This window comes from Crocodylus siamensis, chromosome 3 (genome assembly GCF_052110815.1).
Source record: "Crocodylus siamensis isolate JL-2025a chromosome 3, ASM5211081v1, whole genome shotgun sequence".
In the NCBI taxonomy this organism is placed as follows: domain Eukaryota; kingdom Metazoa; phylum Chordata; order Crocodylia; family Crocodylidae; genus Crocodylus; species Crocodylus siamensis.
The window spans coordinates 50,510,360-50,582,448 of record NC_143397.1 but is presented as its reverse complement, the minus strand read 5'-3'; positions in this window follow the sequence as shown (position 1 = coordinate 50,582,448).

Genomic DNA, 72,089 nt, shown 5'->3' with positions numbered 1-72,089 from the left:
CTTTCAGAGCTGGAGGTGACAGTTTAGCCAGCAGGGGAAGAAAATCTCCTTGCTGAGCTCCCATGCCAGGACCAACTTAGAGGTATGGGCTGGGGCTATGGGGAAGAAGGAGACCTCAGGTCCTGGGCATGACCTAAAACTGCACCCTGCCAAGGTAAGGAGGCCTGGTGGGACTGCTGGTGGTGCGGCAGCCCCAGAAAATGCCAGACCCACTAACCTCCCTTGTGAAAGGCAGGTAGGGGGTGCCTGATAACCTCCAGCCACCACACATATGCACAGTCCTGGCTGGGGAAGCTGTAGATCTGTAAGATCTTTGAGAGGCCTGAGGCTTACTGGTTGCAGTGGAATTGTGAGGGTGGGAACAGGTAGATGGCTCGGATCTAACCTGAGGTACCCTCGACTGGTTCATGCTGGGGACAGGATCCAAAAGGGAGGGGCCTAAGGGTCAGGAGCTCACCGTGACGAATTTCTAGAGCAAGAGGCTCAGGATACCTCCTGACCTGAAGGCACCGCCAGAACTTCAGGGGGAGCCAAAGGTCCCAGAGAAGGAACCACAGTTGGAAGGGGTGAAGGATACAATCTGTGAGACATGGGACACAGTGTAGGGAAGGTACAGAGCTGCGGAATGGATGTCACCCATAGACATCAGGGGCCTAAATGGGCAATCTCCTGCCTGGATAACATCTGAATCAGTTTTCCATCAAGGCATGACAAGTAAAAGAGGGGTGGGTGCCTGACTGAGAAATAGGTGGGCAGGCTGAGATATAGCCATCCCTGGGAAGGCCCCTTGTTACAGCCTACCATCCCTGCTGTATTTATCCTGGTCTGTCTTAACACACAAGAAATATATCTCAGCAAGGTTTTGGGTTTAAAAACACTTCATCAGGCTGAGGAAGCATCTGCATTTGTTATGTGTGCTCTTCCTGGATGGATTGAATAGTAAAGAAGCCAGAGGCTGGGCTGCAGGCAAGAAATCCCATCAGTGAAAATGTAAATTGAGGCATTAGGGGGTGAGAGACAGGCTGGGAGGGATGGGGGGAAGGGGGATGTAGCAGGTAAAAGTGAAGAGGTACCTGGTGAGTCAGATGTCAGTCAGGTTATAAATCCAATGTCTATATTGAGTACATGACTTTTTATATCCAGTAGATTTATGAAGTGAAGTTTGTAGGCTTGTCTACAAAAGGTGTTTTATAAATTCCCCTTGAGGATCAGGACTGAGAGAAGGGAGAGAGAGTGATTTTCTTGTTCAAAATGTGCCTCCACTCGTAACTGGGTGTTCTTGTCTTTAATACACGTCCTGTGTGCATTCATTCTGGCTCACAGTTGTTGTTTGGTCTCTCCTACATATTTTCCATCAGGGCATTTTGTGCAGTGGGTGAGATATATACCGTTTCTGGAGGTGCAGTTATAATATTAAGGTATGGTGATGGTTCTATTGTGGGGTGTAGTAATTGTGGAGGTACTGGAGATATGTTGGAAGGTTTTGCATTTCTTGTCATGGCATGGTCTGGATCCAATCAATGTGTTTTGGGCTGTAGGAAGTTTGCTTCCAGTGATGAGGTTAGCAATGTTCACTGCTTGTTTGAATTTACAAAACACTTTTCACAGATGAGCCTATGAACTTCACATCATCAACCTCCTAGATACAAAAACTCATGGACTCAATATAGACACACACTATAACCTGCCTGACATTTGACTCCCCAGGTATCTCTCCACTTTTACCTGCTAAACCCTGCTCCCCCCACCCCCAACCTGTCTCTCACCCCCTGATGCCTCAATTTACATTTTCACTTATTGGCTTTCTTACCTGCATACTAGCCTCTGGCTTCTTTACTTTTCATTCCATCCAGGAAGAACACACACACCAACTTCAGATGCTTCCTCAGCCTGACAAAGGGTTTTTAAACCTGAAAGAATGCTAAGATACATTTCTCCAACTATTCAGCTGGTATAATAAAAGATATCAGATTGAACCAAAGCACCTTGTCTGCCTGTCCTTAGCCCAACACGGCTACAACCTACATCCCTTAACACACACAAGTGATATGAGTTTTGCTTTCAACTTTCAACAGTCTGAGGGGCACATTCACAGAAATCACTGCACCACTCTGCCTGGAACCTGGCAGGCTTTGTGCCCTCATAAGGAGCTACCATCCCTGCTGTTTTCATCCCACTCTGCCTTAACACACACCAGTGATACGAGTTTTGCTTTCAACAGTTTGAGGGGCACTTTCACAGAAATCCCTGTACCTAACTCCTTGAAGCTTGGCAGTCTTCATGCCCTCAGAAGGAGCTACCATCTGTGCTGTTTTCTTCTGAATCACCTATAAAATGACAAAGTTATGGGTATTTTAGTGGTTCCCCATTATAATCTATGGCCAAATTTCCAAATCAGCCCCGCCAAAGCTCCAAATCCAGTTTGGCCGAATCGAATTGGGACAGTAACTCAAATCACTGAATCAAATCACTGTCCCTCTGAATCAACTGAATCTGAATCCAAATTGAATACTTGCTGCTTTCCAGAGGCCTAGTTGTCATACTACTTTTCAAAAATTGCCAATATTTTATCGAGTTGGTAGTTATAGTTATTCTCTGGTAAAAAATTATTTATGGGCATTTCTCAGCACTGTATAATATCTGTTTCCCCAAATACTTCCAAAGTGATTTTTCAAGCATGATTTTTCAAGCATGATTTTTCAGCCCCAATAACATAATTTAAAACATACACTGGTTCTGCTTACACATACTGAAAAGATTCCAGTGCATAGTGTCCAGAGCTGCTTAGATTAATTGCCAGGTCTACAGTGGAGGCTGCTGGTAAAGACCCTAAGAGGGCCCTGCTGATGTGATGTCAAGTCCCCGAGCAGTAGATACTGCAGAAGCAGAAAATGGCCACAACCTCACTTTTACCAGGGGCTGCAGTCCACAAAGGGTCATGGACAAAAAGGGAGTGTACTCAGGGCAGGTGTTGATTGAACAAATACACTGAGCAGTTTCTGTTGACTGGTTCTTATACCGAGCTCCAGTTAACCATTACTTAGAGCCACCACACAGTTGTAGAAGTCAGGAGCAATACGGCCTTCTTTCCTTTGGGGTAATTTTCCACTAAGAATACCACACAAGTATAGTGGCAGTGCAGTTAAGATGTCCTGCTGCATCTCCAGATGTATCACATCAGGACTTGCTTAGGATTCCTGATGAAGGCTGCCTGCAGTCAATCCAGGTGTATCCAGACTAAGAGGGCAGACAGATGTAACAACAGGAACATTTCCAAGTGAAAATGCACTCAAACATTTCAAAATATTTCAGTCATCTCTAGCACCAGCCAGGGGGTGCTAAAGGAGTCTTCAGTGACCACTGAGCCTTTTTTTTACTGCCTCACTCTCCCTCTTCTCATAAGGATGGGAAGTAGGGGGTTAGGGAGAACACAGAACCAGAAAGAAAAAGTAAAGGGAGAGCAGGGACTCCTCAGTCCTGCCATCATGATTCTGACACTCAAGCTGCAATACCCTATACCACTCATCACAGTAGAACAGACAAGTGAAGAGGACTGGGGCTGGAGGGCGCACTCCAGTGGTGACAGGGACCTGAGAGTTAACAGTGGTCTGGCCAGAGGAGAGGTGAGAAGTAAACCCAGCTTGAAGTCCGAATCCCAGCACAGTTGCAGCAATCCCATTTGAACCTGGCAGCATCCCAGGATCTCGAGCAGGACCTGGCAGCTGGACAGCTGGCAGATTGTCCATCCTGATCTCCCTCCCACCCTGGTGCAGATGTACCCAAAAGTGAAACACTCCAAAACAGTACCTCAGTCATTACATCTCTCCACACCATGAGGAATCAAAGCCAGTTAGACATGCTCACATACCTCCCATGCTTCAAGTTACAGATACTGGTATAGCTTAACCATGCTGGTGGACCACTAAGTTCAGGAGGACTCTGTATCAAGGAAAAAAAGTAAAGATTCTTAAAGTGAGCCCAGTATAATTAATTGAAAAGTTTCTCCCTTAAATGAGTTTCCTCCTTGCGATACAATTCAGAATTAGAAAAGTCATAGACTGACTGAAGAAGAGATGAGACATATCATAGTATTGTACAACTGCATTCATTTTCTTTTTTGCAATAACATTGTCGTGGGGGCACTGAAGTGCCTGCTCCTATAGAAGGACAGGTGTCGGTTGCTGGGGCAACCACAGGGGTCAGCTGACCAGGAGGTGGCAGGGCCTGGAGTATATAAACAGCCCAGGCTGAAGCCTAGCAGTCAGTTCCCCTCTGGCAGCTGAGGAAGGTAGAGCTCTGTGAAAGCAGGCAGAGTTGAGAAGCCTGAGGAGCTTATGGGCAAGGATACCAGGTAGAGGAACCCCTGGCAGGGATGGAAACGATGATTAGCCAAAAGGCTTAGGGCTTGAGTTTTAGCCAGGAGGTTTGGTTTTTGTGTTATAGCCATTAGGCTTATGATGACTTTGTTTGTTATTACACCAGAGGACCGGGTGAGGATCTAGGGGTTGGAGGAGGCCTCATAGGAGCTCCCCAGTAGTGTGGGGTTCCTGGCGCCAGAGAGGGCGCTGCGTTTTGGGGTATATTGACCCCGGCCCCAGTGTGGGCAGTATTGCAGGGAAAGCCCCAGTGGGGGCACAGGCAAGAGGCCCCATTGGGTCGCTGGACCCAAGAAAGGGGTCTGGAGGCCAGGCACGGCTATGGCCACCTGAGCCTCAATTGCGGGAATCACGAGTCAAGGCCCCAGTGAGGGCGTGAGCACAAGCACAGCCCCAGGGAGGGCAAGAATATCGCACTGAGCCCCAGGGAGGGTGTATGGGAATAAGAAGCCCCAGAGAGGGCACACTAGTCAGGTGCCAGAAAAGGCACAGCAGTCGGGATTAAGGGCCAGGTAAGGCCGATGCCGCCTGAGCCCAATTGTGATGAGTCCCAGTACGAGCACTGGCGCAAAGTCCAAAGTGGGTGTGTGTTAAGCCCCCGGGTGGGCTCACAAGAATAGCAGCCCCGGAGAGGGCAAGCGCATTGAGAGAGGCCCCGAAGAGGGGAGCATAACCAGAATTGACCCAATAATGTCCAGTACATCAGAAAGGTTTGAGGCGTGGTATTAGGGGTGGTAGGAGCCATGCATGGCCCATGGGGCTGGGTGCACCAATTCAACCTAATCAGAACAGGGGTCAGGGAAAATAAGAGCACCATGTCAAAAGGGGACAGAAAGGCAGCCTCCCTTTACTAACAATCACCATCAAAGATGTGGCGGGCGAGAACGAGGGTGCTGGATCACCTACTTGGCACGGTAGGGGGTGCCAGGAGAGTTCACGGCTGCTCCTAGGGCCCCGCGCCGTGACAAACATATACAGTTGTTTCCTTTGAAGCATCAAGTTCTGTTTGACTGATGGCTGCCACACTAGCCATTCTAGTTTCAGCTTCCTTCACTTCTCCAAACCTCTCTTCATTACCTCAGCACCTTTCAAGCTACCTTATCAAAGGTAAATAAATAAAAGATAAATTCTCTTTCATGCATGATTGTGTTCTTATGTTCACTTCTGTGAATCCAGAGTACTATTGAGAATATAGACTAGAATCCACCCCACTAGTATAGCCAATATGAGCAAATGGCAAGGAAAGAAATCTCACCATTCTTAATTACCACTAAATGGGGAGGGGGGGGTCCACATGCTATCAGATTAAATTGAAGCATTTTCTTTGAGTCTTCAGGATTTTATTGGAACTGTAGTCTAGAATATGTTCTGATCTGCTTCTTCTATGCTACTTTTGCTGGCATATGGGACAAAAGTGTTGGTAGAGGCAGCCTTTTAGGACAGCTTATGGGTGTGCCAGACAAAGGAGGCATGACTAGAGAAACTGCTGCAAATTCTAGATTGCTGCAAAGGGAAATAGAAGCCCATTGCAGCAGAATGCAAATTAAAGCACCTCCCAGGGCTGTCCTGAGTTGGGTAGAATCTAGGAGGTACAAAGGTGGCACAGAGTCCCCTAACCCCACCACACATTCCTATGCAAGAGGTAAGCCTAGCCAGAATGGTGAGTTGGGGTCAATAGATTTTTAACTGGAGAAATGGCTGGGGAACTGGGAGGCAATTGAAAGGCAGCGGTTGAGATGCCCTTGTGCTGTCTCTCCCCTTAATGACAGGAAGTAACAGCTAACAGTGCTTTTAGCACATTGTTCTCTATTATGGAAGGTGTTCTTAGGGAATTTATGTGTGGGCAACCTCAATGTATTTTCTGTCCTTTAAAAGATAAGCCTGGAAAAAGGTCGCAACCTTTTTAAAGCAATGTGCTGCAATGAAAGACATTTCTAGACTTGAGAAAAACTCAGTTTGTCTTTATAATGTATTCAAAACCTCTTTATCAAAGACATCCTTTCCTTTGCAGACAGACATTGGTAAACTCCTACTAAAAACGTGTCAGCATATCTATTTCCTGCATACACTGAAATTTTAGTAAGTTGTAGCATGACGGAGATATCTGAGGCCACATGCAGGCATTTAATAAACCAGGGGAGGAATCAATCTAAGTTACATGGTTTTCTTTAAACAGCCTAGTTTTAAATTGGGAGTGGGCAATATACATGATTGCCCTTTGTGAGGCAGCCTGTGTTGCAGGCAGCCTGTGTTGGCCAAGGACCACAGCTGGGGAGAGAGCCTGCACACCTCCCAGCATGCCCTGTGGGCTTCCTAGGCTGCCAGAGACTGCTGAGTGCAGCTGAGCACCTAGGCTTCCCCTGATTGGCTACTGGACATGAGCAAGCATGCTCCCAACCCTGGGTCACACCCTGAGGATTTGAGAAGAGCCCCAGAGTGAGTGCCCTCCCTCATGAATTGAATATGCTTGCATGCCCTGGCCTTTCCATAACTCACTATGGTGCCCCACTACCCTGCTTGTTACCTTGCGTGACTGGAGCACATCACACATGGCCATCTGGATGCGGTACATGGCCACCATGGGATGCAGCTTCCTGCCCCTGAGCCAGCTAGGGCTGTGCAAAGCCAGTGAATGCAGGGCTTTAATTTTTATTTATTTATTTATTTTTTAATAGAGCCAAGAGCTGGGGCCGGGCTGGGCAGCCATAGAGGGACTGGAATAGCAGGCAGGGGATGGGGGCTCATGAAAGAACCCCCCACGCAGCACGGGGCAGTGGTGGGCAGCGAGGATCACCCCACCACCTGGCAGGAGCCGGTCAGTGTGGGCTTTTTTATTTTAAAGAACCAGGAGTTGGGGCCGGGCAGGGCAGCCATGGGGGGGGGGGGCTGGGAGAGCTGCTGGAGGACAGGGGGTGCTCAGGGGGGTTTGGGGAGTAGGCAGGGGATGGGGCCTGGCAGGGGTCCACCCTCCTCCAGCCCCACAGCCCCTACTTACCAGCACGGAGTCCAGGTCCAGCTCCCTGCAGCAGTGAGTGGGGACTGCCCTAATCTCCAAATCTTTCTGAATATTTTCCGAATTGATTCAGAGAGCTTTGAATTAATTCAGACCTTTTTACTGGTCTCCTGATTCAATTCGGAGATTCAGCTGCCAAATTTGGCTGAATCTCATCTGAATTGACTCATCACCCAAAGCTTCACACAGCCCTAGAGCCAGCTCCTATCCCAGACAAGGCCACCTACTGTACCCTGCACCCATCAAGAATTCTGGACTGGGTCAACAATTTCGAAGTGACTGAGGACAAGGCCACCCAAGATGCCATGGATGCTGGAGTGCTTTGCCACCACCTCCAGACCATCAAGCACTGGTTCTGGGCCTGCACTACCAGGAGCACCTGGTGGAATTGGATTGTCCTGGACACCTGGGACAATGAACTGTGGTCCCAGACCTTCTACAGGCATTGGGTCACCCTCATGGGCACTGCCACCCAGGGGGCCCCTACACTGGAAGTCAGGATTGTCAGCATACAGCCAACCCTCACTCTGAAGAAGCATGTGGCCATCATCATTGTGAAGCTGGCCACCCCAGTAACCTTCTGTACATTGCCAACCAGTTCAGCATGGGCAAGTCCAAAGCTGGAGATCCAGGTGCCTGGTCATCCAGAATGTTTTGGGCAACCACTTCATCTGCCCCATCACATCCTGCAGTGTGATGAGGTACATGAAGTGAGCTTCCTCAACTGCATGGGGGCTGGGAATAGCACCCACATTGCCCACGCCGAGGTACCCAGGTATTCATCAACTGCAAAGGCTACTTCTATATCATCCTTCATCACGTAAAGCATTATCAACTACCGGGGCCACTTGACCCACATCTTCACCGACTGGGCAGGCAGCACCCATGATGCCTACATCTTCTACAGCTCCCTACTTCTCCCCAGTTATGGAGAGTGGAAGCTATTCTCCAGGAGTCCCCAGTTTTATCAGCATCTCCATTGTTGGTAGGCTGAGGTAGGTAGAATCACTACTTCCCTAACTAAGACAAAAGGCAAATCTTGGCCTTGTTAAGTGTACCCAAGAAAACCAGGAACACCTGCTTCATGAAGACTAGAAGCAACTAGTATATAAGCGACTAAAGTCAAGAAACTAATTTAGATGTGAGGCTTGGGTACTGTTGCAATAGTGTGGAGATGGGAGCAGCACACTATGGGGATTTGAACGACACTACTGCAAGTAAGATGAGACTGATTTTCAGCTCAAGTGCTTCATAAGCAACCCAAAAACCTATCCACCTGGGTATGAGCTCCCCCAAAAATTACAGATTGAACTAAAAAGGATGCTTTAATGCCACATTCTTATAAGACTGGCACAAAGGACAGTCTATGTGACTGTGGTGGTGCACCACAGACTGCTGATCAGCTCCTCATATGTGCAGTACACCTACCCACCCAGGTTGAGGACCTGGAAAGGATAAAGCAGTTGTGTGGCTGTGACATGAATGATGCATAGAGGGGGAAATTAAATACATGAGAGAAGAAGCTCCATTGTCATCCCTTCCATCATCATCAGGGATGCAGCTTACTCCCTCCTCCCCTGGCTCATGAAACTCCACATGGGGTTGCTGAATCACCAAAAGGAGCACTTCATCTATTGGCTGAGCAGGTGCTGCATGACTGTGGGCATTCTGTGGGATGCATTTTCAGGCACCTCTAAGTATGCTGGTAGGCTCTCAGCATGTGCCTCAAGATGAAGGAGAACCTATCATGCTTCATCATTGCTATATGCATCGTCCACAACATCTGTAAGACCAGGGAGAAGGCTGTATGCATCTTCCACAACATCTGTGAGACCATCTGAAGCCTGGGCAGAGAAGGCTCGGCACAAAGACCAGTCATGGTGTGCTGAGAATGCAGTGGGAGGCAGCTGCAAAATAGGAGGCATTTTCAAAGTAGGGGTCATGGACTTCTAGTGCTAATTCATGGGACCCCCACTCCCTTGCCCCCTGCAACTGGGGCCCTGTCCCTCTGCAGAGACGCCTGCCCTGTGACCCTTGTCCACACTTGGGGCCTACCTCACACAACAAAATGAAATCTGGGGACTGCCCATACCTGCTGTTACTGGGATACTCTCCTACAGCAGGACTTATGCCAGGAAAAGGATCACAGAAAGTAGAAAAGCTCTCCCTTGCCTCCAGACCTCCTGTATGGTGGGTGGATGAGCTGAGGTAGGTGAGCTCCAATGCCAACTGCTGTCCCAGTGACACTCTGGCCTAGCAAACAGTAGGCTACACTTTCCCTCTGCCTCTGAGTGCTCCTGTACCCTGCTGAGCCTCTCTTGGAACCCCTTTGAGCACCTGCATACATAGGGAGACTGCCAGGGACTGGGGCAGGGGCAGTGAATTGGTTCAGGGAGGCCAATGACAGAAACAGCCCTTGCCTTAGGCCCTAGGCACCCTGCTCCTGCTCCCTCCACTGCCAACTGCAGAAGCAGGCCCCTCCAGGGGCCTTTCTGCTTCTGCAGATCAGGAGTCATTGGTTCCCTTGCACCATTCCCCCTGTCCTGGGTCTGCCATCCACTCCTCTAGCTCCCAGTCTGGGCACAATGGGAACATTCCCCCCGCCCCCGCCCCCCACCACACACACACCTAGCATCCAGGGGTGCCTCTTGTAGGATAACCATTCCTGTTGCCCTTGGAAAGATTCCCCAGAGAGGGGTACCACATGCCACTGTGGACTGGAGGAGGACTCTCCTACCAGCCCTGGCTCAAGGAGCTATGTGCTCTTTGCAGTAGGCAGTGCTGGCACCAGTCAGGAGTGTCATAAGCAGCTGCAAAACAGTCCAGAACTCTGTCCATAAACCTGCTCTCCTGGTGCTGGGACTCTGCCAGCTCCACAGAGGCACATAGGTTGCCTCCTTGAAACAGTGGGTAGTCATCTTGAGCCCTGTTCCTACACCTCAGCAGTCTGAGTGTAGGCATCCACCAGCCTGAAGCTGTCCCCCATCCCAAGAAGGACGCATGCCCCCAGAGGCTGGGGGGCACAGTGACCACCCACAAGTGGTGGTGGCAGGGGCATGGCAGCAGAAAGCTCCTGCAGGTAGCTTCAGTGGTGTCAACAGTGGGGTGGAGAGTGCTGAGTGCTGACCACCCGCCAACGCTGCCAGAAGTGATCGGGGACCACCCACAGATACTGCTGGCAGTGTCGGCAGCAAGGGGGGTGGGTGCGGCAAGCAGCAAGTGCCCACAGGCACTGCTTGCAGCACTTCTGGCGGGGGGTGCACTGCCAATCTCAGGGGGTGCCTGTGCACCTCCTATGCATCGTCAATGCCCCTCCATATCTGGAGTCTCTCTTTGTGCTGGTCTCACAGTTCTGGGCACCAGGAGTCAGCCACGTGTGCCCAGTGCTCAGAAGAAGTAAACAAAGACTGCAGCATCTCCTTGCTTCTTTGATTCCTCCTACATACCTCCCTCATGTGCTGTGCAGCTGTGTGGGCCACTGTCCTTGAGCCAGCATCACATCCTCCATGCACTGTTTTCCCTCATGCTGGTGCTGTTTCTGCAGTTTGATGGGGAAGACATAGAGACTTTGTGTGAAGCTGCAACTTTTGCTGATAAAATGAAGTGTAGGGCAAGCATCTGAGACCTCCCCAGCAGTCACCTGGGCACTCACATGAGGAGAGCAAGATCACTATGGTGAGTCCTGTGTCTTGGCCCTGATAAATACTGTGTCTTGGCCCTTCCCCCACCAGGGCCAGAAGCTGCACCACTGCTCTCCATCCAACATGGCAGAGACCCTGCAACAGTGTTGAGAGGTTCTACAGAGGTGTTGGGACAGGTTGACAGGGAGAGAGAGAGGTTGTTCCCTCTCCAGGAACTGCAGCAGGCACTCCACTCCCTCAGAGGTCTGGGGAACCAGAGTCCCACTGGGACTCAGACCACCCCTGGAGTGGGCAGTCCCCAGGAAATGCTAGCAGAGCACTTATACAGTCTCCTCCTCCTCTCCGCATGTCTTTCCTTTACAGGAAAGAAATTTCAGCACTACATCCATGCTGAAGTAGTACTTTAGTCCTGACCTTTCCCTAGTAAGAGTCAGCCATGGCACTGGAGCTTTCACCCTGTTTCTGAACACCATGTTCCATGATCACAATAATACCTGAGATGTCAATGGAGCTTGGGTCCAGCTACAGGTGCAACTCTGCTCCAAGATCCTGTGATGAACTGGGAACTAGCGTTAATGGGCCAGAGCCCTTAGGGATAGCTGCTGGCAGCAGACCTTTTTCCCATGGCCCCCAGCAAAATGTTCCTGGGTGCCTAGTTGTTCCATCATCCCAGAGCCTTTCTGTACCTCCTCCTGTGGTGGGGTCCCTGCCAGCAACTCCTCCATCCATGTGCAGGCTGGTGATGGCCCTGTCCATGGTAAAGAAGCAGCACAGCTCCTCCTGGCCCTGGACTTTTTATTGGAGTCATGCACACACTTGTACTGGATCTTCATCCATCTTATCTTGGCCCAGGACTACACCCATTCCCTGTTCTGGCCCTATGCTTGCATCTGTTGGGCAGTGTGTTTGAACAGACCTCTGTTGTGCTGCCCTTTGCAGAGCTGGTGCTGCTTCTCCTCCTTGCCCCAGGTAATGACCAGATTTCCCATCTCCCCATAGTCTCAGTTGTATAACTCATGTTGCTTACTGGAGGAGGACAGTATGGGTTCTTTCATGGTTTTCAGCAGTGCCCATGGGATCTCATGGATGGGTAAGGATCCAGTTGTGAACAAGTAGATGGATGAATGGAAAGAATGGTGGGTGCACATAGGTGCAGAGGTGCAGTTTCTAATGCGTGGCTCTTCTTCTCCCTCCAGCTAGGTCTGGCACCTGTTCCAAAGTGACCAGGCCACCCCCACAACCTTGAACTTTCTAAGGGCTTCCAGCAGATGCCCCATGATGCTGGCAACACCCATGCCCCAGCCTGGAAATTTCCAGTGTACCCTACCTATAATACCAAGGCAGCTGGCCATGCCCCACCTGATTCTCAAGTTACCATGGGCATCCTCCTGCTTGTCCTCATTTGGATGCTTAATGTCTGCACTCCCCTACCCCTAGTACTCTGGGACTCTGTAGTTGTGGGCCAAAAACCCTTGCATCACCCCAGGTGCACATGGTCCAGGTACCTGGCAGCAGTGGGTAACCTCCGTGCAGACCCAGTCCCTTTTTTAAAGATAGAAAGGTCAAGAACCACTAGCCTACCACAATGGAGTTTCTGATTAGGGTTCTTGGACACTAGTGCAAAAGAAATAAATAATGATGGTGTTTATAAGGCGCTTTAAAAGGGGAACAGCATTTTAACAGCTTAATTAACAATTATGTGCCTGCATGTGTAAATATGTGTACAAATATTTAAATGTATGATAACAACTTGAATTTTGCTCTTGCAAGAGAGGAATTCCACTTTTCCTCTCCCTAGATGAATCCCTAGGCAAATATTGGGCAAGTAGGCAAATACTGCATATAGATATTATATGCATATGCAAATTATCTAGAGCCTAATTTCCCTGTTCTGTCAAATAGAAAAAAGTTCACAGAGCATTTCCTTTGACCAGGCTGAAACCACTGACCACTGGCTAAAACTGTCCTACAATACCTGCAGCACTTCCAGCAGTTCATAAATCATTGCCTGACATGAAGCCTGCAGACCCTCTGTAGCAGCTAATAGGAAGAACCATTTTTCAAAGAAAGCTGCAAGAGAGATAAGTGTACTCATGCAGCTAATAGGCCTCAATTTGTAGTGTGCTGCAAGGCAAAGAGATGAGATCTGCAAATCACACCCTTTCTTCCTTGACACAAACTCTACTTGGGTAATAAAATCTGCTCTACGATTAGCCTTGTGATGTCGACCTTATGGAAACCAGTTGTGTGTGTGTGTGTGCACTCACATGTGCATTGGAGATAAGAAGAATGAGAACGTGGAGGAGAGTATTAAGTTTGTGTTTATCAGAGATTGTTTGCTACTTATTGTCTTGTATCTGCCGTTGCATTATTTGTCACATGAAATGTAACTTAATAAAACCACAGAAAAAATAAATGACTTATTGTGGCCTTCTGCACACAGAAACAAGAAACAAACCTCCTGCATACAGAATGTAGCCTGTCACAAAGACAGCATGATACAAGGCAGAAACGTCCTTGGTATTTAATATTTAGGTGCTTAAAGTTATAGAAGAAAAATAAAGAAACAAGCCTTTCCTCCCTCATTGTGTTACTTGCTTTTGTTCTGGATCTGGTAGGTTAACAATGAACTGGGATTCTATTTCATCCTGCTGTGTAAAGGGGTGCAATTTGAAGATAAACCAAAAGAAGGTATTTCTTTAATCACAATCCCCTACAAAACCACACACGTAAATATAGTAGCTTGATCATCCTCACAGTCCTTTTAATCCAAATGCTAACCTCACTGTCTCTAAGCCCATTGCCTTTTTGAGGCAAGAGAGTGAAGAACATTCCTCATCACCAAAATAAAAGGTGTTGGTGAGACAACAACAATCCCTGGGCTGAATGAACTTTTTATAGAGTTGAGAGCCTCAGCTGAAGTTTCAGAGCTTGTCATCAGACCATGACAATGGCTTATATTCCTCACAGATTTAAGGTTTTTCTTTCTCTCATTTCCTACAAGTCAAATACCATAGTCCAATCAGCTGTTAGCTACAGAGAAGGGGCTTAGGGAAAAGCAATAAAACTCAAGTGAGATATATAATTTCATGGTCCCTGTGGCAGGGCGACCTTAGGGGTGCCATGACCTCCCCCAGCGCCCCTACCTACCGTGCCAAATCGGGTCTCGAACACACCCTCTATCTCGCCCACCACGTCTTTGATGGTAAATATCATAAATGGGAGGGTGCCTTCCTGCCCTCCTTGGCACGGGGCCTTACTGTACCGGGGCTCTGTCCAATTGCCCGCCTGTATCCTCACGGGTACCCCCTCACTTCCCTCGCCACACCGGGGCCTGTCTCCTGTGCTCTCGCCCGCACCGGGCCTGTCTCCCACGGCTCTCATAGCCCACACCGGGGCCTTGCCCTTGTACTGTCGCCCTCACGGGTGCCCCCTCGCTTCCCTCGCCGCACCGGAGCCTGTCTTCTGTGCTCTTGCCCACACTGGGGCCTGTCTCCCGTGGCTCTCATAGCCTGCACCGGGGCCTTGCCCTTATACCATCGCCCTCCCTGGGCTGGCCTCTATACCTTCACCCGCTCTGGGCCTTGCCTCGCACTCCTGCCTGCACTGGGGCCTGCCTCACGCTCCTGCCCCCGTCTGCACCGGGGCCTGCCTCGTGCTTCCCCGTAATCGGGTCTCAGGCGGCCTCAGCCTTATACTGTTGCCCACTCTGGGCCCTGCCTTTATACCATCGCCCACACCAGGGCCTGTCTCATGCTTCCCCGCACTCTCACCCCCAACTAGGGCCTTGCTCGCGCTTCCCTGCCCGCACTGGGGTCTTGCTTGCGCTCGCCCACACTGGAGCCTTGTCCTTGTACCGTCGCCCACTCTGGGCGTCTCACACTCTCGCCCCCAACTGGGGCCTATGCCTCATGCTCCCCGCGCTCTTGCCCCCAACCGGGGCTCAGTCGTTCTCAGCCTTACCTGGCCCCCAGGCCCCTTTCCTGGGTCCTACGCCTCCCAATAATCGCCCACACTGGGGCCAGGGTCAGGACACCCCAAAATGCAGCACCCTCTCCGGTGCCAGGACCACCCCCCCCCACTACTGGGGACCTCCTCTGAGGCCTCCTCCACCCCTACAGCCTTGCCCGGTCCTCCGGTGTAACAATAACCAAAACAGAAAACACAAAGCCCTTTGGCTATAACATAAATGCTAGGCCAACCTGGCTATCCTTCATTCATATCCTTGTCAGGGTTCTCTCCACCCCGTATCATCCTGCCAACACTGCTCAAGCCATCCAGCTTCCTTACTACGCCCACCCTGCTTGCTCCAGCAGGGCTTCTACTCCTTAGGCTGCCAGAGGGGAACTGCCTCTGGCCTCGGCCTTGCTGTTTATAAAGGCCAGGCCCTGCCCCCTTCTGGTCAGCTGACCCACTTAGTTGTTTTAGCAACCCACCTGTGCTGCCCTGGTGAGTGGCAGCTGAGCCCATATTACTGCTATCAGTAGCAGGCACCCTAGTGCCCTGCTATAGTCCCATGTACACTGGCTGTTAGTTAAGCTAATGAAAACAATTAGGCAAATGTGCAAGCCGTGATGTTTGAGATCTTTGCTGGAGACCAATTTAGCCTAAATCAAAAGTCATATGTCAAAAAAATAAACAACTAACATCACAACAGTAATTTATGCAATATGTACCTTAGTGCAGAACCTGATATCAATTTTTAAGATGCAGAGCAATAAGAGTACTTAGAGGTGTCTAATCTATACTTATTTAGGTATCTAACACTCACTGGAATCAAGAGGTGTTAAGGACCTAAATACATTTGTGGTTTTCATCCTACCTGACCAATTTTGGAATAAAAGAGGAGCACCCTGAAGTAGTAAATTAAAACAGAAGTCTGTGTTGGAAACTAATTTCAAACCAGTAAAGACGACACGTTCATTAGCTTACTTTTAATTTATTCTAATAGCTAGAAGGGAATATTTTATAGCTCGCACCTAGGCATCAAGGTAGAAGCTCAGTGTTCTAAATCATAGAGAAGTAGGGCTGGAAGGGACCTCCAGAGGTCATTTAGTCCAACCCCCTGCCTGAGGAAGGATCATCTCTATCCAAACCATCCTATACAATCCATAAGCTAAACTCTCCGTAAAACTGCCAACAACCCTGACACAACACATGATATAATGCCCTAATCTGCCACAGGTAAAGCACAGGAACCACAGCAGCCAATGTCCTGCTTCTATAAAATGTTGTCAGTGTGTGCTCAAGAGATCCCAGGTAGAGGGCCATGCCCCCCACTACAGAGCAAGACAAAACCCCCACAGTCCATATAAATCTGACCATGAGGTAAAATTCCTTCTTTACCCCAATTATGACTGACCCTTGAGTGGAGGGGCAAGACGCTTTAGCCAGGAATCTCTGACTTTGCTCCTAGCAAGACAATCACCACATTCCAGTTGAAGTTCCCACTCTTAGCCAGTACCCAATGCCTCTCAGGAGTCTTAAAAACACCCTGACACAAATTGCAGGAAAAAAAGCATAGAAAGTAGCCCTGGTAGAAAACAGGTCTAGATCATCCTTGACAAGTAGCTGTCCAACCTCTTCTTAAATACCTCCAGTGATGGATAGTTCAAAACTTCCCTAGGCCGTTTATTCCATTGCCTCACTATTCTAATAGTGAACAAGCTTTCCCAGATATCCAATCTCAATTTACTTTGCTACTACATGAAGCCATGAATTAATAGCTTCTGCTTCTGTTTTTGTAATATATAAAGTGTTTCTGTTTTTCAATATATTTTCCCAGTCTTTTCACTGTTTCCTCTTGTTATTTTTTGTTCTTTTGGGGAGGGAGTTTGCAATGCACAACATTTGTATTTTTCCCCTATGAATCTTCCCCCTGGTGGTGCCTTTCTGACAGCAAGCTAGCCAGCATTATGAATTAGCAATTACTAAGAGTTCCCCAAAATTGGCAGGAGCTGTCAGATTGCTTTCCTGCTTGTGATAGGGCTTTATAATTAATCTAGGCAGGGTGGATAGCAAGAGTGTGAACACTTCCTGGATTTACTGAATTGCACAGAAGAGGATTGACTATCAGATTTCCTTTTGCTGTATGCAAGTTGGTGGTTTCTGTAATCTGCAGAGAAACTGAAGTACTTGCACGAGAAAATAATATGACTTTTTCCTTCTTGTTATAAATATCTATTCACGGACAGATCATGAGTCATATGGTTGTAAATAATAAAGACTCAGTTTTTGCCCCGTTTAATCACATTCTGATTCCCTGTGTTTATTTATTTTACTTACTTTTTTAACTAAAACTTCTTTTTTTTTGGCAAAACCTACCATAAATGACAAGTGTCTGCTGTCAGCAGAAATCTTCACCTTTTCATCAAACACTCCATAAAACCAAATATTTACATTGAGGATAACTCGCCACATCCACCTCAGCTGTGTAGCTCACTGTCCTCATTTTCAGTTCATCTCTAGTGACCAGGCTCCCCAGCCAGATCACATCTTGCCTGGTGAAGCATGGTGAAAAATTCCCATGTTGCAACCGCTTCACATCACCATGAGGATCCACCATGATACATCATGGGAGATGTACGTCAGTCTGGAAGCCCAGTTTCTAGAGGACAGTGAGAGTATGGAAATTTGCACTGCATTTTTTTCTGAGAGAACATGATCAAATCAAATGTTCTAGTTTGGGGCTGAAATGCTTGGTCATCAGGCACTATTTTCAGTAATTGAATTTCTGCTCCAAAAAAAAATCCCTAAGACAGACTCTAAGGCCACATCCAGACAAGCAGGGGTGTGTGTTTTGTGGTGCCACAAGCCTCTTTGTAGCACCACAAACCACATTGTACAATGTTAAAACATGCCCTACACTACAAATTTGCAGCGCAGGGGCAAAATTTGCTGCCAGGATTTCGTGGTAGCAAAAACAAAGCACTGGGGAAAAAAGGGACAGTGCACGTTAGCATGTAGCACCTGCCAGAACAAATGGAGGCTTGATCCTCCAGTGAGAAGCTCTGGCTTCCAGCTATTAGTGTCTCTATGCTCCATTTGTGCCCCATCTGCTCCAACATGCCAGGAGCCGGGAGGAGCTGGACAAAGGCAGTTTGCCCACAGCAAGACAATGTGTCCCTCAACAAAGCACACACGCAGGGGTATGCACTGTGGCACAAAGTAGCAGTACAAATTTGTGCCGCTACTATTCGTGCTACTGCACGCACTCACCCCTGCTCATCTGGATGCGGCCTAAGGGCACATCTGCTAGGATTGTTCTATGTAAAGGTAGGGATTGGTTAAATCAAATTATGAAATCAATTCTGAGATGAGTTCAAAGTATAATGAACTGAAAGTTTTGGAGGCAGGGGAAATCACCATGCAATGGCTATTCTACTGCAGCTGTTTTGTGTGTCCATTCCTACCCTGTGGTAAGTGAAAGCTAGCCCACAATAATTTAGTCCTTTCATTTAGAGCTCAAGTGCCTCAGTTTAGTTTTTGTTTACTGTGGGGTAAGACCAGACATGCAAAACAGATGCAGCTGAACAGCTGACATACACCGTGGTCCCCACCACCTCTTAACTCTTATAATTTGTTCATCTGCCCATACTCCAGATTTAATTTTACCAACTGTAACTTTTTCACAACTGTTTCCTTGTTTTGTTTCCTGAAGCACATCATCACTGTCAATGCACACATGTTTTCTGAGAAGAGATCCCTTATTTTTATTTCTATTGTTCACATTCCTGCAGCAGCTGCAATGCAGGCTGTACAACATATGAATAACCTCAAAAATCACTGTGTGATGTCAATTTTCTCTTTACTTTTTTATTTTACAGCTGCTACCTCTCTCTGATTTCATATAAGAGATATTTTTTTTTGCCCCCAGGTCTCCCCCTGAGAGAGAGAGAAGCAGAGCGGTTTATACAAAGTGCCAAAACTTTTAAGTGTCATACCGACAATACAGCTTTCATTGGTCCAGATGATTTTACTTTATGCCGTTCCTTTTCAACTATGCTAACCTAAGCCCTCTGCAAAATGCATTGTCTTAAATAATGTAATACATATGGATAACATTAATACTAGTAGAGAATACGATGGCTCAAATGAGTAAGGATGGGGAAGGCTTACCTCTAAAGACATCATTCATATATATGCTTAACCATGGGTACTATAAGAATTCTAGAAACTCATAGTATTACAAAATTTTAAAAAAAGATCTTTCTTTTATACTTGAAACCATTATATGCAGTTTAGGTGTAATTCATCTTTGTGCAGAGAAGAAACACAAAGTTCTCTTTACCACGTAAGGGCTAGTGTGAGGAAGGTTTTAAACACTGCAGGAAGACAAAGCCCGGGGACCTTTTAATTGCACATGAGGATAAATGGGACTGGTTAGTGTGAAAGTTCTCTAAATAACACAGTGTACTTGCTTTATTTCTCTAGACATGGATTAGCAGTGGCAGACATACAGCTGTGCATAGCTGGTGCACAGTTGTTTGATTTTTATATTGGCAGGTTTTTAGTATAGATTTTTTTATTTGGTGGCAGTGGGAGGTAGCTAGGCTTCTGGTACAGAGACAGTAAGATAGAGACAGTGTGAGAACAGTTTAGTTGTGCTCATAATTTTCTCTCTGCAGTAGTCTCAGTACTTAAGTCAGAGCCAAAACTATTAACTCCTCCAGTTCCGCATATTTGCCATTTAGCTTCCAACAAACAAAAACAGAAGTTATACTGAAACACACTGAAAATGTATGTTAATATGGCAATAAAATTCAGGTTTATATGCCTTCCTTGGACTCTCAGGCATTTTTAAGTTCATAAACTTGGTCATACAGCTTAATAAGGGCCAGGTGCTAATTTGCAAAACAAAATAAACCTCCATGTTCATTTCTTGCTTGTGCTGAAAATTGTGGAGGGGGAGGGGGTTTCTGATTTCTGTCCAGAATACTGTAATTCCCACATCATGTATTATTTCTGCCACTGGGTAAGTAGTTTGATCTCAGTATATTGCTGCTGGAAAATCCATTGAAATCATTAGACAGAAGTACTGGAGGCTCCTGGCTTGTTTACCATGTAAATATGGACTGTTTACAAAATATTTATTTCTACTTCAGTGTTTAACAGGAGTGACTATCTTCAGAAGTATGGGCAGATGAATGATACGCTATTAAAACATGAATTGTTCAAGCTGACAATATTTTTATTTAGGCCAAAGCAGGGAATTTAGGCCAAAGCAGAGACAAAGTAAGATAAAAAGATTAAAGTCAATAGAAGAAAATTATTTAAACTTGTTGCTTTTGTCCTATGCACACTAATGAGTGCTGGACAAGCTAAGCTCTTTTTCACTGAAAAAAATGTTTCTGACTAAACAGAACTTTTCTTGAATGGGGTTTGCATTTGGGGAAAATATCCATTTTTTTAATCAGGAAACCTGAAAATTGAAATACTTTGGCCAAAAACTAAATATATCTCATTTCAGTTATCCTACCACAATGCCCCATGGAATATAGTGTTTAGTTTTCTCATGTCCCCATTCACCTTGCTTTGCTATGCTTTCCAGTTGGACCATATCTGCCAAGATGAATGCAAGGATTCTCATTATGTATTACCAGAGAGATATGGTCTGAACAGAGGGCTGAATGTTCGCTTATTAAAATCTTAAATAAGGTCTAAAGACCAGCCACTTCTTCATTAACAATCCATCTAAAGAGTTTTACTTAGCTTATTTTTTCTCTTGCCGTCAGTGTGAATACTACCAAAATTGTGGCTGTGCCTGGAAGAGAGAGCCAATAGTGTAAAATGTTTCTCTCTCATCTAGCAAGCAGGAGAAAAGTCTGTGTACATGGCCAATGTCAAGGCCACCAGATAGCAGAAAATTCATATCCTTGCAAATACTGTCATAATTACAGGTGGGGAGGGGGGAACTTGAGTCATGAATGTTTTCACAAAAAAAAAGCTTTGTGGAGTTTCCTCATTGCTATTCATTATTGTGGGGTACTGGGATGACTGTTCTCCATGGTGAGATCTCAGTGAAAGACAAGAAAGTCCTCCCAATTGAGAAACACCATATATGGTACTTTCATTTGTGCTGCAGAGATCCAGCTGCAGGTCCTTGATCCTGGATTGTTTTTTCTTGCTGGCCTCAGTGTAGGGAGGAGATGCTATAATCTGTGACAGTTGGCTATAGATTCCAAGGGGCCATCTACCAGATGGGGAGTACTGGCGCACAAATTTTCAAGTTACTGGCATAGGAGCCAACTATGCAAGCCCCGAAACAGCTGGATATTTTGGAGAAATCTCAAGAACAAAGGAAATGAAGCAAACCAGAGATTCACATAAAAGAGAGCTTTACTCTGCTGCCTTTCCACATGGTAAAATGTACTTAAATCCTCTGGTAGTTCTGTTGAGTTCAAACAGTCAACTAAATGCCATCCCAGGCTTACTCCTAACAGTCTCTTTGAAATATAGGACTTGTCAGTGTGAGTAAAAGTAACAGAATCAGGCCCTTGCAAAGCAGAAGTGTTGTGTCCTTCTTTCTATATCCCAATTTTTCACACCTGTGAATTTTAACATTTTTCACATAGTATAATAGATGGAAAAATATCTAACTCTGTCTAGAATTGTAAAATACAATGGCAAGGAAGGGGAAAAACTGTGATAAAGAGTGCTATAAATAGGGAAACACTTTAAAATATGAGTGAGATTTCATCCTATGGCTATAATTTATTTTACCCGTTCTTCCAGATAGAAGCTATATTCCATGCTTAGCCACCCAGGCGTGGATAGGAATTCCACCAAGTACATGCAATATGCAGTTTGCATGTTTTGGAATAATGTTTCCCAGTACACAGTGTCTTTTACTCTGATTAATAGTATGTTAATACCACTCCATCTCAGTAGCTCTTGTCACAGCACTGTCCCGCTCCCCAGAGGAGTGAATTGTACTCATTAAAAAAAGTCACATACAAATGCTGCCTTGCTATAACTAATCAGTAAAAAAAAGTCCAATTATGCCACTGCAGTCTATTCTAAGCCTTTTATCTTTATTGCATCTTTGAAATGTTCACTAGGCTCAGCTTCTATTTCTGGACTGTGTCAGAAATACATTTGGATTATTTCTATCATTAAGGACTTAAATGTGTCTGTTTTTATTAGAAATATTTTTTTGTAAGCCAAGTGAGTCACTTTGGACTCTACATTTGTCTTCCAGATGCACCATCTATTACTGTACTTAGAGGACCATCAAATTAATATGTCCTCACGCATACCACTCTTTAATATAAAATGTGTATGGCTAATCAGTGCATTTTAAAATTTTTAGCTATTAAACTCAAGATAAAAAGCTAGACATTAGAAATGTTAATTTAGACCTCAAATTTCTCATTCTTAAGGAATAAAACTAAATAAAATAGTTTTGAACAGTGCTGAGTAAATTCGAAGTTCTCATTCTACACATAATTCTGACATTTCAATATTTGTTTTATCCCAAACCAGAGCAAAAAAATGACATTCTAATATTTTGTGCAATGACTCAGTGGGTGCATCTACATGACACAAAGTTGCTATAGTAGCACACTACAGTGACAGTGTTGGCGGGCACAAACCGTGATGGCTGCAGCCTACATTGCCATAGCAATGCATTCCTGTGGTATAGTGCATTGCTACAGCAAAATAGCGGCTTAAAATAGCTTTGCACCACTGGCATGGCACAGTATGGACTGTTACTGTGCAGCCATTTAATACTTCCAAAAGAAAGTGCTAAATGATGGTACCTTAACAATGGTGCTGTAGGGGCACATGTAGATATACCCAGTGTCTGATTAGAAGGAGGAATCAAATGGTTCTGGTATTGTTTAATGATTTAAAGGATGGAACTGAAGACACATGTAGCAAATTTTCAGACTACACTATTTTGGAAGGAGTTGCAGAGATTCTGGAAGGTAGGACTATGATCCAGCATGACTTGATAAACTGCAGAAAATATCTAAAATTAATTAAAGGAAATTTAACAAGGACAAGGGCAAAGTACTTGTACTTGGGATGGAACGATCACATGCACATATACACACTGGGCTATACTGCAGTACTACAGAAAAAGAACATAGTGGCAGCGTTCCCTCTAAGCTGTGCGGTGTGCGCAGCCGCACAGGCGTGCTCATGCCATGCTGCCAAATGCACCTGTGCGGCCACGCACACCACACACCTTAGCAGGAACACTGCATAGTGTCAATGGTGAATATAAGCTGAGTAGGACCCAAGTGTGCGCTGTTGTTGAAAAACAAAAGTCAATAGCAATATTGGGCTATATTAATAGCAGCAACACTTGCAAGTCAAAGAAAGTGATCCATCCATTCTGTTTGGCACTGGTGAGGCCTAATCTGAAGTACTGTGTCCAATTTTGGGCACTGCCCTTCAAGAAAGATGTGGACAACTTAGAAAGAGTCCAGCGGAGAGTAAAAATGATTAGATGTCTAGGAAAAATAACTTGCAAGAAAAGGCTAAAAGAAGTGGAATTATTTAGTCTGGAGAAAAGAAGTCTTGAGGAGGGATTTGATAACAATCTTCAAAATCCTGAAGGGTGGTTACATGGAAGATGGTGGCTGGAGGGAGTCATGACAAGAAGCAATGATTTCAAATTGCTGCAAAAGAGATATAGATTGGATAGGAGAATGATCTTTTCCTCTATGAGGGTGACTAAACATTGGAACAGGCTACGCAGGAAAGCTGTGGAATCTCCATCCTAGGAAGTATTTGAGAGTAGGTTAGACAAACATTTGTCAAGGTTGGTTCAGACAGAGATAATCCTACCAGGTTGTGGACTATTTCCCCCCCTAAGACCCCTTCCAGCCCTACTTTTCTATAATGGTATGATTCTTATGTTATTTCAATATTGAATTGGATTTTCTTATTGTGTGCATGTCCTTTCACAGTATCTGGCGAAGTGAGTTTTGGCTGACTAAAGCTCATGTATCTCTGATTTGGTTAGTCTATAAGGTGCCTTCTGCCTAACTTGAGAATTGCACAGCTGACTACATCTTCCTTTTCTGATTGTTGCATATTGCCTATGGAAATCATGGTTCTTCATCCTAAATCTCCTGATGGGCCAGGCTCCTTGACAGTACAACGTCTCTGCTATAATACCCAAAATCATATGGAATGTGGTCCTAGAGGAAGCCTGGACCATAAGAAAGACGGAAAGCAACTGGTACTACAACTCACACAAGGTTTCATGATAGGGAAATGTAGATGTTTTGCTGATTTGATTAAAAATCACTTTGAGGGGATCTGAATAAAAATGGAATGTTTTGACTCTGGTTTGGGCTTTGGAAATTAACTCTGACAGGAAAACCCTAGCCAGTCCTAATTTGCAATTAATGTATAGACATCTATGCTGAATCTGAATACTGTCTGTGTAGGTATGATGGTTCCTCTTGGAATTATAGCAAGTGAAGCTAAAATGGGGAAGTACCATTGGAAAGCACAGCTCTTATAAAGTCTCCCATGTTTTTGCATATAACAGGCTGACCCATGCCATGGGTCTGAAGCCAAGAAATAAAAACCTAACCAGCCAGTAACCTAACTTAACCAGTATGGCTGTAGGGCAAAACCTAAAGGTGTGGTACTTCGCGGATTGCCCTCATTATGAGAAGGAAGAAGACTAGCGTTGCAAAGAAGCCACAGAGAAGACATTCTTCTGTTCCATATCCCTCTTTCCTCACCACTGGAGGTGTATAAAGAATCCAGTCAAGTTACTGGGGAGATTTTGGTTTTAATGAGCACTTCTTACTATCTTCCTTACCATAGCGCTGGTATTTGCAAGGCTATTAGACAATCCATATAAGTCTTTCGGAGAACATTTCAACATTTGTTCTGTTGTGTTTTATATAAGTGGTGGAGGAAAGAATGTCTCTAAGCTTTTGCTGTAACACCTCACTCACAGTTGCATTATTCATCAAATGATGTAATGTAATTCTCTAGATAGTAAAGAAATGCAAATGCCAATGGTTACACCACTGTCTTAGTTCATGGAGGTGGTGAGAAAAATATTCACTACCAAAGGAAAAAATAATATCTATTTTCCCTGGTCAATAAAATCTTCCATCAAAATTGTTTTATTATATAAAAGTACACTTCTGTTACGCAAATGAAAAACCTGAATATCCTCTCTGAAACACCTATATTGTTTTAAAACAAAAATAGACAAATTTTCAACCTAAGAGAAATTTGGAGTAAAATTCTGATTTATTCCCCAGCGTGAAATTGGGCCATGTTCACAGTGATCAAAATTCCAAAGTTTCATCTTATATCAAATGGTTAAATCCCTCCCTTATAATGTGCTCATTGCGACATAACTTAGAAAGCAGCCTCTATTCATGAAGCTGCAGCTGTATGTTCTTGCATGGTAGAGGGGATAAATCCATTCCTTCCATGTCAGACCAGAGAATATAACTTACTCTTTTTGGATACATTCTGTGAGCTTTGTTGGCCAGGTGAAACCAAAAATATTTCCAAATTACATACTTTCATTTAAATGTTCTACTCCTATAAAGACAGGGACTTTAGACCTTTTCTTTCATGAAAAGGGATACCATTTTCACCCTCTGTAGAAACTAAAAATGCTATTAGAATTCTGGCCTTAAAGAGAAGTCAAGACAATCTTATTATGAAAAAAAGAGGTCTGACAACCTGTGTGAGCTAAACTTTTGTCTGTTTTTCTATTGTATCTATGGCTTGGAGATCATTTCTCTGTTGATCTCAGATTTTCATTTCAATAGCTCTGACAACTGATCTCCTATGGTTCTTCTTGATCAAAAACACAGATTAAGATTATTGTAGTCAGCTGAATCACTAGCCAGTTAAACAGTCCTTCTGTGAAGTAAGATTGATTTCTTCAGAACAGTACAAAAAAAATTCACACCGACTGGAGAGCTACATGAATACTGAGTAGCAATAAATGCCTAAAACAGATCATTACAATCTCTTTCTTTCCATCTTCCATGACAGTCATTGCAACATGCATAGGGATGCTCTTTAATAATTATTTTTTTATAACACATGGATCTATCATTATGGTGATGTCCCTGAACCGCAATTGGGGCTGGAAAGTGCAGTTCAGGGGTTCAACTAGTACAGCCTATCTAGTTCACAGAAGAAACAGTAGGCCCTTCATATAAATTGCCTATCAGTTTACACTTAACTGCTACATTCTTTGGCATTAATAGTTGTAGCCCACACTAAATGGGCGTGTCCACACATGCAGGCACATGCTCTTGCAGCAGCTCAAATAGAAACAGTGTAAATATGAGCTGGGGCTTTTTGCCTCAGCACACATGCCTGGAAACGCACTTTGGTGTGGGGCAAATTGTGCCACTTGGGGCAAAATAACCCTGCCTGGCTCCTCCTGGATCTGCAGCAAGGGGGAGCTAGAGCCCAGGGCCAGCACTTATGCTGTCCCCATCAGCACAAAAAGCTGCCCTGTCAAGTAGCTCAAAGCTACTCACTCTCAGGAGCTTCTGGGGCCCAGTCAATTGGTAACTGGGGACACTACCCCTTGTGCCAGCTGGACTGCTGAAGGAGCCCTGAGACTTCCCTGTACCCTTTACCCACTCCAGCAGTCTGGCAGTAGGGGCTGCTATCTGGCTGTGACCTGCTGTGCACCTGCCAGACCAGGATGAGGCATCTGCCCCTCCTGGCCAGCTTCCAGTGGGCTGTGGCTACAAAGTTGGCCTTGGTGTGGCACTAGTGCCATGTGTGCTGCTGCCCGGCCATCTGGGCATTTATCACCCAGAAGATGTTCCAGTGTGGTGGCCTGCTTTGAACTGTCAAAGCATGTCCTCTGGGCCCCATTTGGCCAGGTCAGCCACCTCCAGCTGGGCCCCAGGTGCCAGCTCTGAGTAGGCAGGGTCCTGCCACTGACCTCCCTAGCAGGAATTCTGGTGTTCCCTACTGGAAAACTGAAAAATCCCTGATAAAAAAATACCAAAGTCACTCTGCAAAATACCCCAAAATCCATGTTCCTCCACAATTAAAACAAAAGACCACTATATATATATTTATATATCGAGAGAGAGAGAGACAGAGCACAGGTGAACAGTTGGGCAATGTTTTATTGATATATCTACAGTATTAAAGCAATTTGGAAGTCTACCAGTGTCTCTATCATCATAATAAACTGAATTCTAAATACCTATATGTTTTGCTGATCTCTACAGGGGTCACAGCCCCACCACAGGGGCCACTTCCACTGCAGGGCCCACATGCAACACCTCCACTTGCTCCTCCAGTCCCCTAGACTGCTGCCTCACCTGGCCCCACCCCTGAAGCCCCCCCAGTGGCTGCCCCACCCAGCCCCACTCCCTGCCCATTCCCTCAGCCCCCTTTTGGCTGCCTCCCCCCCGCCACCCCAGCCTCTGGCACTTAAAAAAGAGCTCTGTACTCACCGCAGGAGCAGGGGCTCTGGGGCCTCCTGGTAGAGCCTCCCTATGCAGCACAGGACAGCCAGCAGCAACAGGACCCTGGATGGGGTCACTGGGGCTGTCACCTGGCCCTGCACTGTACTGGAGGGGCCTCAGTGACCCCGCCAACAGCTGCTACTGCTAGTGGAGGGGTTTTTTTGTTTTTTTTAATTGCTGGATGCTGGGGCTGGACAGGCAGTGATGCGGGGGGGGACTCAGGGGTCTGGGGCTAGGTGGGGCAGCCATGAGGAGGGCTCAGGGGCAGGCAGGGGATGGGGCCAGCCATGGGGATGATTCAGGGTTCGTGTGGGGACTGGGTGAGACAGTGATTTTGGGGGGCTCATGGAATAGGTGGGGGATGGGGTTGGGTGGGCAGTGATCAGGGTGCTCGGGGGGTGGGGCAGCCATCAGGGGAGGCTCAGAGGAAGGCAGGGGATGGGGCCAGGTGGGGCAGGGATTGGTGGGGCTTGGGGGGCATATGGAATTGGGGCCAGGTGGGGCAGCAATAGGGGGGGTGTGGGAGCAGTTGGGGATGGCAGGGGTCCTCCAGCCCCCCCAAATAACCAGCACTGGAGCTTGGTTCCAGCTCCCTGCAGATGGCATGCTGTCTGCCCTGTCGGCACCAGGGTGAGGGCCAACCATAGAGACACTCTGGCTGCTACCAGAGTGTCTCTGTGGAGGACCCAGCCTCTGGTTGCCTCAGGACATGATGTGGAACTGTGCCCTGCCCCACTTTTTTTCACTGAGTTTTTTTTGACCCCTGGATATCCAGGGGTCTAATTTTGCTCTCGTGCTACAAATTTGCAGTGCAGGGAACCTTTCCTTGTTCCCACACGTGCCTCTTGCAGCATCTCAAAGGGTTTTGAGATGCTTCTGCAAGATGCATGTGCACACTTGTCTGGACACACCTAAGCAGTGCAAACCTACAAAGCAGAAACTATTCTGAAGGTATTCCTGCACTGTGCATGGTAGAATAAGGTACGTATATCCAAGCTAGCTCTTTGTGATATCTGAATTGGCACAGGTACTGAGAGCAGTCTCATAGTAGCAAAAAGTACAATGCAGGCTAACTTATCCTGCCAAGAAAGTCTCTCTGCTCTACTCTGCAGAATGCAAAGCGTAGATGTACCCTGAGACATCCAGGATAATCTGGTGTTTGTTAAGAGAACGTAAATTGGGTCTGTTTTGTTCCTATAAGAGGAAAGAGGATTAGATTAAACAGATAGGATTAGATTAAACTAAATGCATATATAGGCTGGGTTTTGTTGTTGTTTCCTTTGAAATCATGTCCTTTCCTTATTCCAGTTGCAAAAATTGTTTTGCTTTAAGGAGGCTTTCAGTCACTATAACACATCATGGGTTACAGAAGGAAAGAAACACACAGGCCTGAAATTCATTTGGGCCTGCAAATTAATAAACCATCATTATGAATAGGAAAGTGTAAAAAGTCTCCCATAAGAGTGAAAGACCTCCACCAGAGACAGGTCAAACATTTGACATGGATGCTGTCAGAAGGATCAGAAAGGAAACAGAACTTCTACTAACTCCATAACTGTGATCCCTTGTACTCTAGTCTGTCATATCAAATTATCTCCCTCTTGATGCAGTCATGTCTCACCCCTTTTTGAATCTCTCCATAGGATCCTCCTAACTGTTCTCATTCTTTTCCATTTAACAGCTCATGGTGTTCTGTATAAAAATTTTGGAAGGCGATGGTTGGGGATGGTGCCACCCCATTGTTGCTTTTCCAGTAAGTTGGATTTAACAGTAATTTTAGAAACTTAAGGCACAAAAAATATGCAAAAGCAGAAAAAGTGGCTTAGGCAGCATTCAAAGGAGTCCTGCTTTCTCAGTTTCTTGGGAGCTCCAGTAACCTCCTCCCTGTCCCCTTCCTTTTGGTCCCTGTGCTAACTAATTAGAAACAAGAGGGAAGCAGTTTTTAATCTCAGAATAATATTCCTTACACTGGCAGTGTCCATATAAACTAGAAAATATATGCCTCTTTTCCAACCTGTCCTGTATGATATTGATTGAAAATGACTGTAATCATCCAAAGTTATAGCACTGAAATATATGCTTAGACAACTCCACTATAAAATTCCACCATCATCATTGACATCTACTTGATACATTGCTCCTCAGTCTTGACACAGAGGCCATAATTAGTCTAAACTAAACCCTCTTTTCTAGTTGAGGTCACTCTACATCAGGTATGAAGCACCAAGCAGCATATGGTAGTTTGTGCACCTACTGTCCATGTTGCGCTTTTTTTGCATGTAAACAAAGTCCATTCTCCCATGTTGTCAGCTGGTTTCTTTCATGGGCACTTAATTCACTGAGTTTTAGGGAATGTCATGTGAATTCCTCCACAGGTGCTCTGCTGTACTTAAGTTTCAAGGGGACTTAACATAAAATGGAGTTGTATTTGGAGGGAAGGCAATGAGAATGAATTGAAGTTGTGTGGGAATGTGTTGCAACCTGAGGGTTGGAAAAGTAATATAAAAATAATTTACCCTGAGCCTAAAATAGTTTAACAAACAAAATGGCTGAAGTACCCAAACCTCCGCCATTCTGAAACACCTCATCACCTGGTACAGTTGGTACAAGTGTTTGCTACATCTGGATAGCAATAATTCCTGTTGCTGTGTTAGCCACAGAACAGAGGTATTTCTTATTAAAACTACTGCGATGGAATTGGCTCCTCTCAGAGTTATGCTTCTCAGCTGTTTCTCATTCCCTGGCTAATTTTACAGCCAAATTTACCTATGCCAGAGGCAGAGCTTGGTTTTTCCAACCGAAAGGAAATTCTAAGAGGAAAATTATGGGGGTGGTAGAAAAGTGTTAATATGAAAGAAAGCTTCCTTGTCTAGAATATCATCTTTCAGAGCAGGAATGCGGTCCAGAAACAGAAAGGTGGGAGAAGGACTGCAAGGCTACTCTCAGTCACTGCTTTGAGATGCAGGTAACTGCTGAAAATTGGCCACTCACTCTTTCCTGGCATACTGTCTCTGTCCAGTGCTCCACTCTGTGCCGCACACATCATGCTTTTGGTCCATTTATTCACAATGTTAGTGGAAGATGGAGGAACCAGTTTATTTTTCTGAGAGACGCATTCCTTCTGAATTTGATGAGTGGTGTGTTACAAAGACTACAGAAGGTAACATATTTTCACGTGTTTTGAATGTCTGTATATGTCAGCTATCAGCTAGAAGACATGGTTGTACTGTTCCAGCATTTCACTATATTTTAGTGATTTGTTTTTTCACAACTAGCAAATCGTCAATCAGTTGAAAACAGCCATGTGATTTTTCTGGCTGCACTGAGCCAAGCTTACGAAACCATACTTATGTTAGTAACTGCATATTTGTGCAAGTGTATGTATTTCAAATTCACTGCTTGTGGAGCTAATCCTGTGAATGTGGACAACTTATTAGAGTATCTGCAAAATTATTATTTAAAAAGCTTAATATTTCATGAAGAAATGTAACAGTTTTTGTGTAGTTCTTCAGGTGTCGTATATGCTTTTCTAGAAAGGTATGGCATTGCTTGTGGATTGTAGAAAGGATATTTTTTTCCATTTGTAAGATTAATATATTTTAACACATATATACACAGATATATATATATGTATATATTATAAAATATATGAACACACGTCCTATAGAAAAATAGTATTTTCTATCCACCATAAAAGCCAGGCAGAGTTCCCCACAAAATGTCCATTTGTGGAAGGTTGAAAGAAATTTTTATCTACTTTGAGGTGACTGATAAGTTTTATGTTATTTTACATTATGCTAAAGCAACTTGCCATGTATCATTTGAGTGATATAGTTTACTGCATGCCCTTTATGGACAGAATTCTATTTTCCTCTGTTTGCCTCAATGGCAGTTTTCTAACCATGTCAGTAGTGGTTTTGGCAATTATACTCAGGATGTGATTCTATTGCCTGTATATTGTGAGTGCATAAGTATAAGTCACAAAAATGTAACTGGTCAGAAACCCATGATTAGCAGTCAGGTGGGGAGCAAGGAGAAAGACTCCTCTATGTTTTATGCCCAGTAAATAACTGTTTAGGGCACTTGCTCAGAAAATGGTACCTCTTCCCAAAAAAGGATTTTAACTTGAACCTGTGACTTTCCAGCACATAATGCCACAGGTTAGACATTATGTATTAGTCCCTTTGAAGCAGAGACACCATTCCTTGCATAGTCATAGGATACAATAGTTAAAGATCAGTTCAGGGGGAATTTTCTGCACCCCTAGGAACAAACGTCCATGCTAGAACCTAATGCCAATTTCTTTCTAGTGCAGAAGGTATCATGCTGAGCCATGTACCCTCGAGCTTGTTCTCCATTTCCTGACCTCCATTGGCTTCCCAGCAGCCAGCTTCAAAAAGAGGACTACAGATGGCCTGGATAATACCTACCCTGTAGTATGATGGTTAACCTACTGTGCTTGGAAGTGAGAGAGATGCAAAGTGAAACCACTTGTGGGCAAGAAGGGCCTACAACCTGATCTTTCTTTCCTGGACAAGTACCATAAACATCAGCTATTGGAACTAAAGCATAGGAGGGTCCTTTCTGGTTTTGTGTGCGTGAATAGTTTGCTAGCATGTAATCTAATGTGCATGCTCTGTCTAGGTGTGTCTGCTTATGGGTCCATACTGCACAAGTAGTAGAATTGCAACTTGTACGTAAGCATCAAAAATGCTGCTTATGCAGCAGGGTAAGTATAATTTAGGCCCAAAGGCTATGGACAGAAGTTACACACGAACAAGTTTCAGTAATCAGAAACTTGTACAGAACTGTAACAGAACAAAAGTTCAGTTCAAAATAGCCAAAACAAGTTTAAGATAAGCCTGGTTGAATGTAGTATCAGACTTAGCTGATTTGGATCAAACCAGTTTATGGAACTTCTGTCCCAGATCCCTTCCTGGTTTAAGTTAAATCATAGTCCTCCAGCATCCCAACATGCTCTGCAGCCCTGGGTTGGGCTGTGCTCTCTGCTCCAGAGAGCAGGGCAAGCTCCACCCCTCTACTGTCTAGCCTGAGCAGGGGCGGAAGCATGGGCACACTTCAGCCTGCCATGGCCCCCTAAGGCAAAGTGGGCAGAGAGGGGATTTATTCCTCCCTCCATCCCTCTGCCCCTGGGGGACCGCAGCAGGGGTCTTCCAGCCCTGGCTGCCACCTCTGCCACTCACCCCTGCTTAGGCTGGGGCTCCAGAAGGAAGAAGGAATGGAGAGGGTCAGGATCCCTCCCCCCTCACTGCCCCAGTGGAAGATTCAGGGATGGGGGTGTGGCCAGATGCCAGCCCAGCCAGCATGGCCCCCTGAGGCAAAGGGGGCAGGGTGGGGTTTTTTCCCCCCTCCATTCCCTCTCCTTCTGGGGGACCCCAGCTGGGGTCTGCCTGGCTGAGTGCAAGTGGCGGTGGGAGAGGGGATGGGGGGTGGAATAAACCCCCTACCTTCCCATTCCCCTTCACCATGCCAGGCTAGATCTGTGTACAACCCTTGTGGTGGCAGGTAAGTCATAGATGCAGTACAGCCCCATATACCAGGCATGGGGCACTACCCCTATAGCTTCCCTGCTGCTATCTGCCCACCTAGCAGCTGACTGCAGTTCAGCAACACAGATGGCACCTAGAAGTATGGTCAGGGTGGGGACCCCTGATGGGGATGGAGGCAGGGAAGTCTCAGAGGTAGCGCCCTGCACCTGGTACACAGGGCAGTGCTGTGTTGCCGCTGGGACAGAAAACAGTGAACAGGCCATGTCCAGCTCAGGGCTCAGTGGCCTGGGGAACACAGGTAATAGCGCTGTGACTGAGGGAGTGAGTCTCTGCTATGCACAATGCTGTAGGCAAGGCCATCCCAGGTGTCTCTGTCCCATGGGTGGAAGGAGCCACCAAGCAGGAGCTTTCCTTTACGGAACTTTGCTCCTGGGCTCCTTCCTCCCCCTGATCAGGCCTTTGCTCCTGGGCTGCCCCAAGCAAAACATGGCCCCAGCAGCTAGGAAGGTGCAGCAGGATCACCCACCGGCTGGGATGAAGGCTCTGGGGTTTCCGGGCCATGCTGAGCCACAAGCAGTGGGGAAAAGTCAGCTCAACCCTGGCTGGGGTCCCTGCAGACCAGGGTCAGGGTTTAAACCTCTCCCCAGTCATATTCAGCCTCTGGGGCCTGGCCATGCCTCCCTCAGTTCAGCTTCCTTCCAGCCTGAAGGGAAGGGAGGGCTCTCTCTAGTGTCTCCTGGCTTCTAATCTAAGCCAATGCAGACATGTGCCTGCATTTCTGGAATCAAGAGGGAATGTCTATTCACTTGCAAATCAGTTCAATCTACCAGGTTAGAATAACCCACAAAGATTAAATCAATCCATTGTCATCGTTTGTAGGGTCAGGAGAGACCTGAGCAGATCATCAAGTCTGACCCCCTGCCATGGCAGGAAAGATTCAGGCTCCAGCTTTTTGAATGTCTGTCCCTAGCCATACAGGGAAACAGAATTCTGCCCTATTTTGATACAAAGTAATCTGCTACAAAACTATAAATTCTTGCCAATTTCACAGCTCAGGTGCAGGGACCATCAGGCTTCCAAGCTATTAGATAACCTACTGTACTGACTTTCTGGGCATCCTCAGCCTTGAAGCCTGTTTAAGAACTGCTAAGTTCTCTGAAGCAGAGAGACAGGGAATCAATCCACTGCTTTTAGGCTCCCAGTCCTTCAGAAGAGTGTCTGGAAACACTAGCATAACTGGCTGCCCTGAAATAAGGGACTCTGGAATCTCAAGGTCCTGTCTGTGACAATCTACCTGGCAGGTGTCTCCCCCCATAGCTGCAGATCCATGGTGCTCCTGATCCTTGGCCCTCAAGTAGCCTACTTGGAATCCAGGGTGGTTTCTACTGAGAACCTTCCTTTAGTTTAATAGAAACTCATTAAACCCAGCCTGTTTCAAAGGGAACATTTCAAACTCAACAAATTAGTGTGCAAGTGTGAGAGAGAGAATGTACATCTGTATGCATGCACACAAATACACTGAGTACAGGCACCCCCCAAAAATAGTACATAAAACTAAAAGGCTTTTTTTCTCATCATCCAATGGTCAAGTTTTGACTCTGAAATTTAGCTCTTATTTCCTGAGGCACTGCCTGTGAAAATAATACTTCTTTAACTGACATTACTCATTTGAAAACAGATGTTTCAATAAGGCTATTCAAAGCTTAAATGAGGATAGCTTAAAACAAAAACTAGTAATGACTAGATAATAATATATCTTTCAAAATAACCCTTTCCTTGAAATTTTCTGGATCCTTCCAAGTTTTTATTGTAAAGGCTACTTAAAAAAATTAGAACTCAGTTTTTAGAGGAGACGAGTGGGTCTTAAAGCATAATGTAATAAACTGAGGAAATCTTTATAGGGATATTAAATTCATATCCTTTGATGAAGTAAATAGGAAGGAAAGACTTGTCAGTTCAAAAATAAACTGCTTTATGACACAATGACCTTTCTATAGTTCTGCTGAAGCATCTTCCTTCTCTTCTAGTATCAATCACAAGTCCTACCATGTCACAAGTCTTAATTAAAAGAAAAACATAGAATCCTTTCAGAACCTTTGGATAACAATGGTGCTTTGTAGACTGTGAAACTGAAACAAAAGTGTTCAGCACATTACAAAAAAAATGATAGGCTAAATCTTACTTTGCTACTGGCAAAAGGGAAAAAGAAAGATTTTTAAAAAAACAGAAAATCAAATAACTGAACAACTTAACATTCAGAAAATACTATACTATTTTTCTCTTGCACTGAACCCCAAATATGTTATTAGTGTTTATTCTGCAAGCTTAGAAGAGACATATTTGCCATCCTGAAGGGAGAATACTCACCAAGGCTAGGGACAGAAGTTACACATAAACCAGTTTAAGCGATCAGAAACTGGTTTAAACCTGTAACAGAACAGTTCAGTGCACATAAACCAGTTTGAAAATGGCTGAAACTGGTTTGAGATAAACCTGGTTGAATGTAGTATCAGACTAGATTGATTTGAGTCAAACCGGTTTATGCAATGTCTGTCCCAGACTCTTTGCTGGTTAAAGCCAAACTAGACTCCCACAGCATCCCAGCATGCTCCATGGGCTGGGCAGGGCTCTCTGCTGCACAGCAGAGCTGGTCTCTCCCCTCTGCTCTTCCCAATGCTCCTCTCTCACCACTCACTGTTTAAGCAGAGATCCTTTCCTCCTCTCTCCCAAAATATAGACTGCAGCCAGCATGTGGTCTGCTAGCTAATGCTGTGTAAGGCAGATAGAGCAGTGTCCACTTAGGGCTTTTTGGAAGTAATCAACAGCTCAGCTGGTAATGTCCCTCCCTTCCTTCCTTTGCAAAAAGCTGTTTAAGAAGAGCTTGTAAGGTCAGGGAGGGGACCAGTCCCTAATCACAGGGCCTGGACATGCCCCCCTCAGCTCCCTGCAGAAGGAAAAGGAAGGCTCCTCTAGCACCCCCCAGCTTCTAGCCTGAGCCACTGCAGGGATGTCTGTCTAGATTACAAACTGATTTAGCCTAGCCAGGCTAGACTAACTTGCAAAGATTGAATCAATTCAGGCTCAGGCTTTTTGAAAGTCTGTCCCTAGCCCAAGTAAGCAATGTAGAGAAGAACAATTATAAAACCAGTTAAAAAATGGCAGAACTAGAGATAGGAAGCTCACCACTGGCTCTTCTTTTAAAATTAAATCATTCTCTGTAGTTTTCTAGAAGGCATGTTTCCTGAAACTAAATACTTAAGGACATTTCTTTCTATTCATACTGCTCTCACCTGCTTTAATTTACATCATGTCTCTTCTTTTTTGCTGTATGAAACATCCAGGGATATGCTGAAGGTTTTTTGTGGTTTTTTTTTTTCCTGGCAACTAATTTAATCATACCAAAAATATGCTGGCAATTATTATTGAAGGATTGGCATACTATGAAAGAACAACATGGCATAATCAAAGCTGATAGTGAATAATCAACCTACTGCTCCAAATGCAATGCAATGCAATCATCTTTCTTTAAAAAAAACTTGAGTATTCCTTTCAACACATTAAGTTACATAAAAGGGAAGATATATGAAAGAATGCAGGGAGATTCAATACATATTCCCATCACAGGTTGAATCACTGGGTGAATTCCCACCACTGCAGCTGAGTCATTGGTGATTCAGCAAGCATGGGAAAGGAGCAGGGACACATACCCCAGTGTATAGTATTGTCTAACCAATTTTGAGGCAGCTGACTGGAGCTAATAAATAATATACTTTGGGCCCAATATATTATTTTACAGATGTGCACAGTGTATTAGCCATCATATTTCATGTGTACCTACAAATGTACAATTGTCTCAGTTCTACATCAATATGTAAGGAAGAAAAATGTAAGGAAACTGTATAGCCATTTACCTCAGTAAGCTAGCATAAAAAAGTATACTAAATGTTATTAATTTGTTTTGTTTTTCTCTTTTAGGAGCATTTGTTTTAAGATAGCACAGAGTCTAATGCAAATTATAAAGTAGATTTTGAAGGAAATATTCTTAAAACGAATGAGACAGCAAATAGAAAATAAAAAGCATAGCAAACCAGGCTGCTAGGTACTGGTCAGAGGTAAATAGGCTATTATTTAAATAAAAATAGCTGTACAACTTCTGAAAATAAAACACATCTTTAAAGTATCTTGAAATGTAGAGCTCATAGCAGAACCAGTACCAAGGGTGGCTGTAATGCCCCCGGTGGACTAACTACCCATCTCCCTCAGTTCTTCTGAGTAACCCTCACCATCCTGCCTGCTACACCTTGCTGGAAATTGTGTCTGACATGGGGAGTTTAATCTTCTGTGTCTTTCCCCTGGATGTCACATGTGAGGGTTCTTCTCAAATCTTGCCATAGCTCTTTGGGCTGAACAGCTTGATCATTGGGATGACTTTGGGTCAGTTCCCCAGGGGCCTCACCTGCCACGTCTTTGATGATGATTATGTTCGGATCAGGAAGATGATGTTTGGTCCCACCTCCCCTGGTGCCTTCCCTTGGTTGTTCCTGCTGATCCTCCTTTGTGGAGCTCCTCCTCCCCTACACCCCACCTAACGCCAACCGCATTGTCACCTGTGACATAAAGGTTAATTTAATAGATTTCATAGATGTTACAGCTGGAAGGGACCTCGGAAGATCTTCGAGTCCAGCCTCCTGCCTAAGAGGCAGGAAGTCAGCTGGGGTCATAGGATCCCAGCAAGATAAGCATCCAAATTCCTCTTGAAGGCATTCAGTGTACGTGCTTGAACAACCTCTGGTGGCAGGCTTTTCCAAACCTTGGGGGCTTGGACAGTGAAGAAATTCTTCCTTATGTCCAGCCTGAAATGGTCTTCCAGGAGTTTATAACCATTCGAACTTGTCATCCCTTGGGGTACTCTGGTGAACAACCATTCCCCCAGATCCTGGTGAACACCCCAATAAACTTATAGGTGGCCATCATATCACCCCAAGCCTGCACTTTTCCAGGCTAAAGAGTCCCATAGCTCACAGCCTGTTATCATAAGGTCTGTTTTCCTGACCTCTGATCATGTGTGTGGCTCTTCTCTGGACTCTCTCAAGCTTCTCCACATCCTTTTTGAATTGTGTAGCCCAAAACTGGATGCAGTACTCCAGCTGTGGCCTCACCAAGACCGAGTACAAGGGGAGAATGACGTCCTGGGATTTGCTTAAGAAGCATCTATGGATGCAAGCCAGTGTACTACTCACTTTACTAGCTGCAGCATCACATTGAAGGCTCATGTTCATCTTGTGGTCAGTCATGACCCCCCCACAAGTCCCTTTTATCTGTAGTGCTAACCAGTGTAGCACTGCCGAGCCTATAAGTGTGCTGCAGGTTTTTCCTCCCAAGGTGGAGAACCTTGCATTTTTTGGTGTTAAACACCATCAGGTTCTCATCCCCCCATTTCCTGAGCTTGTCAAGGTCAGCCTGGTTTGCCCTCCTGTCCTCAGGTGTGGATGCTTTACTCCAGAGTTTGGTATCATTGGTGAACTTGGCCAGTCCGCTTCTGACCACATCATTAATGAAGATGTTGAACAACATGTGTCCAATAACAGAGCCTTGGGGGACCCCACTGGTCACAGGACACAATGACTATTGACTTCCATCAACCACCACCCTCTGGGTCTGACTAGGGAGCCAATTCCCTAGGCAGCAGATCGTGGTGGACCTGAAGCTGCAGTTGGCCATTTTTGCCAAGAGGTGATTATGGGATACCAGATCAAAGACTTTTCTGAAGTCATGATATATGACATCAATCTCCTCTCCCTTGTCCAGGTGTTAGGTCACCTGGTCATAAAAGGAAATAAGATTGATCAAACAAGACCTACACACAACAAACCCATGTTGGCTATCCCTCAGGATGTTGCCATCAGCCAGTCTGTTAAGAATGACAGGCTGAGAGCCATGGGACTCTTTAGCCTGGAAAAGCACAGGCTCAGGGGTGATCTGATGGCCACCTATGAGTTTATCAGGATGACCACCAGTATCTGGGGGAACGTTTGTTCACCAGAGTGCCCCAAGGGATGACGAGGTCGAACAGTCATAGACTACTACAAGACCATTTCAGGCTGGACATAAGGAAGAATTTCTTTACTGTCCGAGCCCCCAAGGTCTGGAATAGCCTGCCATCAGAGGTGGTTCAAGCACCTACATTGAACTTCTTCAAAAGCAAATTGGATACTTATCTTGCTGGGATCCTATGACCCCAGCTGACTTCCTGCCCTTTGGGTTGGGCGGCTGGACTCGATGATCTTCTGAGGTCCCTTCCAGCCCTAATGTCTATGAAATCTATGAAGAATGGCCTCTTTAATAATCTTTTCTAAGACCTTCCCCGGGATAGAGGTCAGGCTGACGGACCTGTAGTTAGCCAGATCCACCTTCCTCCCTTTCTTAAAGATAGGCACCACTTTGGCCTTCTTCCAATCTTCAGGTACTATACCACAGCACCAGGAGTTCTCGAAAATCCATGCCAGGGCCTGGGCTATGGTGCTAGCCAGGTTCTTGAGTACCCTGGGGTGTAGATTGTCAGCACCAGCTGACTTGAAGGAGTCCAGCCTCTCAAGGTGTTCCTTCACGAGGTCAACATTGATGGAGGGCAGGGAATCTACCTCACCCACACCTCCCTGTCCCATAACAGGCAGGGTCATCCCATGGGACTGATAAAAGACTGACACAAAGTACCCATTTAATAGGTTGGCTTTTTCCTAGGCATTGGTTGTCAGTTGTCCCATCTGGTTTAACAGGGGTCCAATGTTGCCCTTGCTTTTCCTCTGGCTCCCCACATATCTAAAAAAAGGACTTTTTATTGTCCTTGATATTTGTAGCTAGTTGGAGTTCAGTTGCAGCCTTGGCTTTCCTGGTTCGCTCCCTGCAGGACTGGACCAGCGTGGAATATTTATCCTTGGAGGTGGATCCCATCCTCCATCCTTTGTAGGCCTTTCTTTTTAACCGTAGGATGTCCACTAGTTTCCTGGAGAGCCAAGGGGGCTGCTGTGCCCTTTTGCTGTCTTTCCTCCGAGATGGAATAGCATTAGCTTGTACATCGAGGATTGCAACCACTGTTTCAGAACTCCCCCCCTCTTTGGGGTCATGGTCCCTTAGGGCCTCAGCAACAAGCCTCCTGAGCTTGTCCAAGTCAGCTTTCTTGAAGTCAAGGACTTCTGTATTGCTGACTGATTTGCCAGCTTTATGGCAGATGGTGAAGGTCGCTGTCACCCAGCTTCCCATTGATCATTAGGTCACTGATAAGGTTGTTCCCGTTTGCCAGTACCAGGTTGAGCAGTGCTTTACCTCTCATTGGCCCGTAGGCCTCTTGTGTCAGCTAGAGGTCATCCATGCACAAGAGTAGTAGACTCCCACTATTGTGTCCCCTGTGTCATGCTCCCCACAGATTTTAACCCAGAGGGTCTCCAGCCATCCACCCTGGTCACGAATATCAGTTTGCAGGGACACATAGCTCTCCTTGACATAGAGAGCTACGCCCCCGCCCCTTTTGTGTATTCAATCTCTCCTGTACAGGGTATAGCCATCTATATCCATGGTCCAGTCATGGGTGAAGTCCCACCAGGTCCCTTCCAATCCCAGTGCTCTGGGAGAAGGATGGAAAAACAGCATAAAAGGCAGTATTGTTTGAACTGTCCTGCTTCATGTCACAAGTTTTGCTTGTCAGCAGCCTGAGGTGCAGTTTTCCAGAAACTCTGGAACCTATCTCCTTGAAACCTGGCAGACTTCATGGCCCCAGCAGGGGCTACCATGTCTGCAAGTTTCATCTGAATCAGGCAATAACTGACCACGTTATAGGAAGTTTTGTGCTTCCCTATTTTAGCCTCTGGGCGAAATGTCAAAACAGTTTCAATGAAATGAAACAGAATAGTGGTTTCAAACTGAAATGAAACTCAAAATGAAACACTGTCCCATTGAAATGTAAGTCAAAACGAAATGATGTTGCTTTGCACAGCCCTACTCTCCACCACTGCCCTGTACAGGGTTCAAAACACAGAGTACCCCCATTTGGCACTCTGCTGCATGGCCTCCAAACCTCCCCTGTAATCACTATCTTCTCCTCTGGTCACTTAAATACAAAATACAAATATAAATCTAAAGGAAGGCACCTATATAGCACAAAATCCACTTTGTGCTCTGAGCGGGCCAAAATAATTCCTTCTTCTGCAGGGTAAGGGTCAGTTTGAACCTCTGGCCCCAAACTCAGGCCTATAGGGCCCCTTTCCCCTCCCCTTCTGGTCAGCTGACCCAGTCCTTTGGGTAACAGGGTCCAGGCACTCCTTCTCATCTCCAGTGTCCAATCAGTGGCCCACATGGAAGAGAAGCATGGGATAATAGTCAGAGGGCTGGATAAGTCTTGGCAACCTTTCCATGATGTCTTGGAGGAGGACTCCTGGCAGACAGCTGGCCTCTCCTAAGTCAACAGGTTGGGCCAATAGATGGAAGCCTCTATGCTTTGCAGGAGGGAGTCACAAACACCATCAACTCTTGGAATATGGAGAACCTGTATTCTCCCTCTGTCTTTTCCCCATCTCTCTTTTTTACTTCCTTCGCCCTCATATTTATATTTGCCCCTTGTAGACTTGTCAGTTTCTTCTCCAGATTCAGCAGTTATTAGATTCAGTCCAACCACTCAGTAAACTCATGTTCTCCAAGTGGGCATTCACAGTGAATAAGGGAGTTCATTCAGTTTTAGCAGTAGAAATGATACAAGTTAAGTGAGTAATTACTGTAATATGACATTAATCTTTTTATTTTTCAGTTGAACTACTTAGGTACACTGCACACATGAAAACTCTGTCCAAGTTTTGCCATATAAATCACAGCTGCAGAGTTAATAAAAAGTGAAAAATGTTTGCCAGGAATCTTTTTCAGGCTTGATACACCTCACTTCCTTCCTCTCCCTTTCTTTATGGTGCATTTGTTTTACAAATATCACAACATATATGTGCCAGAGGGACCGACCTCTACAAACTACTGGCACACAATATGTAAACCAGCCTGCTAAGCAATGAGGCCAAAATAGAGAGGTTTTTAGATTTAAAAGAGTGAAGTTGTACCCATTTTTTCAGTTAGTGAGACACCCTGTAGATTACTATGAACGTTGCAAGCAAAACAAGATTTTTGCCAAGGATACTTCTTTCATAAGCCTACTTCACTAGAGAGCACTGGGAAATTTTCAGTTTCTTGGAAAAAGCTTCTGATATAATTTGAAGAAAACCAACCTACCCTCAATATTAATCTTAATTTCACTATGAATCCACAGTTAATATACTAGTACATAAACTATTGCAGCATATGCATTTCCATTTTTTGTAGATTCTTCTACTGTTCCCCCTATAAGCATAATAGCTGAGGGTTGTTCTTTAAGAATGTGACTGCACATGTATCACACTTAGTTTATTCTTTCTTATTCTTTCCTCAGGAAGAAATGTGTGTGGCATGGTATTTTATTTTGGCAGTGTTTGGATTTTGGGGGGTTTGTCAGTGAGTTTATACTAGAAAAGCCACACTTGAGAGTTGTGTCTTGCAGTTGGACAGGGAACAGTAACATTTGTGATGGTATTGACTTTCTGTGAAAGAAATGTCATTGTTACAAAATGTCTCCTCATTTTGCCCATTAAAAAAAAGGAAGGTTTTCCATAAAATGAACATTTAAACCGATGACTGGAAGCCACACTTAAAATGAAAGAAATAAAGATGTCCACTGTCAAATCATCTCTGTGTTATTTGGTTACAAAAACAAAAATGTTTTCACTTATTCCAGGTATGATATGGCTCCACTGACTTCAAAGGCAAGTCAAATTATTCTAGTTACTGATATCCCTCTATTAACTCTTAATTATTTTTAGTACGAAACAGGAAAGATTTACCAGTGACATTTATCTCTGTTGTGAAAGTTAAAAAAAATATAAAGAATCTGATTTTTTTTTTTTTAATTATTGGGCTAAAGAATGGAGTAGGCAGATGTAAATTACCTGTATTTTCATCCAAAACTTTATATAAAGTTACACTGTCATCTTGTGTTTCTCATGAAGACAAAGACATGAATTCCGCCAGGCAAGATGGTACTAGGCTCCTTCAGTGGAATTACAGCATTATGCGATTCTAAATTATAGGCTGATGCTCTCACCATTTTTGCTCTCACGTTTGCTTACATTCCTATCACCATTTATCTAAACCGTATCAGGAATTAGGTAAATCTGCCCTCTCTTTCCTTCCTCATCTCACTTAACTCCACTCTTTTGTCATCATTTTTTAACTAGGAGTTGGCCTTGACATTTCCCTGTAGCCTACTGTAGAGCGTTTTACTTAACATAGATTATCATGCTATTAAATAACAAAAAACTTCAAGATACATTAAATATTCACACTCAGATGGGAACGAAATGCTGCATTGCTTTAAAAAAGAATCTGGTTAGCCAGTCATGCTCAGCCAAAGCTGCCTAGCTCTATTGTGTAAGCCTGCTGGATTTCTGCCGACACTCACCTTACTGTGACACCAACCAGCAGGAACCTTTGTGCACATGCCCTGAAATTAATTCCATATTACAGTGAATACAAAAGAACAAAAACCTTATTAAAACACAGATTAAATGCATTATTGTATAAATCCCCTTTTGGAAGATGGAGCTAATCCTCTGTCCCTAAATATTAAACAGCACTGATATTACAGTACAGAAATAATACCCTTGCCTTTATGTTGGCCACCCCTTGTCATCTGAATGAGGCTGGTTTCATGAATGAAAGGGGCCTACAGTTAGATGAGGAGTTGGATTCCTTTATCAAACTGTGCTCTGCATTCCCACACAACACTGTGCTGCCAATCTCCCACAGAAAAAGTTCCCTCTGCAAACCACAAGCAAAAGTCTCACTCTACAAGATATTCCATAGCAAAAAAATGATGTTTGAATTGTTAATAACCAGATTTTATTCAAAACCTATTCCAAACTGACTCCATTTTTAAGGCAAGAATGCCGTAGGACTCAAATCAACACACTGGGATAGTACTCATCTGAGAAAATAGGGCAGTGTCATGTTTGTCTTTAGCTGTCTTATTCCAAAATTACAATCATTCCCTTGCATCAATAGGAAAATATATGCTATATGGTAACAGTAGCGTGTAGTTATGTTCTTCCTTTTGCCAGATCCTCTTTCTTGTTAAATTTGTGTCATCTCCTATAAACACTTTGAGTGAGAGGGCCATAAAGCAAAGCTCAGCAAAATGAAAGTGTCTTACACACAAGGATAAACAGGCCCTATCAAAAGACATTCATTTCAACACCAAAAAATGAAGTGCATCACTCTGGAATTTTCTCCAATTGGATAAGGAGGAATGGACCAAAATTTGTTATTTATACAGTGGCCTTCACTGGGACATTGCCAAGTCAGCGTGCCCTGCATGGATCCCCAAAGGTATTGGCCCTTCAAAAGGTGGTGGAAACCTTTCTAGTTGCCTCCTTACAGAAAACAGGCAAGTTTTGTACCATCTAGTTGACAGAAGTATGCCCTCATCACAGGAAATGCAATTATCCTAAGCCATTGCACATCAAGTTGAAGATGCAAAGGAACTGCTCATTCTTCTTTCCTTCCTTGAGCACCTGCACCAAGGTCAGACACAGCTTGGTCAGAAAATAGCTTGTTAGATAACTGTGTGCTAACTACACTCAAAATTCCTATGGACTGATTTGTACAGTCCTGGATTCAGGGTTGGAATCTTTAAAAAAAAGACAAGATCATTTAAAACTAAGATTTAGATTTTGGGATATTATGACCTTATTGGTTAGTTTTGCAATTTTGTTTATATGGGAAAGAGATGGCACCAAATTAACAAGGTCTTCAGCACAGAAAGATGCAAACATGGATGTGGTGTGGTAATAGGAAATAAAGGATTTGTTGAGTTCATTTTCCTATAGACAGCATCCAGTCTTGCTACTCTCCTTGTCCTTTCATGCTGGAGCACCAGCACCCACGCTGTCAGAGGGAAATGCAATTTTCACCCTCCCACATCAGCAAAATCAATTTTCTCACATGTGCATTTGGGTTTTTAAGCAAATAAGTGTCAACTGCTCATAACTAAGAATGAGATAAAAAGTTGTATCTAGGGAAAGAAGAGATAAAAGGATGAGCAGCTACTTTAAAAGCAGCAGATAATGGAAACTGCTTTTGATAGAAACTACACAAAGGGACAGAAAGAGGGTGTATGTTGATGGTACGTCTCATCACAGTTATTAACATAATTTAGTCACGGTCTAATTGAAAATAAATCCAATGCGTTATAACATTTTCTCATTAATAAATTTTACTTGGTGTGTTTCTTTCATATGCAATCAGAAACCAGCAGGAGTTAACAGGAGCAACTGATGATGCCAGTAAAGGACAAGAAAATCAATGTTTTCCAATTATAAATGCAATGATAGTACTACGTATCCAAAATGCAAATGTGCTTTCATTACTCTATCAGGAAAAGTCTGAAAGTAATTTCACCAAATTCCAAAAGAGGGCACAGCTCATTTTCACAGAACTTCCCAATAGAAAAGCCATACCAAGAACGTGATTCTATGAGGAAAACAGATTTGAAAATGCCGCGCAACAATCTAAGGACTATGTTAGCAAATGCCATACTGAAGTACACCATGTCCAATCATAGACAATTAGAGTTGGAAGGGACCTCAAGAAGTCATCCTATCCAACCCCATGCTCAAAGCAAAACCATCCCCAAATGCATCATCTCAGCCAAGGCTTTGTCTAGACTGATCTTAAAAACTTCAAGGCTGGAGACTCCACAACCTCTCCAGGTAGCCTGTTCCAGTACTTTACTACCCTCCTGATGAGAAAGTTTTCCCTAATATCTAACTTAAACTTCCCTTGCTTCAACTTCAGACCATTGATCTTTGTTCTGTCTTCTGTCACTACCCTTCAGGTAGTTGAAGGCTGCTATTAAATCCCCTCTAAGTCTTCTCTTCTCCAGATTTAATATGCCCACTTCCCTCAGCCTCTCCTCTTATGTCATGTGCCCCGGCCCTGAACCATTTTGTTGCTCTCAACTGGACACTCTCCAATTTGTCCACATCATATCTGTAGCGGGACACAGTACTCCAGATGTGGCCTCACCAGTGCTGTATAAAGGGGAAGAATCACTTCCCTTGATCTCGTGGCTGAACTCCTACTAATACAGCCCAATATGGAATATTCTTCACAGCAAGGGCACACTGTTGGCTCATATTCCGCTTATTGTCTAGTGTAACTCCTAGGTCCTTTTCTGCAGTGTTGCTGTTTAGCCAGTCAGTCCCCAAGCTGTACCGCAAGGGATTATTATGTCCTAAGTGCAGGACTTTGCCCTTGTCCTTATTAAACCTCATGAGATTTCTTTTGGTCCAATCCTCTAATTTGTTGAGGTGTCTTGGAATCCTAGCCCAACCCTCCAGCATATCTGCTACTTCCTCCAGCCTGGTGGCTTCTGCAAACTTGCTGAGGGTGCACTCCATCCCATCTTCCAGGTTGTGGATGAAGATATTGAACAAAACTGGCCCCAGGGGCACTCCACTTGATACCGGCTGTGAACTTGACATTGAGTCATTGATTATTACCCTTTAAGCCCAACAATTCAGCCAGTTTTCTAACCACCTTAAAGTCCATTCCTCAAACTCGTACTTCGCTGGCTTGCTTGTGAGAATGCTGTGGGAGACCATTTCAAAAGCCTTGCTAAATTCATGTGCATTACCCTCTAGAATAGGGATGGTCTTCTGGGAACCCAAATAAGTGGCATTTCAGGGAATAAGACACTTGGATCAGACAGGGTGTGCAATGTAGCACTTCCTAACGTGGTCCTGAGGTATGTACATTCCATATGTCCTGAATGTCTGGAAATATATTACTTCAGTAGTGTAGGGTGGCAGCTGGGTGCCTGATAAACAGAGGCAATGGCAACTTTCAATTGGTGCCATGATCAAAATTGCACCTCCCACCCCCCCACACACACAAGTTGACACCCATAGTGACATGAGGACACGACTGGGCAGGGCAGGGCACCACTGGCACCACCCTTGATGCAAAATTCTATTATTTACAGCAATTTCCCTTTGAAAGAGTACTTCAGAAGGATGTACTCATGGACATCTTAGGACAGAAAAACACATTGTGCATGTTTACAGGATTCTTCCCCAATACTTCATCTAACAACCCAGTGATGGGGCTTCCAGCATTTTTTTTTTACCATATGAAGAGAGGCAGATATCATTAAAGAGTGGCTAAAACCAAGTACTCCAGTGCTGGATAAGTGGTAGAAGCAGGAAGCATACTATTACCTAATGGAAGAAAAGTGCTAGTAGCCAGAAAAACTGAACACTTATTTTCCTATGAGGTCTCCATTTACAGCAAATCAGGGGATGGAATGGAGCGAGACAGCATCTGACCACAAAGCACTTAAATACATCATTGAACAACTCCATCACGGAAAGAGAATTAAAAAAAGAGCTGTGTTTAACAAACTTCCTTTTATTGTTACAATAATCAGGACATGGCTAGAAAAGCAGAAAGCCACCATGGCTGATGTGAGGGAACAAGGTTTTATAGTAATATGTGTAAGTGACTATAATTGTAATTAATCTTCATCACAAAATTCTTGCAAGTATCCTTGGGGGAAAAAAATCAATAAAAAAATTCAAGGACCGTCTTTCAATTTATTCACAGAAATTAAAGATGGAAAAGATGTACTGAGCTATGGTGTGTGTCCTCTTTGGCCCAATGCAGGATTATGCCCTACAGCATCTTCTTCAATACTTTACCTAATCCAAATTTAAATTAATAAAGGGATGACAGGGCTGCTACATTTTATACTTTATATTTGTTCTAGCCTACCCCCTTTCCAGTTGTCCCCCTATTTTTTCCATCTTATTAGTGCTAGATTACAATTAGGCTCCATATAGTAAGAGAAAGTTAGATTTAGTTCTTTCCAAACCTCTTCAGTTCTGTTCTGTGCATCAGCAAGGGAGAGTCACTAGAAAGCAATAGAAGGAATTACCTTCCACAGACTTGTTGCCTCTAAAGAACTTTGATCTCCCATCAGCCTGAAAAGAGATGGCATAAAGAAGAATAGTCCAGTGATCAGGGCACTGAGCCAGAGATTAGGATTAAATTTCTTGTTATGCTTTGGAATTCCTGTGAAACCTTGGGTGAAATATTTCATCTCAGCCCACAAAAGGATTTTGGCACTGCAACATTTAATATTTAGGGCCTTTGTACATGCCACATTTTTTGCCCTTTCTTGTGCTGCAATGGCATCACTGTTTGGATGACTGGGTTTTCAAGATGCTTTAAAAGTCTTTCTGATGCAGTAAAGTAAAACTCCTTGAAAATCATTTAGTTTGGCTCACCACAAATTAAAGCATTGCATCCATGGATTCATTGCGTGCAAACACAAAGGCACTCAAGGATGTGTAATGAGCCTCTTGGTCCACCAAATGGCACTGCAACATTTTTTTTATAGTTCACCCCTTCAAATTGCTTCCGCTTTCAAACTGCTTCCACTTTTCTTTTTCTTGTGCCATTTGCTGGTTCTGTGCTCCCACATCTGTGTGGCAGGGCATGGGTTAGGGGGCCCTGGGCTGTGCTGGACTATCCTGCTCTCCTGCAGCACCAGCTGGGGATCAGACTTAATTCATACAAAAACCAAGTGCATTCAAACACTGATGCAACACTCCAAAATAAACAAGTTTAAATTTTATAAACCTATTGAATTTAATAAGGATTAAGCCCCATGGTGTTTACAGGTGCCCTTAGATGCCAGTGGCTATAGCAGAATAGACAGCCCTGAGTGCGGTGCCGACTTCAAAACATGGATGGAGAAGGAAAAGAAGTTGGTGCTTCCTTTTATACATTCCACAAGATATCTGAATGCCTACTCAGGTTGTGGACACCAAGGTTTAATTCCCTCTTCTGGCCAAGAGGATTCACAGTCACACCTGTGATCTCTCAGAAGAAGCACTAAGCATTTGCCTGTGAGGTGATGGAGACACCACCTGTTGAAGCTGTTCCACTTTGCATAAAAAGAATGAAAGATTTACTAGGAGAAGGAAACGTTTATTTAGTATACCTGATCGTCGTTTAACAGTTCTTGGAGCAGGCACTAGAACTAGGTCTCCCCTCTTCTACATAAGGGCCTTAACCACTTGGCTAGACAGTCATATGACAGTAAGAAGGACAATAACCCCTTCTTACTTGCACTCTGATCTAATGAATATTAAGTTTGTTTATGCATACTGGACCTGTCAAGGTGGAGTGTGCTTACCAACACCAAAGAATAGCCTATGGCCCAAGATGTCACCATTCAATACAATAGCATAGGAAAATATTCCCTTTCAAGGAACTATATTTGGACCTTAAACTATACAAAAGCAGAACAAATATGCTATAAAAGCAATAAACTATCTTAAAAGTCATGTATTTATTACAAATAAAATATCATTTGTTACATGAACAGAAATAATGAAAATGTGATTTAATTTCATTGCTCCTGAAAGCTTGGAGGAATATTAAGCTATAGACCTTAGGTCTGCCTGACAAATGTCTAATTGAATCTAATGGAACCAGCTAGAGTGTAATTAATCTGACATTCAATTTCTCCAGACAAAACAGTTTCATAGAATTGGGGTCATATTCCTTGAAATCAATAGGTTTTCATCTAAATCAAACTACTGCCACTAGAGCTTATATGCCCAGCCTAAAACCAATGTCCAGGACTCACTATACAGCTGTCTAATAGAACTCTTAGAGAGGTGACTGAAATCCCAAAAGAGCATGCACAAAGTTGTTAAAATTGAGTGGGAGCAAGCTTCTAAATTAGTTGCTGGATTAAAGTAGGAAAAATCCAGAAACCAATCACTGAAAACAGTAATATTGGTTTCTAATTTAAAGAGAAAGTCGGACTGTATTCCCGAGTAAGAGTTTAAACCCCCAAGTTACCCTGCTGAATACAAAATACTACTTACTATGCAAAAATAGGATACCAAATAATTCATGTCTGTAGTCACAGCTAACATTTCATAGTCATCAAAAGATGAAACATCTTGAGCTTAGGCCTACAGGGTCCAAAAACCAAGACAGAAAGAATAATTTATGCAGAAACACCTTGAAATCAGTTGCCCCAGTGAAGGAAGGAGTCATGAGAGATGACCAAAGTGGAACAGAGGGATAAAGTGCCAAATTTTGAAAGTACCAGCACTTAAAGATGCAGATAGATGCCTAATAGGACTTTCAGAAGTGCTAAGTACCTTACTGCACTTAATGTGGGAAATAGAGTTTGGTGATTGTGACAGGAGGCATGCTCAGGGCTGGGTCTCATGCTGGCCCACCCACCAGTCTCTCTGGGGCAATCCACCTAGTTTCACCTGCCATGACTTTGTTGTTCCCATAAACTGGTGGTATAATGTGGGAAGTTACCCATTCCCAGCCCTGATGCCAGGGAACATTATCTGTGGCTCTGAACCTCCACTATAGCACAGCCCATGCCTCGCAGATGATCCACATGATGTATAACCTACATCATGACTGGTGCTTCAGGGTCTGACAGGGACTCTCACTCAATGTCAATGACTGGATTATTTTTTGGAAGAAAGTAGGGCATACAGAGATGGCAGGTTCCTCCTTAACCAAAATGGAACCAGACTACTGACATGGACAATTACTGTTTGGCTGATGGGGATAAGGGACAAATTATGCAAATTAAATAGCAGGGGTATGGTAAATGTCCCAAAGAACACTAAAGTTGAACAACAACAACAAAGTCTGCTCAGCTGATCAGAACAGAAATTACACAGAACAGGAAAAGAGATGGTTATATCATAGAAGAAAATATGAGAAGAGCAGTGTCACACTGAAAGAGTTAAAAGTGGTTGCACACCCAAAAATAGAAACTAACATAAATGCTTAAATGCAAGTGAGAAAAGCTTTAAAAATACAGACAGATGAACTAGAATGCCTAGTAATAGTCAAGAACCTTGACGTATTAGGTATTGCTGAACCATGGCAAAATGACAGCAATTAAGTCAATACCTGACAACAAGCTACACAATAAGGATAGATTAGGTCACAGAGGTCAGATAGCAACATGATATCCAAAAGACTCCATAGAAAGAGAGAAAATACCTGAGTGAAGTGGACCATGAAGCTAAATCTTTATGAATACAAATTTCAAGTCACAGACGTACCAGTGCAGCAACAGCAATAACTACTGGTCTCTTGAACAGAAAAAGATAGCAACTAAATGTTGAAGTAGATCAAAGAACCAACTAAGTTTAAAATAGTAATAGTGGGTGACTTTGATTAGCCAGAGTCAGGTCAAGTGTCACAAGAAATAAAGGTTTAAAGAAGTAAATTCTCCACACCTACAGATGATTACTTTTGTTGCATCTAATTCTAAAGAACATTAGAACGGGGACTTTTCTTGAACAACAACCCAGTTATTAATATTGACTTGACCAAAGTGCCCTTGATGCCGAGCAGCTCTCTGAACTCTATAACTGAATGAATAAAAAATTTCACAAAAAACCCTGGCTTCTTGTGCTTGATTTTATATATGCAGAGTCCCATTGATGTCAACAAGTGTGATAGTGACTTCCCCCTGGTGAGGAAGGGTTTTAAAAAAAAGTACCTTTGGGCCAGGGTAGCTTCACTCCACTGTATCTGCAACCAGTACCAAGGATGGAGGGAGGAGAATAAAGAGAAGATCCCACAGGCAAAACTGGGCTTGGTAACCAGGCTGTCTGTGGAAGGAAGCTGAAGAAGTGTTTGCTTTTAGACAGTTGGAATAACTTAAGAGAAGAGATGGTAACCCCTACAGGAAACTATTCTTAAGTAAAAAACTGTTTGATGAAGCTTCTCCAGAAAGAAAATAAAGACATTTTGTGTTAGGGAGTGTAAGGTGGCCACCTGGGTATGGTTATAAGAAGTAACAGTATCTTCAATAAAATTAAATTCAACTTTTTTCATGGTGAATGATACGAAGAATTAAATACAGAAAGCAAATAATCGCAATCCTCAGTTTGTCTGTACAGACAAATAGAAATAAAGAGAGAGCTTTAGATGTTCCATACTATGCAACAAGTCCATAAAATATTATGTACTGTATGTTATTTTAGCAGTATGGAGTACATGAATAAAATACATTTTAAATCTCGATTACTTTATTTCATAGAAACATAAGAATACAGTCTCTGGATTTGTATCCCATTACCTGAACTAGATTTTATAACCTTTATGAACCTCAGTAGTTTAACTGCTTTCTTTATCTCTTCTGGTCTCTTCATCCACCTTTGCCTTTCTCAAGCATGCTCCCTCCCCCTATTCTTTGTATTAAATTACTTTATATGTAGTAGTCTTGTTCTCTTTAAATTTATTCATAGCATCTGACTAAGTCACCTATCACCTACAAAAGTTTACGACTCTCTGAATGAGTTAATCTGTAAGGTGCCACCCAGCCCTTTCTTCTACATGATAAACTAGGCATAATATAAAAAACATCTGTACAAATAAACATAAGGCTGAGAAAAAACCATTAGTACTATCAAAGTATCATTTTTAAAAGAAGTAAAAGTTATATTAGATGTAAAATATTTGGCCTTTCTTCTGTACAAAGGAAGTGTGTAGAACTAAAAATATAATTAATATGTAACTATACTCACCAAAACAGTAATTTATGATAATATGGTTCTAATTTTACAAGAATCACTTCAGCTGGAGTATGGCTGAATAAGACTTTAGTTAGATTGAGTAAGAACCTTGGAGTATGGCCCTTGAAGTATGGCCTGCTCGCATTCATACTAGAGAATAAACTCCATCCAGAGGTAGTAGAAGCCAGTTGATATATTGCACGAAAAGCTTGTAATGTCTTTTGTTATTTATCCAATTATAGACAACTGAGAAATCTAATATTTTTCATGGAATGGCATTTTCCCTTCTCAGTTGTTTCTTTACATTTTAGTAGCCATGTTCTTAAATGTATTATAATTAAGCCAATTTTTCCCTTTAGATTTAAAAAACCCCAGATGATCTCTGCTTCAAAGAACTTACAGGATAAAACAGAAACAGACAGAAGTTAGGGAATGCAGCAGAGACCTCCTTGTTTTTTTTCTGTTGTTTTAAATTATTCATTAGTTTGAGGAAATATAAATTGGTCTATAAAATACACGGAAACTTTTAGAGCTAAATCCACATTGGTTCAAGATCATATACATGACTTAGGCAGGATTTAGGAAATATTGACCCTGCTCCAATGCACATGAAAATGCTTCAGGCACCTAGACTACCTGTACATGTGCCCTGGTGTGGGCATGGGGGATGTTTTAGTTTGAGCTGCTCCTGGACAGCCTCTCTAATTTAAACGGCTCACCATTGCATATATTAAGCCCCTGTGCATTTCAAAATAGCTGCAGAGTGCTTTATCTGAAGCTCATTCAATGAGGTTTAGATAAAGTGCTCTGTAGCCATTTTGAAATGTGCAGCAACTTAATACATGTGATAGTGCTTGGGCACTCTAATTAGAACATGGAGCAGACTTGATTAATTAATTAATTAATCAAGTCTGCTCCGAGCATGTCTATAATCACCCCGAAATTCATTTTGAATTGCAAAAGATCACCAAATGCCAACACTTGCTATGACAAACATCGCATTATAACACAATTGCAAAACCACTCCCTGAGGAAGGGGGAATCCTGGGAACTCTGGTCCCTGATCCCAGGATTGTTTATATTTTAATTTATGCAGGCATTGATTAAAAAGCTGAACTAAAACTTGGCATTTCTGGGCTCTCTGAATTATTTTTCACAGATGCCAAATTGTCCCTGCTCTCAATCAAAGTACCAAAGCCTGTCCATTTAGATTGCCCTTTTGGGATCAGCTACTTAAATTTAGGTATCACAAATTCAGTGTCTCTGGGCTTCAAAATGGTGGCAAGAGCACTTTAACTAAAGCTCATCAAACAAGCTTTAGTTAAAGTGCCCCTGCCACCATTTTGAAGTGTGGGATGCTGAATACATGAAATGCAGGCACTTTAATTAGGGCAGCTCCCAAGAGATGCTCTAATTAAAGCAACCTTCCCCTCACCCCTGGAGCATATGTAAAGATGTCCTAAGGAACTAACCTGGATCTTGCTCATACTCCCATTTAACAATGACATGAAACATTCTGAAATAGCTGCCACAGCCAATGAACACATCTCAAGCAGAAGGCTCAACTCATTTGGCTCCACTTAAGTTGCTGCATGGCTGTGCAAGCAAGAGAAGACTGACTCAAAGTTTACATCAAGTGACTTGAAGTTATGGTATTTTAAAAAGGTAAAGGTTCACATCAGTCCGTACAAGCACTCTTATATATTTATGTTATACAAATTAAACTAGCTATGTCCATACATGTTTCAAAGAGTTGCCATAGGAATAGCAAATGGAATACAAAGAGACTTAGGTTTTCATTTTTCTTTTTAAATCTGGCCCTTAACATGCAGATGTGCCTTAGAGGAAGTCTGTTACCAATGTATCTCAAATCAGTCAAAAGTCCAAGTGCTAAGAACAGTATAGCAGCAATAGCTAAGAAAAAAAGGCATAAAACTTCTTTTAGTGTATAGACCTACTCAAGATCCTATGCCTATTGCCAAAGCAATACCTGATTTTTTTTTACTTCTTTCTTCAAACCTTAACTCCACAGGTGTGAATACTCCAAAAACTTCCTGAAAAACCACAAAGGTACTAGATTGAAATTCTCCAAAAAACAAATCTTCCTTTTTGACAATGTACATGATACATGGTCAAAAATCTCACAGCAGAGGTTATGCTACTTGTTTGGCTACTTATTAAACCAACAACTTTAAAGAGTTTTCTTTTTTGTTTTTTAAATTAAATTTGTATTTTAATAGTTTTGCTTGGTTCAAAATGTAGAAAGTTAAACAAAAAAGTGGGATTATCAATTGATTATGAAAATTGATGGGAAGTAATCTGCAGATATTTCAGTTTCTTCTTTTTCAAATTTAATTGTGTATTATTGCTTTTTTGATTAACCTTTGACTTGAAGCCTATATTCTGACCATCACCACTTATATTGTCAATAATCAATAGAGAAAATGAGGCTGTACCTTTTCCAATTTTCTTTTGGTTACATTAACAGTTAATTGACCTTTTTTACTGAGACACAAATCTGAGAAATAGAAATATAATATGAAAACTTATTTTTCACCGAGGATAAAACAGGCCTGGTACAGAGGTTGCACTTATAGAGGTATAAATGCTCAGAAACTGGTCTACACCCACAACTGAACAGATGATCACTGCACATAGACTGCTTTAAAAATGGTGGATTCTGGTCTAAGATAGACCTGGATGGATGTACTATTACATATAGGTTAGACTGGTCTATCAAGCGTCTGTACCAGATCCCCTTTCAACTAAATGTAAGTCACAATCTGCCACCATCCCAAGTGTCTTTGTGCCATCACCATCCCCCACCCCTTGCATGGAGGTATGTTAGAACTCAGCTTGCGCTCAGCTGCTCTAAGCTGCCAGCTGGAAACAGGCACCAGGGGGAAGGAAGGTAGCATCTGTAGCTCTGTATTTTTTATCTTTATACAAGATATCTATCTTTATTTTTTAGGCAGGGTCTGTGCATGTCCAACCTGGCCCTGAGCAGGGCCATGGCACAGTGGGATGGGAGCAGAGCTGCAGCATGGGCAGGAGCTGTGGCTGGGAGCAACATGGAGGTTGAACAGTGGTGGGGGACAGGGGACCTCGGCCCCCGCCCCATCCCAAACCAGAATAGCTTGGTCAATTAGGGGTGGCCCAGCTGCTGGGAGGCACATGAGAGTACTCTCAACCTCTCAACCTACTGGCCTTGGCCAGTGCAGGAAGCCTGCATGCCGTCTCCCTACAAGGGTGATCATGTGTTCTGTTCACTCCCAAACTTACCTAGGGCACTTATAATCAAGCACAACACAGACCATTTCCATCTTCAGCTTTTTAAATGTCTATGCCTAGCCCACAGATGGGAAAAATAAAGTCTGCAAGCCAGATCTGGCCCACCAGCTAATTTGATCTAGTCTATGGGCAGAAGCCCACCAATTAATTGTATCTGTCCCAGCTGTGGTTGCCCCTGCTGTGCTGCACATGGGCCCAAGGATTGCCCACTCCCAACTGGGGCAGCACACACTGCACTCCTACCCTCACCCACTGGAAAGCCCTAGCCCTGGACATTGCATGCAGCTTTCTGGCAGGGCTTCTGCTGCCACTGCTTCAGCCACCTCAGGAACTGCTTGGCTCCCCCTGCCCCTGCTGTAGTGCTCTGGGCATCAGAAAGGGATGGGAAGTGGTAGTGAGCAGAGGGAAGACACTGGGGAAGCATCAGGGTGCAGGGGGTAGAAGCAGAGGAACTGGTGGCAGCCCCTCAGGGAGCTCATGGCCCATGGCCAGGGAGGAAGCTGCAGCTAGGGGCTTCTGCCCCAGTATGCAGGGCTCCAGTTCCAGCTCCTGGTCACCTTCCACCCACTCCACCCTCCAAACATGATCAGCAGCCACCTGTGGGCTACTGAGTGGATAAAAGGCGGAAGGTAGCCCACAAGGAAGCTGTGTGCTTTGGCTGGGGCTGGGGCTGGGGCCGGGGCCAGGGCTGGGGCCAGGGCCATGGAGGTTGCAGGTGGAAACACAAGGTAGGTATAGGTGGGACCACATCCCGGGCTGCCTCAGGTGGGAGCAGCTGAGGCTTGGCCCCATGCAGTATGCCAGGAAGCAGCCACAAGACTGAAGGGAATTGGGGTGGACTTCACCCACACCACCTGGATGAGCTTTGCTGCATGAACCTCCTGCCCTTCACTTACCCCTGGCTAGCTCCTAGGATTCAACGCTTGGGCAGCCCCCCACACACACATACCCAGCCCACCCTACACACAGCCAGATCCCCTCCATACACACCCCATACTCCCCACATCCCACCACACACACATACACACTCCACCCATATACACCACACTCCCCCACACCCTCCCACATACAACCCCTAGCCCCTCCCACACACAAAATATAAGAGTAAGACTTTGTTTTAAGCTATTATGCAATTGTCTCTCTATACACTACTCAAATACACCCAAATCAAGATAAAATATTTTTTGAAATAAAACTAAAATACATTGTATTGATGCTTAATTTTAGTATATGATCTGTTTTTTATCTATACTTTGTTAAAATGATTTATTATGAAGGATTTTTTGTGAAGCCATCAACTCAACTGGTTTGGTGCTGTTCTTGGGGAGGTCCAACACCCTTGAAGCCCCTACCAATTGGTTGAGGATGATGGTGCAGGTAGTGAGAGGAGTCACAACCTTTCACTGCCTATGAGGTCATGCCTGTGCTTTGTGGCCTAGAGGACAGAACTTCTGTAGCCCCAGGGGTGGACCATGCACTGTGATGGAGGGGTAATGTTTTCCAGTCAAGGGGTGGACCTTCAGATCTCAGGGATCATATGATAAGAGCAGAGGATTCTAGGACCAACATGGCAGTGAGCAGGCCAAAGATTTGGTGTCAGGTGGGTGGGTCTTCTTATATCATGGACCATATGGCAGAGCAGAACCACCGGTTCCAAAATGGCAGACTTGCCAAAAGGAGTACTTCCACGGCAAGGGGAGGGACTTCCAGTGGCAAGGGTCAGGGGTTAGGGATGGGACTTAGAGTCTCAAGTTAGCAACCAGGGGGCAGGACACCTTCCAAGGGGTGGGGCTTAGCAGCTTGGTAAGGGGTGTACCCTTGCAGCCCTCAACAGCTCACCAAAACTCATTAATACGAAAATATGTGAAAATATTTTCTCATGTTATTATTTTATCTTTTTTTTTTACCATGTTATCCTTATAAGCCCATTTTCATCTCTGAAATCTGGTCAAGCATGCAAGTAAGTTAGCAGGTGAGCTGATGAAAAACAATGATAAATGCTTGTACTGGAAAGGTTTGTATAGTCCTCAGATGTAAAGGACATGTCAGAAACCAGTCTACCTAAACATGCCCTCTGTACAACACTTCTCTTGGGATGTACTAAATGCTTCCTCAGCTGTAACAAGTGAATAATTCATCTACTGTATTTCCTCCCACAGCCAAACATGAAGAATATAGGGTCTTTGAAAGTTCACTGGTTAGTGAATAATGAAACTGCTTATAAATGGAATGCACAGCAATAGTTACTAAATATATAATGACAATGACATAAATCTAATTTTATTTTCATTTGAGTTGCTTGTTGGCTTTTTGGCTTGATTCGTAAAACAAGTCATACCTTCCTGATGGAGCTTTCATATTGACTTCAAAGAAAGAATTGTATGAGACGCTTAAAGCACCACCAAAGTTTGTTAACAATAATACAGTGATTGCTATTAAAAGGTCAACATTTGCCAAGTTGCCATACTACAGTGCAAGATTAGTGCAATATACTGTAATTTGGAATGAAACTGACAGCCATTGAATGTCTAGATAGTACAAAATGTAAGGGGCTGCTTGCTCAGCAACACTGGCTACTGCCATAATACATTAATTATCTTGATCTATGTAGGGCTCTGCTTTGTATTTCTGGGTACCCAAAGGTATGAGATTCCACCTTTGTGACCAATATTATAGATCTTAACCAAAAAAGAATCCATAGCTCTTCCACCATCCTCTGCTACCAGATGTAACTATTACACAGTCCAGTGAAGAGGTCATAAGACAATGAGGCTTACCCTGCTCTTTACTGACGTGCCACAGAGTATTTTACCTTTGCTACAGTCTTTACTCCCTTTATTCATTCTCATTAAAGATAACTTTCTTTTTTACTTCTAAATTTTGCTAAAAAATTGTGCTGCTGTCACTCTCCAGTGTACAAGAGAATAGGTTTTTATGACAACAGGTGACCATCTGCTCTATGTAAAGCAGTACTAATAAAGTATTACTGCATCAAGCATGCTGCAAGGCAGATCACAAATGAAATAAAATCAACTTATCGCAAATCAACAAGAGTAGTCATAGCAAACAGATAATCTTTACTCTTGATTTTAAAAGTCACTGGCTCAGTACATGGATGTCAAGAGGGATAAAGTTCTCAAGGTGAGATGCATGACAGGCAACATTTTACGGGAAGAATATGAAGCTAGCAATGCGTCAGAGGACAAAGATTTGAAAGATTACCATTTTTGAAAGAGAATAAATAGAAATTATTAATGGAAGAAGCAGGCCTATGCTCTGTCTTCTATGCTGACTTCAATAAAGCCATTAAAGTCACTGTGTTTTAAAGGAAACTAATAATAGTAGGCAGAGTTCCTTTTTGCATCCAAATACAGATTAGATCCTAAAACAAGCCAAAGAGAAATTATTGTTCAATAATATGTCTCTCCAATCCAATTAGACACTACCTAATGACCAAGGATCTGGTGTTCTGTCTCTCACTGGGAAAATTAAACAAAATGTGTTTTTTCCCATTTAACAGAGAAAAATACAGATTTTTTATTTTAACAGAGAAACATGCAGATTTTTCCACTTTTGCAAAGAGTTCTCTGCAGGTTGGGAGAGATCCTGCCTGAAAGGGGCTGGGGGGGAGTGGGAGAAGGGCAGTCAGTCAGGGGATACCATATGCATGTGCATGCTCACACATGCACATGACTGCCAAGCAGTATGGAGAGCACAGGTAAGTATGGCGGGGGGATGAACTTGATGCCCCCATAGGGAGGTATGGAGAGAGTAAGTTGGGCAGGACTGGGAATGGGGCTGGGACTTGGGCTGCTGTCCATCTGGGGTGGTGTGAGGTTGGGGTCCAGGGGATGTGCAGCTGCAGGGTCCCTGTGGGGAGCACAACATTGCTGCAGGCAGCTTGTCCAGGAGCAGGGGAGTGGGGTTCACTCCCTACCACTGCGTGCAATCCTAGGGAGGTGGGGGGTACATGCCCCCCAAATTTGTACACAGGGTTGGGGGTAGGTGTAGGGTCCCCACACTGCTGCCTTCCCCTCAGGGCCTCCACAGCCCAGCAGAAGGAACTTGATGCAGCGGGGCAGAGTGGGACCAGGTGGAAAAGCTCCTTGTCACTGTAAGCCTCATGCCACCCTGCCACCTCTTAGGCATCTCTTTTTGGAGGTTTGGCTAGGAATGTTTAAAAGTCAGAACTAAATTTTAAATATGAATTTTCAGTTAACAATATCTGCAGTCATGCAGGCCTTTCACTAAAATAAATTAGATGGTTCATGCATAAGGTTACATAATTTTTAGGTCCAGGACATGTTTTGCACCCACACATTAACAGTACTTCATTTATCCTTGGAACTCAGTGCAAGCATCATGTTCTATGATCACTAAGTATGGCACATCTAGTTTCTTATTTACCTTCTCTTTCTTTCAGAGAATTCTTACTGAATGCCATGTTTGTTTTGCTCTGTCCTTGCACTCTACTGTCTAATCGTGGATAAGGCATATTGACCTATAAAAGAAAAAGAAACAGAAATCCAGATTACTTTAAATATAAGATTTAAGGGTGTGTGTAGACAACATGAGGGCCTTAAATTGAAGCGGTGGGTTTTTAAAAACACTGGTTCAATTTAGGGCCTTTTAAACCCCAGTGTTGTGCACGCACCTGAACCCCTTCAGTGGCAGGGAGGGTAAGGTGAGCTGCTGGCGGGCAGAGTGGTCCCTGGACTGTGGTGGGAGCTGGTGCTTCCTTCTGCAGCAGCAACACCCACCCCCCAGGTAGCACCTGCCCTCAGGTACCTGGTTCATATGGTCCCAGGGGGTACCACAGCTGCAGAAGGAAGCACTGGGCCCCCACACAGCTCAGGAGGGCAGGCAGGCTCAAGGGAAAAAAGTCGGAACTTGCCTTTCCAACCTGCTGCCAGACTGCCTCCATGGGCTTCCTGCAGGGTCCCTGAGCTGCACAGAGCCTGGTACTTTGCTCCATGGCTGTACAGCAGCAAACAAAAACTCCCCAGAGGAATTTTACTTTGCTGTGCCCCAAGTCACTTAAGGCACATTACGCTGCCAAATTTGCTACACTGGCTGGAATTACTGCACAATACACTGCCGACGCATGCAAACACTAACACCATTAAAGTGGTGTAAAAGCATTTAACCTGCTTTAAAGTGCCATGCACACATGCCCCTCATTTTGTCTACGCACATCGTAATTCTACTTTCCAAACAAATACAATTATTTCCCCTAGATACAGCAGAAGCAATGACTATAGAAGTCTGAGTTCATCCACTTCCTTATTATAGTATAATAGTTGTCCTGTTAATTTTGTATCTAATAACAATCATTCTAATTTATCAATATTCAAATCTACTAAGGAAGCATGGCTTCAAAGGATGGACCATATCCTCAACTTGTGTAATAGCTAAGTTTCAAAGGCAGCAGAGGAATAAAGCAAATTGCTGAAGATGTGGCTGTACATGCCTACATTATTGGAAAATGGTGGAGCTAGTTTAACATCCACTTAGAAGCACTGAGGCATCAAACTTTGAAACTTTGCCAGGCATTTGAAAAATAGTATGAAGATGAGAGGTAAAACTGCAGATCAGAATAGCAGCAGTGCAGCAGATGAAGATAAAAAATTATTTCCTGCAAGAGTCAGCACATAAATTGGAAAATTAACAAATCTTCCATGGAGCCCTAAAGGAGATCTTAGCAAGTTGAGCAATCAGGAAACAGAGACTAGTGTGAAATCAAACGAAAGGCAAAGCAAGAGTTTTGCCATCTATTTCCATAGAGGCACCATGTCACCCAAAACTTTTAAAATGTCTAAAAAATCATGACTGCTCAATTTGTTCCACTGGGACTTCATAGCTGAGGGCATTAAAAACTGCTGAAAGGTCTCAACATGTCAACATGGACTCTGCCCCAGTATTAACCAGAGGAAGTAGATTACTGCATACTTCAGGCAAAGTAGTTTTGACAATGCTACCTAGCTAAAAATGATTAAACTTTATAGTGGAGCTTATTTGCAAAGGAGTGAGCCAGAAAATGCTTAATATTTTTCTTGATGCCTTGCTAAGCAGAAACACATTGAACCGAATAAAAATGAAGAGCATTACTGGATGCAAAAAGAAACCTTTATATAAAAATACATTTAAATAATGTCTCTCAAAAGATGCTGTAAATATAAAAGAACAAAGAAACTTAGCTTTATATAAGCATCGGGTTAAAAACAATTAGTACAATTTTAAAAATCAGATAAGGGATAGGTTAAAAAACAAATGGTTGAATGCATCTGCTGAAAGCTGTTGAAAAACTTAGAGACATAATAACATCTAACCAAATAATTTATCGGAGTCAGAAAACATTTACGTTTTCATATCTGGCAGAAATAGGGAAAGGTGGCACGTTAGGATGCATACAAATATTAGCCACACCTGGTCTACAGTAACTTTCTTTAAACCATATGATCATAGATTTGGAGCAGCAGGTGCAGATGTTCACCATTGCTGGGAGCTGCGCCAAGAATCTAGTATAAGTAACTCAAGATTGGAGGCAGGTGGGATTGTTTGGAGGGCTAGCTAGACTGGTTTGGCAAATCTGGGGGAAGTGGGGCAGTTGGTGAGTCCAGGGGGATTGGTGGGTCTTTGTGGGGGTCACAGGCCCAAAGTCACTGGGGAGGGGGTAGGAAGAGTTCATTCCCAGGGCTGGGACAAGTGGCTGGGCTTTCCCAGTCCCAAGTCTACATTCCAAACATGTGCATAAGTTTGATTGCTCAAGCTAACCAGGCTAACTTGATGCCCAACAGACATCAAGTGGAACATAGCCTTGCCTTGGCAAGAAATGCTTAACCTGTCAACACATTTCCACTACCACTACCATCAACATCCCCCATCAAAACCCACCAGAATCCATGGTTTATTCACGTGCCTTTCCCCAAATATAATATACCTGATCCAATGCAGCAAGTGCCCTCATGGTAACTACATAGGGTGAAACTAAACAGCAACTATGCACAAAAATGAACTCTCACAATAAAGATATAAAGGAAGGTGACCTACATACACCATTAGGAGCATATTTCTCATGGAACAACCACTCTCTCTCTGATCTCACTATCCTCATGCTCAACGGAAATCTACCTAAAGCCTTTAAAAGGAAAACTTGGGAAGAAAAATGCATAAGCTGGCTGGACACTAAGAACCAAGAGCTAAACTCTGTTATTGATTTTATGGCACAGTAAGCTGGGACTGACCCTTAACACTGGATAAACAAAGATGCTTCACCAGGCTGCTCTGGGTCAATTAACTCACCAGGCAAAGATCCTCAATGAAGGACAGGAACTGGAGAATGTTAAACACTTTGCATACCTTGGCAGCCATCTCTCAAAGAAGGCCAGCATCAATAAGGATATCCAGTATAAGATCCGATGTGCCAGCTCTGCCTTTGGAAGACTATCATTATGTGTTCAACAGTCACAACATCATGACTCAAACAAAGCTCTTATGATATAAGGCTGTGGTAACCCCAACTATTCTCTACATCTGTGAAGTTTGGGTGACCTACAGGGACCACCTGAAAAGCCTAGAATACCTCACCAGTGCTACCACTGAAAGATCCTTGGCATAAAGTGGGAGGATCATCACACAAATGCCAGTGTCCTCACTGACGCTAACACTAACAGCATGGAAGCATAGATTATTCAACATCAGCTGTAGTGAACAGGGCATTGTGTTTGCATGCCAGATGTATATTTACCAAAACAACTGCTATATTCCCAACTCAACCAAAGACAAAGGACATATGATGACCAGAGGAAATACTTTAAGGACATCCTCAAGGCAAATATTAAGAAATGTGGCACTGACACCACAAATTGGGAAAAAAACTAGCCCAGGACAGGGCTACATGGCAATGCCTTGTGAGAGAAGACACATCTTACTTTGAAGAAAACCATCTCGACCTGGAGGCAGAAAAACAACGGAAGCAGAAGAAAAGGAAACACGACTGAGAAATCCATGGTTCAACCTTCCCTCTAATCACCACCAGTGGTGTCTGCCAGTGAGTCTATGGCTCTAGGATCAGCATTCTTAGCCATCAACAGACTCATCTACAACCCTTTACTTGACCCATGGGAGAGATCATAGTCTACCATGATGGTTTGCAGACAGCAATGGCATAGTATGTTTTCCCCAACTCCTGAACTCTTTTCACACAGGAAAGGTGAGAACGACCTTCCTGATGTCAATACCTTATTGTTATGAATGATATTCCTTTTGAAAAAAATGTGTGATTGAGTTTCAGGTCAGCATCTATTTAGTTTCCTAGAGATGCTGTAACATTCACATTCTTCCTATAAATTTATTGACTTGGTAAGTTAACTGTTTGATTACATTCATTGTGAACAAACTATATTTCTATCATTGAATGCCAGAACTAACAACTTTCTTTTGTAATACGTAACACTAGTAGACTAGTATTTCACTTGCGTAGAAGAAATTTTACTAAGGTGATGATACAGATGAGAAAGAGAGGTAGAGTAGTTGTAATACGTACCAGTGATTACCCTACAAAATGCTTGAATAAAACATGATTTTTGTTTTCCTTTCAAATAAAAACAATCAATTCTAAATACTGTGTGGCAAAAGCTTCCCTTAATTATATGCACAAACTTTCTCTTCTGCCACAGTTTCCTTGCTTACAGTATGTCATCTTTTCCAGATTTGGCTTTGTGTTCAGTTTGTTCTTTGATGTACTTTGACCGCTAATAATACATAAACACATATTGCACTATTATTCTTGATTTCTGTATGTAGTTACAGCAACTTGTCCTGCTTTGTCTCATAAGTTTGATTTCAGAAGTTACAAATCTACAGAGATTTGAAGGTCAGTAATGTATGGCAGTGTACCATTGGTAAAATCCACCACTATCAAGCTTTGTTTATCTAGGTTTTATTTCTCCTCTCGTCACTTATGTCTGAGAGAAGGAACTTCTGCACTTTCTTTCCTACAACTATTTACAAAAAAAGTTATAGAGCATAAACAAACTTAACTAGTAAAGGAAAAATATTTTATTATTGACTTTCAAGGAACTTTTGTATTCAACACAAAATAAGTAAAAATGAAATAAAAATCTAAGAATGAAATTTTAATTTTAAAACTTGTTGAATATAAAACATAGCTTTATATATCAATAATATATCCCACATGTATCTTTCAATATGCCTCAAAGTCATTCACAATGAACAGACTCTCTAAATGACACTATAGAAATAAAACCCATGACTGCATCCTAAAAGTCATGCAGTGCTTGTTCTTGCTGTTGTTCAGCACTCTTCCTAGTTTAATTTAAGGAGATATTTTGTCTCCTTAAAAATTCTTTGAGATTTACATTAAATTATATTTGAAGCCCAAGAACCATGTCACTATACAAACAATTATAAATAAAGTCATTCTAAGAAGAAAGCTAAATCAACCATTGGAAGGAAAAGAATTGTCATTAAAAAGATGGCTCCACAAGACTAGAGTATTCAGACCTTCCACTTCTCTAAAAGAAAAGGAAAGTAGACAAGCAGTAGAAAACTTTGGAAATTAAAGTCTTAAATTTCTTCACCTCCCACGTGTATCTTTCAATATGCCTCAAAGTCATTCACAATGAACAGACTCTCTAAATGACACTATAGAAATAAAACCCATGTCAGTAAAAGAACAATAATGAATAATACAATTCTTTAGAGACTTGTTTTGAATATCTATTGGAAAAGAGGGACTAGAGTTGCGTTGAAATAATTCTTTGAATATAATCTCTCTGTATTTGGTAATGGAATTTTATATTGTGTACTACACTCTTTGGAAGACTAACCAAAATATATAGAGTCTGGGAATAATACAATGCTAAGACTGCCAGAAACCTTGTGAGCCTTTTTCAACAGAACAATGAAACCCCATTCAGCTGCAGCTCTATATTTGAGTATACAATTAACTGCTTAGTGATTAGTCCATTCACTGATAATTTTTCATATAAGAATTATTTCCCAATAAATAATTCTGCAGTAAACTATAGATATCTATAACATACCATGCTTGCACAGTTGTGCAAACAGTGAGCATAGAGGCATATATTAAATACAAATGATAAATTAATAATTATTATTGAGTTAGGTTAGCTTGTAAGAACCAACATTGCAAATTATGGACTAGGTCTTTATTGTGTTAGGTGCTGAACATAAACCAAGAAGTTGTTCTAATCTTTCATACCCTCACAAATATAACATTCTATATTACATTGCTTTTTGATAATGGTTGATAAATATTAATATTTTAAAGGCAAGCACTGTAGCTGGGAGACTTGTTAAAGTAACATTAGATTAGTGTTCCATAACACTAGTGTTTCAGCTGAAGGATTGCAATGAAAATGTTAAATTGAAGAGTTTGTGTTAAAATAATGTGTTCTTAATTATAGGTCAGGATGTTCTTTCCAAAAATAAACATATCTCATTGTACTATCGCTGTCAGGATAATATCCCCATTGCCTCATTCTCCTCATGTTTCAGCTGGAAGTTATATGCTTTCCTGCAATACTTTCATTGTCACTCACTCATAACCTATAGCCACCTACAGTTTGTTTTATTGGCAGACCTTAGGAACAGCTGAAGAAGAAAGAAGAAGAAAGAAATTCTGAAGAAAAATATTTAGATTCTTTCAAGCCCAAGCATGAAAACAAAGCAAAACCTTGTTTCATGCATTGCACCCTTTAAAATATAAATGCAAATTCATTATCATAGCTTATACCTGCCGTTCCATACATTACAAATTACACAGTATATATGTTCCCAACTTAAAGACTGTGCCACATTATTAGCATTTTAACTTTTTTAGTGCTGCAGGCATAGATAGACTTAACACATGGGCACATGGGGAGCAGATTGCAGCCCTGCCCCAGGCCCGGTCCTGGCCCAGAGCTTTTACCGCCCCAAGATCCCAGAAGTCTTTAAGTGTTTAGAAGTCTTCAGGTATTTCTAAATGTGAGGAATACATGTAGGAATACATCCTACATCTTTAGGATGGTTATTTTTCCACTGAAACAAAACATACTTATAGCTTCTGAACCAGCTAATTAATTAGAATTTAGATCATGAGCCAAGTGCTTATTTGTTTCATAACACTATTTATTGACCTCTGGCACAAGTATGATCAGAGGCAGCACTAGGTACAAGGTTAAACTACATGTTTAGCATTAAGTTTAATATTTGTATAACCAAGTACTAAATCAATGTGCAATGACTGGCAGTACTGTGCAGTAGCGCTGGTGCATGGCTTGTTAGTGGCACTAACTGTGCAGTAGTCTAATACTACTGCTCAGTAACATATTAGTATTGTTTTTTCCATGACACAGTACTGCGCAGTAATACTAGGCTACTGCATAATTAGCATTTCATGTAGATGTACCCATTGCATTAGATCTGGTAGCAGTATACCTATGAGTAAACTACTCACGAGTAAACACTCCCAGGCAGGCATCTACACATGCAGGGAAGCAGAACCAGATATGCTGTTAATGGCCACATGTAGACTAAATGAGAGGTGTGTGTGCACAGTACTTTAAAGCAGGCTAAAACCTTTTGCACTGTTTTAATGGTGTCAATGCCTCAGCAGCATATTGCACATTAATTCCAGCCGCCGTAGGAAATTTGACAGCATAATGCACCTTAGATGACTTGGGGTGCACCAAAGTAAAACTCTGTTGAGGAGTTTTAGTTTGCTTCCCCTACAGCCATGGAGTGAAGCACCGGGCTCCGTGCAGCTCAGGGGCTCTGCAGGAAGCCCTGCAGTAGCCTAGCAACAGCCTGGGAAAGCAGGCTGTGCCCAAGAAAAGGGTTGATTTCCCTTCTCTCCCCCTCCCCTCCCCCCAAGCCTGCCTGCCTGCCTGAGCTACATGGGATGCTTGGTGCTTCCCTCTGTGGCTGTGGTGCCCCTCGGGACTGCCCGAGCCGGGTGCTGGCAAGCAGGTGCTGCCTGGGATGGGGCAGCCGCAAAGAGAAACACCAGTCCCCCCCACACACACACAGCCCAGGGACTGCTCCACCCACTGGCAGCTTGCCCTCCCTCCCCACTGCATTTTTTTAAAATGCACCACTTCAGTTTAGGGCCCCTGTTTCACCTACACATGCTCAATGGCAACAAACTTCTCCTGCTTCCTTGGGCCCTGATATAGGCCCCTGGCACCACCAGGGGAAGCTCTAGACTCCCCCTGGGTGCTAGCCCGGGGGCTGGCAGGGAGCACCAGGCCAGGAGACAACCATCTCCTAGCTGGGGCTAGGACATTGCTCTCTGCCCCTGGGAGGCTGCTGGCCCTGACTCCTCAATCAGGGGCAGGGGACTTTGAAAAAGCTGCAGGGGAGGGGCAGAACCCAGCCACCTGCCCCAATCTGCCTGTGGGACAGCTAGCAGCAAGTCCCCAGCTGGGCACAAGGATTCCCTGCCCAGCCGGGGGCTCACTGCTATCTGCTCCACTCATGGGTTGGGGCAGGGATCTGCCCTGTTCCTGCTGCTCTTTCCAAGTCCCACACCGAGATCACCGGGCCTAATCCTTTCTGCCCACCTCTCCCACTGCTCGGGGTGAGCTGACGAATAGCTGCAATGAATTGTTGCAAACTAAACTGCATCAGGACGTATTTTAATTTGCAAGGATGCAAACTCATTTAAAACCCCCTAAACTTTTGCACTTGCACAGTGTGACACCGTTAGGCCACACAAAGTGACATTTTCATCATGTTTACATAGTAATAGCATCATGTGTACGAGCCCCCTTATTGTCCCAGAGTGTGACCTAGAACAAAGCAAGTACAGCACAGTCATTTACAAACACTGTCCTTTAAAACTATATTGTTGCTCCTCTGCCAAAAAGGAGCACACAAGCCTGACTTGTCCTGGAAAAAAGTGCGATAATGTTATACACATTTGCAGCCACGTCCTGGGAAAAATCATTAGTACATTTTATCCCGCATACTTGAGAAAGACTTAGAGCAAAACATTGGACTTGTATGTCTTTAGGATGACAGGACAAAAGGCTTTCTCTCAGGACAAGTGCAACATCTATCTACAGGCAAAATTTTACATCTGAAAATACAACAGAGCAGCAAAAGATGGTGCCTAGATTACAGAGATAAGCTTTTTTAAATGGCCATAATTTTGGGAATGAAGACTGTTTACCTCATAGTGGATTTAGCACTTTGCTGGGTGCTAGGAAATATATTTTCACTTTTTTCTTTCTACACTCTCATTAGCATACCTCCCCATTAGGGCTGTGTGAAATTTCACCAGCTGTTTCATTTCTACACTGTTTCAACTCATTTCAAGGTTGAAACAGCAAAATTGAAGCAAAACAAAGGCCATCGAAATAGCCTTGAAACAAAACGAGCTAGTCAGACACTTTTCGACAATAGCACTGGGGATGGGAAGTCAGTCCAGCTGGACTAAATTCCCATCCCCAGCGCAAGATCCGGCAGGGGTGGGGAGTTAGTCCACCTGGGCTGACCCTCCAACCCTGGCGCTAGATCGCTGGGCTGACTCCCCACCCCCAGCGAAACGTTGAAACAGCATTAAAACAGCCTTTCTTTTTCGATGGAATGGAACTGAACAGCTGTTTTGAATCTAAATGAAACACTTTGAACACTGTTCCATTGAACCGTCAAATCTCAAGGTGAAATGGAACCGTGCTGTTTCACACAGCCCTACTCCCCATGCCCTATAGATTTATTTTACCCCTTCAAGTAATGGCAAAGCTATGGCAGTCAGCCCCTGTCTAATTGTATAGGAAAAAAATTAAATAAGGAAAACCTACTTGGTATTTTTTGATCCTAGGAGGCTCAGTCTGATTACCTGATTACCCTTAGGCAAACAGGTCAGGGAAAGAATATTGCTTCTCAGGTCATAGCTGTTTTGGCATATCATTTGCATATAGTTTGTTTGTCAGTATTAGTATGAGGGTCAAACCTAATTTTTTAATGACCTAATATTGTGCCAAAGATTATAGTTACCAAACACTACTAATTTAACTGTAGAAAAATAATTAAAAATCAAATCTTTTCAAGCCACATTTCTAGGCTCGAGGTAAACCAGCTTTCTATGTCTTCCACTAGGGAGATGACCCTTACAAAAAAAAAAAGCCCAAGACTGAATGGGGGGAGAAAATGTCATGTTTAAGGTAATTACTCCTTTACAAATTCCGTGGAACAGATTAAATCTCCAAGTACGTTTGAGGATGAAAAGTAAGGCTCATCATGTTTGGAACAGTTGCTGTAAGGCTTCTGCTTCGCATCAACACTTCTGCCTCTTCTTCACCCATTGTCTATCTGTTTCCCGTTATCTATTTCACTGCTATATAAACCCCAAATAATCTAGTGCTAACAAAATTATCTACAGCAATATCTGTAACCTTAATAGTAAGTCTCATCTCAATTTTTTACGAGAATTCTGAAATAATACCATACACAAAAGGGTCCTGCTTCTAGGTAACTCATTTTTCTAACTGTTCAATTCTTTTAAGAATGCAGCCTTGCCAAACATATCAGATTATGGAAGCAGCGATTCTTTTTCAGTAAAAAGTGTTATCATTTCTTTAATATAAAGGGCATTCTAATATTGTGCTGACTAACTTAACTTTCTACCCCATTTGAAACTTAAAGTGAAAAAATCTACATTTAAATAGATATGTTTTCTAAAGCCTGGAAAAGAAACCAGGCTTCTTTTACTGGGTGATATGTTATTCTCTATTATTTTGGATTGAAAATGTAAATTAGGTCTATTTCAATTACAGATTATGTTCTCTATTTCATTCAGTAAGCAGATATGGTAGCTTTATTTCTTGTTCATGTTTTAAAATACACAGAAAGAAAATTGATATGCTAATTTATATAATAGAAAAAACGGGCAATATTTTACATAACACTATTGTGATCTATTTGGGTTGAGCTAGAAATGTGGAATGCTATTTTATGATAAAAAGTACTTAAAATGCTAATTAATTCAGTAACATTTTAAATAAAGTCTGCTAAGTGTATTTCACTACATATTCAATAAAATAGAAAGTGATAAATATTGTAGGTTAAATAAATACTAATTAATTGTTAAGAACCTGCTCTATGTCAAAGACATCTTAGAACAAAAAATAAATATGTTTTTCCTAACCAATTAAAAACAATGTTGTTACATGTTGTGCACTGCTTAGCTGTTGGTGCAAACTTCTCCAGTATGCTAAGGCCTGAGATGAAATCTCAATTCTCCAAGAAGTACTTCAGTAAGCATAAGTAATGCTCACCATGACATCATTTCTTTTGATTTGTGTATGTTGAAAAAATTACTAGTCTTTGGGATACCTATACTGTATAGTTTCACACACTTGCAATCCCATAAAAGAAATGCGATTGTAGAATAGGAAGCCTCCTGATGAGGGCCAAAAATAAAGCAAAGAGTTTGAGCACATAACCATCTTTTTTAATGTACCACATGTCCCCATTTCAGGGAGAATGAAGAAAAGAATCAGTTTCCTCTTTAAGACAGACACCCCATTTTGTGATTGCTAATTTTCAAGAAAAAGGTGTGTGTAGTATGTGACTATAAGTTACTTATATTTTATCATGCACATAAGCCTCATCAGTGTCAGTAACAGATAGACCAATGCTTGTGCAAACAGCTAGTTCTGAGGATGAAATTAAACACATGCTAAAGGTGAAGCCGCTTTGCTGATTTGGGGTTGAATCTGACACCAGTTTGGCAATGATGACCAGTAATTATGGTGACTTCTATGGCTGTACTTCCAATTTATGCTGGCATAAATAGAATGATGTCCAAATACTCCTTGTCTCGCATCATAAATCTCTTCACTGTTTCTCTCTGAGTGCCCAAATAACCTTATAAATGAGACATAACAACAGTTAAATATGTGTGTTTTATTTTTCTCTGAGATAACCAGGAAGCTCATGCAACTACACCTCCACCTTTTTATTCTTCACAAAAAGTAATATGGTTTTCTGGTGCCTAGGTATAGTGGCATCTGTACAGTACTACACAAGCATCTGTGCTCTGATATTTCTGTTTACCTCTTGTACTGCATAGGTATTGGG